Here is a 72,089-nt window from a genome sequence, read left to right on the forward strand (position 1 = left end):
GGAGTTTGGCTTTAGACCATAGCTCATGACATATACACCAAGTGTCATTTGGTGCTGATGGTGCTTAAAGGGTAAACAAGTGCCTTGAGAGGGATAGAATAGTGGTGAAAGGGTCACGGTACATATGCCGCACCAAGTGGTAGTATTTGACGATGGTATCTGAGGCAATGACCTACTCTAAGGACTAACATGTACCAATGATGGTCGACGTATGTGTTGAGACCAATGGCCAACATGTCTCAATGGTGGTTGAGACATGTGCATGCATCGAGGGCTATTGGGTGTTGATGGAGGTTGAGGCATGTGCATGTGTCATAGTCTACAAGTTGGTTCAGGCTCAGGAGTTCTCTTTAAGTTGAGGAGTGATTCCAATTCTAGCAGGATAAGGTCTAATAGCTAAGGGGACTAGACCTTAAGGCACACTAGAGGCCCAGGTTATGGAAAACTAGCCCAAAATAATGGCACGAGTAGTGATCAAGATTCTAGAGGCTCAGGCATGATGTTCAGGTTTAACAAACTTGAGCCAGGCCTAGTTACGGGCATTGGTGAGCACTTATATGAATTTAAAAGCCATAAAAATGGCATTGATATAGCAGAAATATGAAAATGTGCCTGAACCCACCAACTACCCAGTTATGGTGCGCATGGTGTGTAGCCTGAGCCAAGGATTCCTTTGCATGGTGTGTGGTGCCTAGCTCAACATGTGTTGATGGTGTTCAAGGAAATTGCTTGCACAAAGGGCTAGCATGTGCCGATGGTGGTCAAAGCATGTGCCAAAACCAAGGGCCAACAAGTTCCAATAGTGGTTAAGACATGTGTATGTGTCACAGTCCGCAAGCTGGTGTAGGCCAAGAGGTTCTGTTTGAGTCAAAGAGTAGTTTTCGTTCTAGCAAGATAAGGTTTAAAAGCCAAGAGGACCAGCCTTTAAGGTATATTAGAGGCCTAAGTTATAGGGAACTAGCCTAGAATAATGGTTTAGATAGTGATCAAGACTCCATAGGCTCAGGCATAGTGTTTGAGCTTAACATAATTGAGCCAAGCCCTAAGTGCAAGCACTAGTGAGTGATGTGCGGGCACACAATTAGACCCAGGTGAGGGCACTAATGATTAAGGTGTGAGAGCATGGTCAGACCTAGGTGTGGGCACACCTGAACATAGTCCTAAAAGGATCAAATTTGGGGGCTTCTAAAGGTCTCAATATTGTAGCATAATCTTTGACAAACTAGAATTATACTGAGCAGTTGAGTTTCGTAGGCTGACTTATGCACAATGAGTCAATTCACTATCTGATGTTGCATAGAGTTTGGCTTAAGACCAGAGCCCATGATATATGCACCGACCATTGTTTGGTGTTGATGGCACTTAACATAGACAAGTGCCTTGGGAGGGACAGAAGAGTGGTGTAAAGGTCATAATACACATGTCACACCAAGTGCTAGCATTTGACAATGGTGTCCGAAGTAACAACCCACACTAAAGGAAAGCGTATGCTGATAGTGGTTGATGCATGTGTCGAAACTAGGGGCCAACATGTCCTAATGGTGGTCGAGGCAATTATATGCACCGAGGGTTATTGAGTGCAGATGGTGGTTGAGGCATGTACATGTGTCATGGTCTACAAGCTAGTCTAAGTTCAGGAGTTCTCTCTAAGTTGAAGAGCAGCTATGTTTGTAGACATGATGATTGCAGGCAAGAAATTGAATGCACTTGTGGACACAAAAGCATCTCATTTGTTCATATATAGAGATGCAACCTAGGATCTGAACCTAAAGGTGCAAAAAAAGGTCGGTATGATCAGAACAATCAACTCTAAGGAGGTCCTAACAATTGATATAACACATGGAATGGAACTACAACTTGGTGAATGGAAAGAATCAATTGAGGTAATTTCTCTATATGATTATGATCTTTTTATTGGTTTAAACTTCCTTGACCGTATTAGTGTATTATGGTGTTTTTTACCAATTGTATTTGCATATTGGACCATCGATACCCATGCATTGTGTTACTGAAAAGAAATTAAAGATAGAGACCAAGACGCTATCTACCATACAACTAACTAAGGGAGTGAGCAGGAATGAAGACACTTTCCTTGCAACCTTAAAGATGGAAGAGTCTAAGCAAAACAGTGTTGACACCCCCTTGGAAGTGTTAAGGTGCTAGAGTCATTTAGAGACATGATGCCCACTGAATCACCTAAGAGGTTACCACCAAAGAGTGAGGTGGATCATAAAATTAAGCTGGTGATGAATGCTATCCCATCAACTAGAGCCCTATATCAAATGTCACCCTCAGAATTAAAGGAGTTAAAGAAGCAGCTCAAGGAGTTTATCGATGCAGGTTACATCAGACCATCAAAAGCCTCATTTGGTGCCCCAGTGTTGTTCTATTAAAAGCATGATAGATCCTTATGACTATGTATAGATTACAGGGCATTGAATAAGTTGGTAGTAAAGAAAAAGTACACAATCCCACTCATTGCAGATTTATTGGACAAGCTTAAAGATGCTAGGTGGTTCACCAAGCTAGACTTATGGTTGGGGTACTAACAAGTCAGAATTTCTGAGGGGGATAAGCCCAAGATAGCTTGTGTTACTCACTATGGATCTTATGGGTTCTTGATGATGCCTTGCAACTTAACCAATGCATTGGCAACTTTTGCACCTTAATGAACAAGGTACTATAACCATTCTTAGATCATTTTGTTCTTGTTTATCTTGACAATATTGTGATTTATAGTTAGTCATTGGAAGAGCATATGGAGCACCTTAAGCAAGTGTTCTAGGTATTATGGAAAAATGATATGTTCATGAAGAAGGAAAAATGTTTTTTTACTTAGAAGGAGGTGCCATTCTTAAGCCACATTGTTAGAGGTGGCAAGATTCGGATAGATGGAAGCTAAGTCTAGGCCATACTAGATTGGGAGCTAAGGTCACAAATCTGAGATCATTCCTTGGATTGGTGAATCAAAAGCCATTCTACCATTACCACACCATTGACAAACATGCTCAAAAAGGGGAGAGTGTGGGATTAGAGTTAGGAGTGCTAGGAAGCCTGTGATCGACTAAAGTGTGTAGTGACTAAAAGGCCTATTCTTGCTTTACCATGTCACACTAAGCTATATGAGGTGCATATATTGCATCAGACTCTTCCATTTGATGGGTGCTAATGTAAGAGAACCATCTACTTGCCTTTAAGATTCGAAAGCTTAATGACATCAAGCATAAGAACACAATCCAAGAAAAAAAGATGACAACAGTGGTGCACTATTTGTGTGCATGGAGACATTGCTTGTTGGAATCTAAATTTGTGGTTAGAACTGATAATGTTGCGATAAACTACTTCCAAACTCAAAAGAAGCTATCTTCTAAGTAGGTTAGATGGTAGGATTTCTTTGCAAAGTTTGATTTTAGCATAGAGTACAAGCCTAGGAAGGCTAACTTAGTAGCTGATGCACTTAGTAGGAAGGCGATGCTTGCTACCATTAATCGATCTTATTGTTCCCTAGTACCACGCATTAAGTAAGAATTGGGCCATGATCTTATAGCCAAGATGCTCATGGAGTATGCCTAACAAGGCAAAATCAAACATTTTTGGTTGCAAGATGACTTACTTTTCATCAAAAGACGTAGGATATTTGTGTGGTAGCATGGGAAACTTCGTAAAAAAGTTATGTAAAAATGTCATGACTCAAGATGGGCTGGCCATGTTAAAGTACATTGCACTTTAGAACTAGTGTAAGATCGATACTATTGGCCTTATATGAGAATGACATTAAGGCCTATGTCAAAACTTGTCTTATCTACAGTAGGAAAAGTTAGAGCAACCGATCTATTGGAGCCATTGCCTATACCAAAATGCCCATAAAAGAGCATTTCGTTGGATTTTATAGTTGGACTACCCAAGTCAGATGGGTTTAGGAGCATCATGGTAATGGTTGATAGATTTTCCAAGTATAGATAATTCATTCTAGCAACTAGGGAGTGCTCAACCAAGGAGTTAGCCCATTTATTCATGAAGAATGTGGTGAAGTATTAGGGCATACTACAAACCATCATTAGTGATCAGGATGGCATTTTACTGGGTAGTTCTAGACAGAGTTGTTCAAGCTATTGGCGTCAGACTTGAACTTTCCACCAGTATGCATCCATAAATCAATGGGCAAATTGAGCAAGTTAATGGGTTATTGGAGGTCTACCTCAGGCATTATGTTAGTACAACACAAAGAGGTAGGCCCATGCTATTGGATGTTGCCTAGTTTCCTTATAACTTGCAACGAACTGGGGTGACAAACCAAAGTCCATTTGAGTTAGTGATAGGCCAGCAACCGCTCACTCCAGGACCTATTGCAACAGGCTACACTAGACCTAATCTAGTGGCTTATAAGTTTGCCAAGGCTTGGTAAAAGCATGCAGACCTTGTAAGATTCTATCTATGCAAAGCAACCAAGAAAAACAAGAAGTGGGCAGATTATAAGTGACAAGATATGTAGTGCCAGGTTAGAGACTTGGTAATGTTGAAGCTGCACTCAGTTTTGTGTCATAGAGGCATGCATAAAGATCTAGTTCAGATATATAAGGGGCTTTTTAGAGTTCTAAAGAGGGAAGGCATGGTATCCTACAAGCTAAAAATGCCATTGAAGCCTAAGGTACACCCAATTTTCTGTCACATGTTAAAGCCATTTAATGAGGATCGAGAGGAGCCAGCACTGATATAGTCACAATATACACCCAAGGGGATAGAGGCCTCATATGACAAAAAAGGTTTGGTGCATTTTAACTAATAGGGTTCTAAGGCGATAAAATTACAGGCCAAGGCATAAGTATTTAATGTAGTGAAGAAACTTCCCACTAGTAAGACAATTTGGGAACCAGCTAAAGATTTTTGGTAGTTTGAAGACCAAATCAACTAGTTTTATTCAAAGCAAATGATGAGGGCATCATGAAATTAGGTGGAGTAAAGTGTCACAGCCCATGCATGTGTAACCAAGTCTAAGGCACTAGTGACGAGGGCTTAAGCTTGTTGCTCAAAACATGGGTACAAAATGCATGCACAAGCACTAGACCACCCACAAAAGCTCTCTAAACAAAGGTTAACACTTTTAGAAAGGCCCCAAACCAAGCCATAGTGTAAGCAGACTAGGCCCAGGTATAGGCATACCAAGCCATGATAGACCCAACAAAGCTCCCTAGACAAAGGTTAACATTTTTAGAAGGGCCCCGACCAAGCCATAGTACAAGTAGACCAAGCCATAATGTAAGTAGACTAGGCCCAGGTATAGGCATACCAAGCCATGATAGACCCAACAAAGCACTAAACCTAAGCAAACCCAATAAACAGAACTTTTTAAAAGGATCTGAAGACTCTCAAGGATAGTATAGTTCCTTGTACATTTAAACTATTGATACATATCTCATGTAATCTCTTTGTAATCTTAGACTTTGTAACAGCCAATGGATTAAGTTAATCCTCGAGTCAATCCTGGCCATTGATTCATAGGGGCTTCAACTATAAATAAAAGGCCTCTTACCCTTATTAGATTTATAAAAACACTTTAGTCAATACAAGTTACTACATTTTAGCGTTCTTTTGAGTGCTCACTCTTCGAGAGTGTTTTCAAGTCGACTTAGGCTTACAAGAAAAGAGTCTAGCCTAAGGCCACATGAACTGTTGGTATAAGTCCTAGGCTCATGACACTTTCTTTTAGTTATGGTTTCACTAGATAGTAGACAAGGATGGTGGGAATCTTGTTAATCCATTCATGCATGTTATTATTTAGATGATGAGGCATTTGGCTACCTTAAAAGAGTCATATTTACTCCCACTATTTACTCGAGCTTGGATGAATTTCTTCACTTTGACATTGAAATCTCTGCCTAGAACTCACATTATGTGAGCTTCTGTAAGGGCCATTAAAATGCTTTGTTTTAATTAAATAGTCAAATTCTCCTTAACCTACCAATTCTAAGTTAACTATTTGTTGCCCAGGGAAGGCCCTCAAAGGAATGGTTCATCCTTCGATTGGCACATAGCAACTCACTCTCATCATGGGAGTAACTCGAGCAATGCACTGATAGTTGTTGGGTTTGAGACTAGGATCTTTCTGCCTAACCCTCAGGGCCAATCCTTTTCCTAAGGTTACAGATCCTTTTTTTCAACTTCCTTTACCTACATTATTCTATCGATCAAAAATTGCTCATTGTGGAGACTTGATATAGTTATGAGTGCAATCGAGCATGGATGGCACTTGATCCTCTAGATTTTCAAAGGCCACTAGGGGCGCACTAGACACAATGCAATGTGCAATGTTTTTCTGGCTGCTAGACCCTAACTTCAGCTGAGCCGTTTCTAGGGTGGGTAGGCTATTAAGCTAAAAAGATAACTCTTTTTGAAGCCCTTGCTGACATCTTCAGACTCCCTAATTCTACCGTTAGTCATCATTTCCTAGTTCAAGAATTTTAACCTAATTCTCTTTTGAAGCTCATGTTGGATGCACTATCAGATGAACTTTCCTCGTCTTTTAGGATTTGCTAACCCACGTGTAAGTATCGTTCACATGGAACCTCTCCCTTCCTCAGCCTTCAAAGTTTTTGTTTGAATATTTGTTACTACCACCAAGATCTACATTGATGGTTGCTCTACTCAGGCTCGTGCCTTAGGTTTTATGACCCCAATTCCTCTAATCATTGGCTTTAACTGATAGAACTCGCTAAGAGCTCTAGCTATCTTGAAGGAAACTTTAAAGGGAACTAGCTACTAAATAGTTTGATTAGTCTTTCACCCCTATACCTAAGTCAAATGAATGATTTGTTTGTTAGTATCGCTACACCTTTAATAAATTTTCCTTTGGCTTTACCATGCTCATGCATAGTTCACCATCTTTTGAGTTTAGACAAGCATGCTCACATTTGAACCCTTTTCAAAAGATCAAGGTCGACCAATGGTGCACTTATGAAGGATCTTACCTATCAAATTCCTTGCACCTTACAAGTTTTCTAGCCCATTAACTCGCACACATATTAGACTCCTTGGTCCATGTTTTAAGATAGGCTACATGGGGAGCCCATAAGCCAACATTAAGAGCATGCAGGTGCTAAAGCATGTCAAAATAATGCGTTACATTTCATGATTGTAGCAATAGCATCTTCATGAGCATATCGAAGGCTTAGGCTTAGGCCATCATCATGATGCACATTGGTCTATGAACCAAACTTATCAACGGACAGGTGTAAACATTGAATTTCATTCGTAACATTTTTAACATGACTGACTTGAGCTTATTTACGAACATAGGGTAGACTTATTAATATAGGACCATTACATAAACCATTTAGGAAGAGCATTTACAACTCATAAAGAGCCCACAAATTAGCCCATTTGGAGACCTAAAATCAACTTGGGTTAAATCCTGTCAAACATGGTCAATAAAGTTAAAATTAGTCAAACAAAGTCAAAATTACATAAAACTTAGTCAAAATGGATAGAACTTGGGTTAATTCTCAAAATTCACAACCTAATTGGAATCAATGCGGTTTAAAGTTAAAATTGGTAATTTTTAAAACACTAAAAATTTTTAATACACTTAAGGCATTACAAAATTACTAAAATGCCTTTTAGGAGTATTTTTGTAATTTAGACTTCCTAAGTTTAGATTTTCATGAAACTTTCCAGATCTTAATTTCAAAATATTCATGATTTTTTGTGCATTTGAAATCACAACAATACCTAAGATGTGTGAAATTACCAAAATACCCCTTAAGGGTATTTTCATAATTTGGCCTTTCCAAGCTTGGATTTTCTTGAAACTTTTCAAATCTTAATTTCATAATATTTCGTGATTTTTGGTGCATTTAAAATCACAGTAGTACCTCAAAAGGTGTGAAATTACCAAAATACCTCTTAAGGGTATTTTTATAATTTGGCCTTTCTAAGCTCGAATTTTCATGAAACTTTTCAAATCTCAATTTTATAATATTTTATGATTTTTGGTATTTTAAAAACCCAAAAATCAGGATGGTAAGATTGATTTCTAAGAAAATAACTTAAATACAAAAAACTTTGTAGTAAGAGTAAAATGGTCTTTTCAGTTAGTTTAGGGGCTATAAAAATCCAACCTTTTTAATGAAAATGGCTTAAATACTGAAAACTTTGTAGTAAGGGTAAAATAATCTTTTCATTTGGTTTAGGGGTTACAAAAATCCAACCTTTTCAATGAATAATGTGGGCCGTTAGATCTCTTTATTGAATCTTGATCCAACAGCTAAAGATTACTCCTTGAAAAAGAAAAAGGAAGGAACTTTGGCCATGAGATTTGATCCAAAGGCCTATATTCACTAAAAAAAATAGAGATTTAAGGGTTTTCTTCTTTACAAAAGGGGCTAGTGATGAAAGAGAGGGGGGAGAGAAAAAAAAAAAGGGGTAGAAGAAAAAAAACATAAAAAGAAAAAGGCTTGGGTAATGAAAGAATAAAAGAATAAAAAGTTCTTAAGGGAGCCTCTAATAGGAGCAAAAAGGAGGTTTGAATGGGGCTTTGAGCAAAAATAATAGCAATAAAATAATGCAGTTTTCCGAAAACTATTTTTTTTTCACAAAAGCATGGAACTACTTTCATGTTTTATTTTTCATAAAATAATAATAATAATAAAAGATGTTTGGGAAGTTTGAAAGCTCTAAAATGATCTTGGATATAAATCTAATTTTTACTTTCTCTTCTTGCATTTTTTTTGCATGCATTATGTTCAAAGAATTTGTCCACAAAGAAAAAGAAAGTTTGAAGCTTATTTGTACCTATTTGTTTCCCTTGCTTGTTTAAGAAAGCTTAAAGCTTTATCTTTTACCTATATACTATTCTATTGATAAAAACCCAATGTTTCCTAATTTCATGTTCATGGAGTTTAATGCACACAAGGATGTTATACAAAACTTCAAAATTTCATCTTATTATGGAACACATTGTTATTTCTTATTCTCCTCCCTGCATTGTTCTATTATGGAGGCTTTAAGTTCATTCATTTTTGGTCTGATAATCCCTATCTATTTATGTAGGTTTTGTTGATGAATAGAAGGTTTCACATTAAAAAGTTTATCACCCATATTTTCATGCTTTACTAGAATGAATGAGTGGCTTTTTTCTTCTGTGCTAAAATAAGAACTGCATGAATGATGAAGTCCATGATCTTAGGAATGTTAGGAATCCTACAAGGTAACAATAGGAACTAAAGCTTTGTTTTAATGGAATGGAGGCTACAGCTTGCATGGTTTTTAAGATGAAAGAATAGAAAAATTATTAAAATAAAAAGCCATAGATAAGACAAAATTATTAAAATAGATACTCCTGCAAATTTTTAAATGGTAACTCAATGTGTGTTAAATTTTGCCAATATGATTGAACCATCCAAATTCTTTCAACAACATAAACATAAAAAATGCTTGAACCTTCTCTCTTAAGTAACTTCTGTTCCACGTCTTAAGGCATATTGACCAAAAGAAACAAAATTCCTTCTCGCCTAAGACAATTTGTTTCATGCACAAATACCTTTTCCCTCATTTTACCAAAAATGCCATATAATTTGAAACTAAAATGAGCATTTTTATGACATGTGTGATCAAATGTTAAGGATATCCTATATAGCTTAATCTTCACCATCATAAGAACCTTGAGTGGAAAATAAGTTGAGGCATCAATCATGTAAAAAATGATTGATCGTTATAACATAAAAGAAAAAAAAACATTTTATCTCTTTCTTCGAATAATTTGCTCTTCTAACTAAATGATCTTGTTTGAAATGATGAGTGGCCATATTTCTTTATCATTCGTACATAGAAAAATTATCCACTTGCTACCTATTTGAGCATATTAAATTTTTTATTTCAAAATAAACCCTGGCCAAAGATCATCTTTTACCTAGGGAATAAATCAAGGATATCTTCAAAAGCATAACTTCAAATAAAGTGCTTGATATTAGAGCATCTATTGTGCTATTCAGAGATGAAAGCCTGATGCAAAAAGTGAATGAAGTAATAGTTAGAATCTCAAGAAGATAGAATTTAAAAAAGAAAAAAGTTGAAGTTAAATATTTCTACAAAAAATGATGAATGAAAAATAGAAGACTCATGACTGAAAACCCAAAAAAGACAGTTTGAGTCAAAGGAAGGATCTAAGTTGAAAACCTAAAAAAGGGACTTAGATGCAAAAGAATACCAATTTATAAAGGGTAATGCCCAATACAACAAACTTGGAAGGATCAAGGGCATTAGTGGAATAAGTTTTTAAGAGAAAGAATTTTGAAATGTTGTTCATGATTGTCTGAATATTCACTATCCAAGTACGATTTGTTCATTAAAAATATATATTAAGAAAAGCAAAAAAAAATAGAAAGACATGCACCTTGGAGATGAGATTTCAAGGCAAAAAGTGAATAAGGCTTTAGTTAGAATCCCAAGTAAAAAAAAGAGATAGAATTCAAGAATGTTAAAGTTGAAGTCAAATATTTCCATAAAAAAAATAAAGAAAGGAAGACGTGCACCTTAAAGATAAAAGTCCGAGACGAAAAGTTAATAAGGCTTCAGTCAAAATCCCAAGTATAAAAGAGAGTAGAATTCAAGAATGAATGTTTCCAATATAAATAAAAGATATGAATATAAAAAATAATAATAAAAATAAAGAAAACAAAAAAAGAACAAAGAAAGCAAGACATACACCTTGAAGATTAGTGTTCGAGGCAAAAAGTAAATAAAGCTTCAGTCTCGAAGTAAAAAAAAAGAGATAGAATTGAAGAAAGAAGAATGCTAAAGTTGAAGTCAAATGCTTCTAAAAAAAAAATAACAAAAAAAAAAAGACATATGGCTTTTCGTCTAGAGAATGCTCTATAAGATCCTTGGCTTAATTACCCCACATAATATATTTTGAGCCTATTTATCCATTCTGTTAGAACCCTGAACCTTGGCCTACATTACATACCTTGAAAATTCAATTCTGATCAATTGTGGACAATTGAATTGAAGAGCTATGTCCTTGAAAATTTGTATATACTTCTTATTTAGCAAGATTTTACTAAGTTTTTCATTGTTAGAAAATATAACTCTAAGGTGAAAACCCAAAAAATGGTAGTTTAGAGCTAGAGCTACTCTTAAAACCCTAAAAGAATTTTAGAGTTCCAAGGTTTTATCTAGAATAAAAAGTCACAATGCATAACTTTTTGAAGGATTAGTACCTATTAAAAACTTTACATCTCACCAAAATGTGAAAATAAAAAATCAACCTTTTTCTGTCCCAAATCTTTTTTGAAAAATAATAATTAGTTTTGACACATTGAAGTATCATGTTTTCAATAAAAGGAAAATGTTTTAGAAAAATTATCTTTTTTGTGAGCCCAAGAGAAATCTTTGCAACCTTCATGGAGCCTTCCCGAAAATATGCCTACTGGTGAAAATTGAATTGACAATCACTCTATCCATAAGCATTCTAAATAGTAATCATCGAGCCTTCTGTGATATATGCCTACTAGTGAAAATTGAGTTGTCAATCACATCTTCCACAAGCCTTCCAAATAGCGGTCATCAATTTGTAAGAGATTTGAAAGTTATGTGTTTTTAACTTTTCTCATTGATTATGGAAAACACTTTATGTGGGGTAATTTTATGATTACTTTGAAAAAATTTTGGAGATTAGTTGAGAAAAAAAAAGAAAAAATTGCATTTGTATGAATTACATCATAAGAAAGACATTTGATTTACATGTTACAAAATTAAAAAAAAGTCTTTGCATTCGTATCGCTTATGCTTACTTGTGCATCATAAGAAAGGCATTTGATTTGCATGTTGCAAAAATAAAAAGAGTCTTCATATTTGCATCACATGCACTTACATGTGCATCATAAAAAAAATCGATCTACATGTTGCAAAAACAAAAACAAAAAAATAAATCTTTGCATTTGTATTACTTTTGTTCATATATGTATTTGATCTACATGCTGCAAAAAAAAAAAAGATCCTTTTACATTTGTATCATTGCATCCAGATCATAACAAGTGTTTGTAAAGGCATATACATGAAAGGAACATTGGCACTCATATTAAGGCAACCTTTACGACTTGAAAAATTCAAGCTAATATTAGACTTAAAATTGATATGATCAAGAAATGCATGCTACAAACTATTGATTGCATCTCTACCATTCAAGCTCATTTTAGTAATCACATGTATTGAATACATTTCTTCTAATAAATGATGTTACAAGTTTTCATTAGAGGATATTAAGTGATATAAGAGTATTTTTCCTTGGGTTTCCCTTGCACCAAAAAGAAACTTTATTCTTATCTTCCCGAACGTTGGTGTTGTCCCATTCATTTTTATCTTTCTGATCATTGGTAATTTTCCAATCATCTTTATCTTTCTGACCATCGGTGTTGTCTTGGTCATCTTCTCATTCTAACCAATGGTGTTGTCACTGTCATCTTTATTTTTTTGACTGTTAGTGTTGTCTTGGTCATCTTTATCTTCTCAACCATTGGTGTTGTCCTGATCATCTTATCTTCTTAACTGTTGGTGTTGTTTGGGTCACTTTTATCTTCATGATGTTGGTGTTGTCCTGGCCATCTTTATTTTTCTGACTTGTGGTCTTGTCTCGATCATATTTGCTTTCCAAACTATTGGCATGTCTCAATCATCTTTATTTTTTTAACCTACGGTGCTATTTTGGTCATTTTTATTTTTTAACTTGTGATGTTGTCTTAGTCATATTTGTTTTTTTTTACCTACGTTGTTGTTCCAATCATTTTTATTTTTTTGAGCTATTATGTTGTCTCAGTCATATTTGTTTTCCCGATCATTGGTGTTGTCTTGGTCATATTTATTTTTTCTTACTTATGGTGTTGTCCAGGTCATCGTTGTTTTTCTAACCTATGATGTTGTTTCGGCCATATTTGCTTTCTCAACCATTAGTGTGTCCTGGTCATCTTTATTTTTTGACTTGAAGTGTTGTTTTGGTCATCTTTATTTTTTGACTTATGATGTTGTCCCGATTATATTTGTTTTTTCTAACCTATGGTGTTGTCTTGATCATCTTTATTTTTTTGACCTATGATGTTGTCTCGATCATATTTGTTTTGTCGACTGTTTGTGTTTTCCTGATCATATTTGTTTTTTTTAACCTGTAGTGTTGTCCAAGTCATCTTTATTTTTTTGAGCAGTGGTGTTGTCTTGATCATATTTGTTTTCCCTACCATTGGGGTCGTTCTAGTCATCTTTATTTTTCTAACTTACAGTGTTCTCCCGATCATCTTTATTTGTTTTCCCTGCCATTGGTGTCGTTCCAGTCATCTTTATTTTTCTAACTTATAATGTTGTCCCGATCATCTTTATTTTTTGACTTGTGGTCTTATCTCGATCATATTTGTTTTTTCTGACCTACTCTGTTGTCTCAGTCTTCTTTAATTTTTAACTTGTAATGTTGTCCTAGTCATATTTTTTTTCTCAACCATTGGTGTTGTCTCAGTCATCTTTATCTTCATAACAGTTGAGTTGTCTCAGCCACTTCTATTTCTCGATCATTGTTGTCCCATCATCTTTTACTTCCTGATCATTAGTGTTGTCCTAGTCATCTTTATCTTTCCAACTGTTAGTGTTGCTTCGATCATCTTTATTTTCTTCAACCTACGGTGTCATCCTGATCATCTTTACTTTTTCAACCTATAGTGTTATCAAGATCATCTTTAGCTCCTGATTATTGGTGTTGTTTCGATCACTTTTATCTTCTTGACCGTTGGTGTTGTCCCAATCATCTCCACCTTTTGACCATTGGTGTTGTCCCAACCATCTTTATTTTTTAACTTATTGTGTTGTCTCAGTCATATTTATTTTTTGACCTACGGTGTAGACTTGGTTAAATGTGTTTTCTCGACCGTTATGTTGTCCTAATCATCTTTATTTTTTTAACCTGCAGTGTTGTTTTAATCATTTTTATTTTTTAACCTGCGATGTTATCCCAGGCATATTTGTTTTCTTGACTATTGGTGTTGTCCAAGTCATTTTTATTTTTTGACCTATAGTGTAGTCTTAGTCATCTTTATTTTTTGATCACGATGTTGTCCCGATCATATTCGATTTCCTGATTGTTAGTATTGTCCTAGTCATTTTTATTTTTTGACCTGTAGTGTTGTCCCAGTTATATTTGTTTTCTCGATCGTTGGTGTTGTCCTAGCCATCTTTATTTTTTTGACCAGCAATGTTGTCCTAATCATATTTATTTTTTGACTTGCGATATTGTCCTGGTCATATTCATTTTCTCGACCGTTGGTGTTGCCTCTGTTATCTTTATTTTTTCGGTTTGCGATGTTGTCTTGATTATATTTATTTTCTCGACCTATGGTGTTATCTCAATCATCTTTATTTTGTCAACTTGTAGTGTTTTTACAAGTTTGTTGTCTATGTTTTTACATTATTTTTTATTCTCAAAAAAATACAAAGAGGGACATTGTAGCCATCGAATTTTGTCCATAACATTTTTAACATGACTGACTCAAATTATTTGTGAACATGGGCCGAACTCATTAATATAAGATCATTACGTAAACCGTTTAGGAATGCCATTTACAACCCATAAAAAGTCCACAAATTAGCCCACTTGGAGACACAAAGCCAACTTGGGTCAAATTCAGTCAAACTTGGTAAATAAAGGTAAAATTAGTCAAACAAAGATAAAATTGCATAAAATTTAGTCAAAATGGATAGATATCGAGTTAATTCTCAAAATTCACAACTTAATTGGAATCAATGTGGTTAAAAGTCAAAATTGGTGATTTTTAAAACATTTAAAATTTTTATAGCATTTAGGGAATTACAAAATTATTAAAATGCCCTTTAAGGCTATTTCATAATTTGGCTTTTTTGAGCTTGAATTTTTATGAAATTTTTTAAAATTTAATTTTATAATATTTCATGATTTTTGGTGCATTTGAAATCACAGTAATACCCAGGAGGTGTGAAATTACCAAAATATTCCTTTAAGGGTATTTTTGTAATTTGGCTTTTTCGAGCTCGAATTTTCATGAAACTTTCTAGATCTTAATTTCAAAATATTTCATCATTTTTTGTACATTTAAAATCATAGCAATACCCCGACAGGCATGAAATTACAAAAATACCTTTTAGGGGTATTTTCATAATTTGGCCTTTTCGAGCTTAGATTTTCATCAAAATTTTTAGATCTTAATTTTATAATATTTAATTATTTTTTGTGTTTTAAAATCCTAAAAATGAGTATGGGAACATTGATTTCTAAGAAAATGCCTCAAATACTGAAAACTTTGTACTAAAGGTAAAATAGTCTTTTCATTTTGTTTAGAGGCTATAAAAATCCAACCTTTGTAGTGAACAATGTGGACCATTAGATCTCTTATTGATCTAAGGGCCTATATTCACCAAAAAAAAAGACATTTTTTAAGGGTTTTCTTCTTTACAATGAAGGTTGTTGACAAAAGAAAAGGGAGGGAAAGAAAAAAAAAAAAAGAAAAGAAAAAGGCTAGGGTAATGAAAGAATAAAAGCAAAAAAAGAAGAAAGAAAAGTTCTGAAGGGAGCCACTAATAGAAGCAAAAAGGAGGTTTGAAGGGAAGCTTTAAGCAAAAATGACAACAACAAAATAAGGTAGTTTTCCTAAAGCTATTTCCTTTTCACAAAAGCTTGGAACTACTTTCATGTTTTATTTTTTATAAAAAAATAATAGTAATAATAATGTGGAAAAAATAAGAAATAAAACTGTGGAAAACTAAATGTATATTGAAAAACTACTAATTAAGAATTATACAAGCACCTTAGGTTTATATACAACTAACTAGGGATTAAACTAGGAAACTAAATCTTTCTAAAAATTGATCCCTATAATTAAGGGATTGACATCCTAATATTCTATCTTTAATTCTAGAGATACAGATTCTCAATTTTAGGGATACAACTATATACAGATTATAATCAATAGATTATAACCAATTGTAACTAAATGTTTTCCCACACTCCCCCTCAAGCTGGTGAATAGGTGTTTTCCATTGCTAGCTTGGAAATAATTTCTTGAAATGTTGCACTATTAAGACCTTTAGTCAGCACATTTGCAAGTTGACCTTTGGTTGATACATATGGTGTGCCAATCAAGCCACTATCTAGTTTCTCATTTATGAAGTGCCAATCTACTTCAATGTGTTTTGTTTTGTCATGTTAAACAAGATTGTGTGTAATGCTTATTGCAGACTTGTTATCACAATAAAGTCTCATTGGTTCATCCCATTTGATTTTCAAGTCTTCTAGGATAATCTTTAACCATAGTAGTTCATAAATTCCTTGAGCCATTGCTCTAAACTCTACTTCAGCACTTGATCTTGCCACCACATTCTATTTTTTACTCCTCTAAGTTACAAGATTACCACCTAAAAAAGTGTAATAGCCTGAAGTAGATCTTCTATCAATTATCGAACCTACATAATCAGCATCTGTACATGTTTCTAGTAATAACCCCAAATTTCTTTTGAACAAGATACCTCTCCTAAGATTAGCCTTCAAATAGTGTAGTACATGGTAGACATCCTGTAGGTGCACTTCTTTAGGACTATGCATAAATTGGCTTATCACACTCACCGCATATGTTATGTTAGGTCTAGTATGTTAGAGATAAATAAGTCTTCTAACTAATTTCTAGTATATTTCCCTATCAACAGCAACATTTTCATTAGCTTCTCTAAGTTTATGATTAGGATCTATAGGGGTACTTGCAAGTTTACATGTAAGCTTTCCAATTTCCTTTAAAAGATCCATCACTTATTTTTGTTAAGATGAAAATACCATGCCATGAGTGAGCTACTTCAATTTCTAAGAAGTACTTCAATCTCCCTAGCTCTTTTATCTTAAATTCTCTGGCCAAACATTATTTTAGAGATTTTCTCTCTTTTTCATCATCTCCAATTACAATTATATCATCAACATATATTAATAAAACTGTGACTTTTCCTGAATCTGAGTGTTTGATAAATAGTGTGTAATCCCTTCCGCTCTGTTTATATCCCATTGCTAGCATCACCTTAGCAAATCTCCCAAACCAGGCCTTAGGAGATTGTTTAAGGCCATATAAGGCCTTTTTTAGCTTGCATACTTTGTTTGCTTCTAGATGACCTCTAAATCCTAGTGGAACTTTCATATATATTTCTTCTTCCAAATCACCATGTAAAAAGGTATTCTTTACATCAATTTGTTAAGCTACCAATTGTAATTTGCAGCCAAGGATAACAAAATCCTAATTGTATTCATCTTGGCAACTGGAGCAAAGTTTCCTAATAATCCACTCCATAAGTTTAGGTGTAGCCCTTACCTTGTATTTTACAATGAAAACCCATTTACACCCAACTAGATTTTTTCATATAGGCAACTCTACCAGTTCCCATATCTTATTTTTCTCTAAGGCCTCCATTTCTATTTTCATGGCCTACCTCCATTTCTCATTGGATAATGCCTTATATAATGTAGTTGGAATAGAAATAATGTTTAGGCTCATAAGAAAATTTTTTTTGAATGGTGAGAATTTTTCAAATGACACAAAATTAAAGATTGGGTATAATGAATGTTTAGGACATTCTTTGGTTGGAATAGAAATAATGTTTAGGCTCACAAGAAAATTTTGTAGGATGATAAGAATTTTTCAAATGACACAAAATTAGAGATTGGGTATAATGACTGTTTAGTACATTCTTGGGCTGCTTTCCTAATGGTAATAGGTAGATTATAATCACTAATTTTAGGAGATTCATGCTAATTTTGAGAAATAGAGTCAGAGACCGTAATTACCTCATTTTCAGAGTTAGGATCAAGTTATTGGACTAGCACTAGTTCAGGATCTGGAACTTTCCTTCTTTAGTACACCTGTAATTCCTTTATAGAATTAGGAAAATATTATCCTTTGTCACATTTTTTGTGTCTGGAATGAGTGCAGACTCAAATTCAATGTTTGACTTAGGTTCAGTAGAAACAGGTTTTGACTTTGAGGAATTAATGGGTGAAAATATTGAAGAAGAGGACAAATCAAGCAAAAAGAAGTTTTTATCCTTATCTTCCATGAATGAAGCCTTCATTTGAAGATAAGATTGAGTAAAAAATGGTTTACTTTCTGTAAAAGTGACATCTATAGACACAATTTTTTGGTCGAAGGACAATAGCACTTATACCCTTTTTGAGTTGATAAATATCCCATAAAAATACACTTAATTGCTCTAGGATCCAGCTTCCCCTTATTGTGACGTGAACATGAACAAATGATGTACAACCAAATATCCTAGGTGTGAGATTATTTGTCGTATTAAAGTTGAGATAAAATTGTGAAAGTAGTTCCATAGGAGTTTTCAATCCCAAAACCCTTGAAGGTAACCTATTTATAATATGTATGGCAGTGAGAACGACTTCCCCCTAATAGGATTTGGCTACGTTTGCTTGAAAAAGTAAAACTTGGGTTGTGACTAGTAAATGACTACTTTTCCTCTCTGTCACTCCATTTTACTATGGAGTATTAACACAAGATGACTTATGGATAATCCCCTCCTTTTGGAAATAGGTAGATAAACTCTGGTTGAAATAGTCTCTTGCATTATTAGACCTAAATCTCTTGATTTTCACTCCAAATTGATTCTGGATCATGTTTTGGAAGCTTAAAAATGCACTAGTCACATTTAATTTGGATTTGAGTAAAAATATCCAAGAGACCCTGGTATAATCATCTATGAAAGAAATAAACCACCTTGCACTAAAAATATTAAGAATTGTAGAAGGACCCCATATGTCACTATGAATTAAGTAAAAAGGAGTAGAACTTCTTTTATTGCTAACTAGAAAAGACACACGTCTATGCTTTGCAAGTTCACAAACATTATAATGAAAATTTTCAGCATTGAATCCTTTAAACAAAAAAGGAAACATGTTTTTCAAAGTTCCAAAAGAAGGATGTCTAAAACAAAAATGATAAAGCCAGATTTTCTCTTTGTTGAGAGATATTTTAGAAAGAAATGACAAAGGTAAACTATTCTTGACATTACTTGTTTTGTTTGATGTCTCAAGATAGGATAGTCCACCCTTCTTCTCAGCAAATCTAATCCTTTTCCCCGAACTCTAGTCCTGAAATTCACAATAAGAGGGATAAAAAGTCATTTTTCAGTTCATATCTCCGGTAAATTTTTGTATAGATATCAGATTAGTAGACAATCCAGGAACGTGAAAAATATTTTTAAGAACAAATGAGAGATTAATTTGAACATCTTTTAATCCTGCCACTATAGTAAGTGAACTATCTACAACAATAATTTTCTTATTACTAAGGCACAGGGTATATGTACTAAACTTATGTGACGAATGTGTCATATGATCTGTGGCTCCTGAGTCAATGACCCAAGAATCATAATAGGTTTAACCAACATATTTAATCCATGAAAACCAAAAACTTTACCTGAACTAGAGACCTTACCCAAGAAACATACCTCAGTAGGCTTTTCAAGGGTTTTCAATAGGCTTTTCAGCTTTTCAATCTCTTCTCTATCCTACTCTCCTTGTTTTTGAGACATTTATAGTACTCAAGTGATTTTTCTAATTGACAATTCCTTAAATTGGGTGATAGTGATATCTTTCTTTGAACTGAAACAAGTCTTATAATATAACTAGAAATGACTCTTAGCAATGAAGGCTAAAAAAGGGAAAAATAATATGGCTATAAAGGCCTTAATAGGGTTCGACAATGAAGACCTAAACAGGGTTTGGCAATGAAAGCCTAAAATAGAAGTCAGCAATGAAGGTTGAAATTTTGTTTCCCAAGAAGAGCCTAAAGCTTTGATACCATGTAGAAAATTGAATGTATATTGAAAAGCTGCTAGTTAAGAATTATACAAGTACTTTAAGTTTATATACAACTAACTAGGTGTTAAACTAGGAAACTAAATCTTCCTAAAAACTGATCCTTATAATTAAGGGATTGACTATCCTAATATTCTGTCTTTAATTAGGGGTTAAACTAGGAAACTAAATCTTCCTAAAAATTGATCCCTATAATTAAGGGATTGACTATTTTAATATTCTTTCTTTAGTTCTAGAGATAGAAATTCTCAACTTTAGGGATACAAATATATACAAATTACAATCAGCGGCTTACAATCAACTACATAGATTACAACTAGTTGTAACTAAATATTTTCCCACAAATGGTAATAATAATAATAATAATTATAATTATAATAATAATAATAAAAGATGTTTTGGAAGTTTGAAAGCTCCAAAACAATATTGGATACAAATCCAATTTTTACTTTCTCTTGTTGTGTTTTTTTGCATTTATTGCTTTCAAAGAATTTGTCCACAAAGAAGAGGAAAGTTTGAAGCTTGTTTATACCTATTTGTTTCCCTTGCTTGTTTAAGAAAGCTTAAAGCTTTATCTTTTACCCATACATGTTCATGGAGTTTAATGCATGTAAGGATGTTATTCAAAACTTCAAAGTTTCATCTTATTGTGGAACACATTGTTTTTTCTTATTCTCCTTCCTATATTATTATGTTCCAGAGGCTTTAAGTTCACTCATTTTTGGTTTGATAATCCCTATCTATGGATGTGAGTTGTGTTGATGAATAGAGGCTTTCACATCAAAAAGTTTATCACCCATATTTTTGTGCTTTACTAGAAAAAAGAGTGGCTTTCTTCTTCTGTGCTAAAACAAAAAATGCTTGAGTGATGAAGTCAATGACCTTAGGAATGATAGGAATCTTACAAAGTAATAATAGGAACTAAAGCTTTGTTTTGAAGGAATGGGGGCTACAAGTTACATGGTTTTTAGGATGGAAGAATAGAAAAATTATTAAAATAAAGAAGCCATAGATAGGACAAAACTGGAGCTTTGTTTAAAATGGGTGAGGACTACACGATTGGCTTGGCTTTTTAAGATTGAAGAATAAAAGAAGTATTAAAGAAAGAAAGCCATATAAAGCAGAAAACAAAGCTTTCTATAAAAAGGCATAGGGACCATGTGCTTTCCTTTTGCTTGATGGAGTGAGTATAAACTTGTAGTTAGAGCTTAATAATATTTTATTAAGAATGAAACTTTAAGATTTAGGGAAAGAAGACCATATCCTTTTGTTAACTTTGAATAGGTTAGGTTGTTTTAGTTAAAATTCTCTAAATGAATTTTTTTAATATAAGGCATAAAATTGGTCCTTAATAAAGATTTATTTTCATGTATATTTTAGTTTAATCATGCCTATATGTATAATTTCATGATGTTTTAGTTTAATTGTGAGTTTATTTTTTATTGTTTGGATTCTCGTGCTCATTTGAATTTAAGTTTTCGTACTTAAATCTAAGTTTGGTATATTTTATTTTTCATGCACTTTAAATTTATGCATGATAATAATAATAATAATAATAATAATAATAATAATAATAATAATAATGATTTTAAAGAAAGAAAAAATATATATGAAATATATAAGAATATAAAAAATTTATTTTTAGAAGAACTATAAAAATGATCTTGCTCCAAAAGTCTGCCTAGATATTGAAGATTTTTAAAGAAGTTCATAAATTTTTAAACTTACCTAAAACCCTAAACTCATTTTAAATTTCTAAGGATTTGTACAAAAACCTTTAATGAAGTAATCTATTCTCGAATGTCACCTAAATATTGGGTATTTAAGAAATTTTATTTTATTAAGAATTTTCATACATTTCTACAACTCAAAATAAATTTGTTTTGTTAAAACTGACTATAAAAACGCAAAATAATAAAAGTAATAGCAAAGAATTGAAATATAAAAATTCACACCTAAACTCTATCTAGATGTTGAAGAGCCTAGGTGGTCTATTTCTATTTAAAAATTCAATTCTTAAATTTGTAATTTATCATCATCTATATATAACTCTTTTTTTAGAATAATGTGTACATTCATAATTCATATATGTTTGTTGATATTAATTATATTATTCATTTTTTTACTACATTAAAAAGTTTTCTTAAAAATTTTTAGTTTTGAATAAATAAAATTAAAATAGCATTTCGTGAAATATAATTGTCAGTAATCTACCTAGATATTGGAGTCATCAATGATTATCATTTACAAAGAATGTTATTTTATTATTTTAGAAGCAATGTTATGATAAATCTTAAATGAAAAGACTATATTTGAATTCTACCATTATGTAAGAGACTTTGAAGGTATTTTTTTAATTTGAAGATTTTCATAATATTCTTAGATAAAGATTTTTAAAACTAGTTATATTTCTTGAAAACAAAGGGAATTATAATTAAATTTCATATAAAAACCATTTTTTTCCAAAATTACAAATAGCGCATGATTAATTAGTACTAATTCTATGGGTGTTGTAGAAGTGCTAATCCTTCCCCACACGTAATCGACTCTCAAACTCGATTTTGTTTTCGTAGACCAAAATTATCTTTTTAATAAACTCATTATTTTTATTAAAAAGATATAATTTTTGGGGGGCTAATCACACCTTAAAAAATATTGGTGGTGACTCCCTATGTTTTTCAGGATTTTAAATTTTTATGTCTAGCGATCAAGTCTTTGGATTGATACATTATTACAACCAGCTTTTGCCGTTCCACATCTAACTAGGGCACATCGTCAGCTCCCATTTGCTTCTCTCGTCACAATTTCAAGCACTCTTTGACTCTCTTTTCAAAATCCTTTTCATCTTTCCCTTGTGGTATTTCTTCGTTATCAGTCTCTCATTCGTATTCAGTCTTGGATGGAATCTTTCACTTGATTGGGGCTGCATTCCTAAACAACCCAGCTCGTAGACAACGCCTCATGGTACAATAGGATCTAGGCACAATGGGGCTCTCACTTTCTCTGATGCTCCTTTCCAGAGGATTGGGCCTAGTCCACCATTGAGGATACTTCTCCAAACTATAATTTGGATGCCAAGGGTGCCCAATTCTCGAGCTGGGCTCTTCCCAATTCGCTCGCTCGTTACTAGGGGAATCTTGGTAAGGCTCTTTTCCTTTGCTTATTAACAAGCTTAAACTCAATTGCTAATCCCGTCTGACCTAGGGTCACGATGTGAGCATCGACTGAGCGATATGGGGGGTCCGATGGGGTTCGAATAGATGACAAACATGCATCATTGGAGAAAAGGCACGTCAAGAGCCTTACAACCATAGTCACAGTATTATCATTGTCGGGGACTCACTTTTAGGCCAACCATGACCAATAGGATTATAAAAGGCCATCTTCTACCCTCTCACCTAGAGCCCAATGGGTGGGGGGTTAGAGGGGGCAATAATGCATGACACCTAAGAAAATGTGACCTTGATCTAGTGGCTTATGGTGTAACTTAAGGGGGTCCGATAGGGTCCGAATAGAAGACGAACATGCATCATTGGAGATAAGGCACATCAGGAGCCTTACAAATATAGTCATGGTATTATCATTGTTGGGGACTCACTTTTGGGCCAACCACGACCAATAGGATCATGGGAAGCCATCTTTTACCCCCTTACCTAAAGCCCAATGGGTAGAGGGTTGGAGGGGGCGATGATGCATGACACTCAGGCAAATGTGACCTTGACCTAGTGGCTTAGGGTGCAACTTATGTCCAAAGACTCAATGGTTCACGAGATTTTGTAATTCATATAAAGTATCACATTTCACTACATTGCTCATTGATGTAAGAGCTAAGATATCCGTTGTTGATAGTTGTTTTGTTTTTTCATAACAAAAGGAGTCACAATGCACCCACGCATGCATCATGAATGGGATGGAGATGGCGCATGCACTCTTTTCATTTTGATTCCTTGGCGCGATTTGCTTTGGGGGTTCATTATTCAACTATGGGTGATGACATCAATCATTTTGCCCACCCGAGAGGTAGAACAAAATGATTATTATGCCCGTCTAGGGCCAAAAGAGGCTTGGGGCAAGGACTCATCCCATTGGTGTTTCGTTAACATATTCATGGGTTGTTTATTGAGTGAGTGTTGACAATGATCCTTCCATAGGTTCATTTATGAAAACCTTGTTATGACTTTTCCTTCCTCTAAATGATAAGGTTTAGTGGATTTCTTGCAACATCGCATGCAGTGAACCATCCACATCATTGTGATCTGAACACTTCACTAGACCATTCAATCGAAAAAAAAAGACAAGTGGTTTTTACAAAGGGCAGGGACATAGTAAACGCAAGCTGATGACTCGTGTTTACAAGGAATTCTTCATTGAAATCCAATAATTACAATGACCTATCTCCATCATGATGAAATTTTAAAGATTACTCGGGCCTGTCAGACAACTCAAAGAAAGTGCAGGAAGCATCGATAGTGCAATGGAAGGGACCATTACAGTGGAGTGTTAAGAAACTTTGGATCAAGAGCAATGGATGCTAGCAAAGTGCATGTTTGGGTATGGGATCGAAATGTTGGAAAATTGGATCATGGCACAGGAGTTAGAACTAGCATGCAAGGCGGGCATATCATTCCCCTCGTAACGAAGGCATTGACAAAATGAGTGTAAAAGATTGTCATAGTCCGCAAGGTGGTCCAAGCCTACGGGTTCTCTTCAAGTTGGGTGACAATTCAAGTTCTAGTGAGATAAAATCTAATAACCAAGGGGACCAGGCCCTAAGGTCCACTAGAGGTCAAGTTTACAAGAAACCAACCCAAAATAGTGGTGCAAGCAATGATCAGGACTCCAGTGGCTCAGGCAAGGTGTTTAAGTTTGGCACAATTAAGCTAGGCCTAGGTGCGGGCAATGTGGGCACATAGACAAACACAAGCATAGGTGTTGAAGGTCATGTTATGGGAAACCAGCCTAGAACATTGGTGCGGGTAGTAATCAAGACTCTTAAGGCTCAAGGAAGGTGTTTAAGTTTGGTAGAATTGAGCTAGGCCTAAGGGCAGGTGCTAGTGCACAATGCACAGGCACCCAATCAGGCCCAATAAAAGCACTGATGATTGAGGTGCGAGCGCACAATTAGGCCTAGGTGCAGGCATGCCTGAATATAGACTTGAGATAATTAAAGGTTGCAATACTAAGTCAGGCCCAAGTGTGGGCACAAGTATAAGCCCAAGCGTAGGCAGTGCTGAGCACGAGCCTGGAACTATCCAAGATAAATTCCCACTTGGATTAGATCAAGATGTTGGGAATATGCTATAGCATTATATCCCCTAAAATTAGGGAATACATCATATCTCTTAGAATCATGGAATTTAAACTAATGCAATCCCTAGAGTTTAGGTATGTAACCCAGCACTGATTGTAAAGGGGACTCAACTATAAATAGAGAGTCCCTCACCTTTTATGTACAAACACTAGAACCAAAGTAATAAAATCCTTACTCTTGCCTTAATCCTTTTTGTTGTTCTCTTGTTAGCTTTTCCCTCATGTTTTCTTAGCTCTATATTTTGCCTCTCTTATTGGTGTAGTGCTCACATGCTTGCATAGTAGGTTGAACTTTGGCATTCAAAGTTGGGGGCCTAAGTGGACAATACCTCACAAGGGTGTGGACCATGATAGTTAGACTGATCTGAGAGCCGAGCATAGACTTATCCAACATCCTAGATTAGCCTAACTATCATGGTTTACACCCCGTGAGGTATTGTCTGCTTCACCTCCCCCTTGGCCTAATAGTTTTGTCTCATAAAATGTGCCTTACAAGGTGAAGATAGTGTGAACCCTTATATCCTAAGACCAACTCTAATACATAGCTGATGTGGGATTTATGGCTCCTCTTTAAGACTGTGACATCCTCCTCCACTCTAATGAAGGCCCATCATCCTCAGTGACACATCTCTAGTACCCCCAGAGCTAGCTCTAATATCAACTGTCACGTGGCCATTACCCTCTCCTCTTAAAACTAGCTTATTAAGGTATGCAGCACATGTGAGCCTCTGCCAGAGTTTCATCTGGCTTCACCCCAGTTAGGCATAGTTCACCATCTTTTGGGTCCTAACAAGCATGCTCACACTTGAACCTTTCTCAAAAGATCAAGGTCGATCGGTGGTACACTCATGAAGGATCCCACCAATTAGCTTCTTTGCACCTTATGGGTTTTCTAGCCCATTGACTTACACACATGTCAAACTTTCTAGTCCATATTTTAAGAGAGGCTAGATAGGGAGCCCATAGGCTGATACTAGGAGCACATGAGTGTTGAGGTACATTGAGATGGCACATGCTACATTCCATGGTCGCGGTGATGATGTCTCTATGGGCATATTGAAAACTCAAGCTTGGGCTACTACCAAGGCCCATGTTGGTCTATGCCTCAAGCCGATTGATGGACTAGTTCTCACCATTCCACATGAAACCAGGGTGTATCATCGACCCCCATCCATTTCCCTCCTATTAATTTCAAGCACTCATTGACTTTCTTTTCAAAGTCATTTTCATCTTTCTCTCACAGTATTTGTTTGCTATCAATCTCTTGCCTATTTTAGCTTTGGATAAAATTTCTGGGTCTACATTCCCATATCACCTAACTACAGATAGCACCTCATGATGTGATAGGGTCCAAGCACAATGGGGCTCTTACCTTTTTCGGTTCCTCTTTCGAGGGGACTTGGGCCCGTCTGCCACTAAAGATGCTTCTTCATAATACAATTCAGATGCCGAAGGCATCTAGTTCTTAAGTTAGGCCCTTCTCAGTTCACTTACTGTTACTAGGAGAATTCTGGTAAGTTTTTTTACCTCCACTTATTAATATACTTAAACTCAGTGGGTGATCCTGCCTGACCTAGGGTCATGAAGCAAGCATTGATCGAGCAATGCAAGGGGTCAAATGAGGTTCATATGGCAAAGAGTGTGCATCTTCAGATACTGGCAATTTTACCATCAACGGTCACAGTGCTATCATTGTCAAAGACTCACTTTTAGGCCAACCATGACTAATGAAATCACAAGAGGCCATCTTTCACCCCCTCACTCAGTGCCTGATGGATGAGGGGTTGGAGAGGGTGATGACGCATGACACCCAAGTAAGTGTGCCATTAGCCTAATGGCTTAGGGTATGAGTTGCATTCAAAGAGTTGATGGTTCATGGGATTCTACAATTTACACCAAGTATCACATTTCTCTACATTTTTAATTGATGCGAAAGCTGAGATATCTATTGGCAATAGTCATTTTGATTTTTCAAGATAAAAAAAGTTACAGTGCCACCTGTATACATACCGAAAATGAGATGGCAATGGCACACATGCTCTTTTTCATTTCGGCTCCTTAGCATGATTTGCATGCTCAGATTTTTTTTTCACTTGCACACCAACCAGTTAAGGCCATGAGTGCCTATGGGTCACCAGAGTAACCAATCACCTAACAACATGGCTAGAAGTCATGCATGACTGGATTTTGCTCCAGGGACGTTACTATGAATGTACACAATGGTAGACCCATCACATATGCCTACTCCCCCTCAAAGGAAGGCTCGAACAACACCCTCTAAAAAGTATATGAGATTTTATAGATATGCTAGTAATAGACATTAAGGTGTCTAAAACGGAGACACTTTTTCAAATAGGCATATCCTACACCAAGGGTCCACAAGTGCCAGTGGTGGTCGAGGCATATGCTCACACCAAGACCCAGCATGCATTGATGGTATTTGAGGTAATTGCTCACACCAAGGGCCAAGATGTGCCAATGGTATTTGAGGCAAGTGCTTGCACCAAAGGCTATTTTTTGCTGATGCTAATCGAGGCATATGCCAACACCAACTCCAAATTATACCGATGCTGATTAAGGTATGTGCCCACACCAAGAGGGGAATTTGCCAACGGTGGTGAGACAAGTGCCTTGTACCAAAGTCCAGCTTATGTCAATGGTGTTCGAGGCAGGTGCCCATACCAAAGGTCAGCTTGTTCTGATTGTGGTCGAGGCAGATACTCGTACCAAAGGCCAGCTTGTGCAAATAATTATCAAGGATATGCCATACAATACACAAAAATTTGTCAATGATGATTGAGGCCTTGGTCAAAGTTTGATTCTATGCCATGATTGTCATGCTAGGCTCGAGCATGTGTTGGTGCTGTATTTTTTTGCCTAGGGCACCATCGCTAAAGAACATGACTAGTGGCATTGAAGATTTTGATGATTAAGGGAGGGTCGGGGGGTGTGCACACATAATGTGTGATGGGTGCTAGTCCTTGGCCCTTATGTTGGCCCCCTATCTCCTAAGGAATATCGACAACTCATACTCTTTTAAAGAGCATAAGAGCTTTAATAGGTTCATAGCGAGTAGCCATTTAAGTGTCTAAATAAGGATTTTTTTTCAAATGGCCACAAAATCTTGTATACTTTGATTTTTTAGCTTTTTTTGTGTGGATGCCAACAAAAATAAGAACCATGTATACGAAATTTAAGGCCAAAACTCCTTCCAAACAAATTTTCAAAAAATCCTAAACCACAAAAAATTTTAAAAATCATGAAAAATAAAAAATGAGTCATCTTAGTGTGAAACTTCACATGAAGGCTAAGGGAGCTATTATATGAATTTATAAGCCATAAAAATGGCACTGGCATGGTAGAAATATGAAGATGTGTCAAACCCACCTACTGTTCGATTATGGTGTGCATGGTGCGCAACTCGGGCTTAAGATACTTGTGCGTGGCACGTGGCCTAGAATATGCTAATAGTGTTTGAGAGAATTGCTTGCACCAAAGGCTAGCATGTGCCAATGGTGGTTAAAGCATGTGCCGAAAACAAGGGCCAACATGTCTTGATGGCAATTAAGGCACGTGCATGTGTTATAGTCCATAAGTTAGTCCAAGCCTAAGGGTTTTTCCTAAGTCAAGGAGTAGTTCCAATTCTAGCATAATAAAGTTTAACAGCTAGGGATAGAGATTAACAGTTAGGGGGATCAGGCCTTAAGGCATACTAGAGGTTCAGGTCATAGGGAACTAGCCCAAAATAATGGTACACATAAGGATCAAGACTTTAGAGGCTTATGTCTGTGTTCAGGTTTGACAAAATTGAGCCAAGCCTAGCTGCAGGCACTAGTGAGCATTATATGAATTTACAAGCCATCAAAATGGCATTGGTGTGGTAGAAAAATGAAGATATGCCTAAACCCAACTACTATCTGGTTGAGGTGTACATGGTATATGGCCCAAGCTCAAGATACCTATGCTTGGTGTACATCCCAACATGTGCCGATGGTGCTCAAGGGAACTGCCTATTTAAAGGGCTAGCATATGCTGATACTAGTCAAAGCATATGCCGAGACCAAGAGCCAACATGTCCTAATGGCAATCAAGGCATGTGTATGTGTCATGACCTATAAGCTAGTCTAGGCCTAAAGGTTCTCTCGAAGTCGAGTAGCAATTCTAGCTCTAGAGGGATAGAGTCTAACAGCTAGAGGGACCAGGCCTTGAGGCATATAACAGGTCATGAGGAATAGCCTAAAACAATGGTACGAGTAATGATCAAGACTCTAGAGGGTCAGGCATGGTGTTCAAGCTTGGCAAAATTAGTCTAAGCTTAGGTGCAGGCACTAGTGAGCGTTATATGAATTTATAAGCCATTAAAATGGCTTTGGCACGATAGAAATATAAAGTTGTGCCTGAACCCACCTTTTGCTCAATTGTAGGGTGCATGGTAGGCAACTTAGGACTAGGATACCTACACGTGGTGTGCAACCCAGCATGTGTGAATGTTGTTCAAGGGAGCTACTTGCACAAAGGGCCAGCATGCACAGATGGTGGTCAAAGCATGTGCCAAGACCAAGAGCCAACATATCCCAATGGTGGTCTAGGCATGTGCATGTGTTGCGGTCTACAAGTTGGTCTTCACCCAAAGGTTCCTTCCAAGTCAATGAGCAGTTTTAGTTCTAGTAAGATAAGGTCTAATAGCTAGGGGGACTAGGCCTTAAGGCCTATTGAAGGCTTATTGAAGGCCTAAGTCATAGGGAACTAGCCCAAAAAGTGGTATGGGCAATGATCGAGACTTTAAAGCTTAGGGATAGTGTTCAGCTTGGTAGAATTGAGTCAGGCCTAAGTTTGGGCACTAGTTAATGTTACATGAATTTATAAGCCATAAAAATGGCATTAGCATGGCAGAAATATGAAGATATGCCTAAACCCACCTACTGTCCAATTGTAGTGCACATGGTGCATGGCTCGAACCCAAGATACTGCATTTGGTGCACAGCCAAGCATGTGCCAATGGTGTTAGAAGAAACTGCTGACATAAAAGGCTAACATGTGCTGATGGTGATTGAAGTATATCCTAAGACTAAGGGCCAACATGTCTCGATGACAGTCAAGGCATATGCAGTGTCACGGTTCATAAGCTAGTCTAGGTCTAAGTGTTTTTTAGTCAAGAAACAATTTTAGTTCTAGAGAGATAGAGTCTTACAGCAAGGAAGACTAGGCCTTGAGGCCTAATGGAGGTCTAAGTATGGAGAACTAGCCCAGAACAGTGGTACAGGTAGTGATTGAGACTCTAGAGGTTCAAGCGTAATGTTTGGGTTTGGTAAAATTGAGCCAGGCCCAAGTGCCAATGCTTGTGAGCGTTATGTGAATTTACAAGCTATAAAAATGGTATTTGCATGGCAGAAATATGAAAATATGCTTGAACCCACCTATTGTTTGGTCATGGTGTGCATAATGTGCAGCCTTGGCCTAGATTACCCACACGTGGTGTGCAACCCAGCATGTGTCGAGGGTGTTCAAGGGAACTACCCACACAAAGGGCCAATATGTGTCGATGGTGGTCAAAGCATGTGCCAAGACTAAAGGCCAACATGTCCCGATAATGGTTGAGGCATGTGCATGTGTCATGGTCAGTAAACTGGTCCAAGCCTAGGGGTTCCCTTCAAGTTATAGAGTAGTTCCAATTCTAGCAAAACAGGGTCTGACAGCAAAAGGACTAGGCCTTAAGGCCTACTAAAGGCCCAAGTCATAAGGAACTAGCCCAAAATAGTGGTATGGGTAATGATTAAGACTCCAAATGCTCAAGCATGATGTTAAAGCTTTGGCACAATGTTTAGGTTTAGTGTATGGAAACCTTGCTACGACTTCTTCTTCCTTTAAATGATAAGATTTAGTAGACTTCTCGTGATGTCATAGGCAGCAAAATGTCCATGTCACCATGATTCAAACATTTTACCATACCTTTCAATCGATAGAAGAGACAGCAATGTGTACAAAAGGCAAAGACATAGTCAACACATGAACTAATGACTTGTGCTTACTAAGAATTCCTTATTGAAAACCAATAATTGCAATGATCTATCCCTATCATGATGAAATTTCAAAGATTATCTAGGCCTATCAACCAAGGTTATTGACTCATTGAATACATTATTGTAGCATTTGTGTGGCCTGAAACATTTAAGGGCATCATAGACTTGTTATTGCCTTAAACTTCCTTAGCCTAAGCGACCATAGTCCTTTTAAGAAGCTAGCCATGAAGGATCACCTCCACATAGGTAGTTAATAGGCTAAGTTCTTATTTGTTAATGAAATTAACCAAGCAAATCACTCCACCAACTAAGAACTGCCATTCACCACCACCCATAGAATCACGAAAAAGCTCTTAGTCTATCGATCCTTACTATGTCTAGACCTAGTAAGTTTCCCCATGTTGAGTCAAATTAAGCCACAGTTTCCACTCTTAGTGGTGCCTTTCTATCAATTCTTTTAAGTTTCAACCTTACGAACATAGTCCCCTCGGAACGTAAAGACTTTGATTTCTCATAAGGTATCGATAGAGTCCTAAAAGTAATATCTATCGATCCTTAATCGACATCATTCATGGTTGAGACTAGGAAGGTATCAATTATCTTCAAGCCCTCAACTTTCATTCTTGATTAATGAAAACATCTTTGGCAAATGTTTTCATAATTGTTCATCTTTCATAAATCAAAGACTTTTACCTCTGACTATGAAATACAAATGCCCCTAACTACCTATGTTAATCATTACTCTAATATGAAAGGCCAGCATAATAGGACTAAAATCTTATGATATTATCCCATGCTAATGTATACAATAGTAGGTCTACTTCAAGCACTCTAATTTTCTCAAAGTAATGTGTCGGAGGAACAACCTAGCCAGTTAAGGCTAAAAGTGCATTGCCTACAGTAGGGATGAGTAAACTACTACTCACCATAAGATAGACTGGACAACCCAACCCTAGTTCTAACTATGAGATTTTTAACTGTAACAACTTAAATATATGCTATTTGAGCTGGAATTACCATAGATACTGGCACTACACTTGCCCTTCAATGGATCTTCATTAAGGGATTCAGATTATACTCATTTTAATTACTAGACTCATAGAGCCCGATATTGTTATTTATTATCACAACCTTCTCGTGTCAAGATTGGGTAATTTGCGTGCCTACTACCTTTGATGTGGGAGCAATTTCTCAGGCTCCCTCTTTGAAATCAAACCCTAATTCTGCATCACCCATCTTCACCATAGTAGGCCACTAGCTTACCATCGAAAGTTATAAGGTAGAAATTTAAATGATGCATTACTAGCACAAAGGCCTTGTGATTTATCGAGTTATCATGAATTATTAGAGCAATGGGCAAAGCCCGCATCGAATTTTTATCTAATAAATACATCATTTCCAGAAGTTGAGGTTTGTTACACTTATTAGCTTTAGAATTACTATGCTTATTCGAGTAGTAGATACCATCAAACAAATTATAACTGATTTAATGAACCATTAATAGTTTCACAATCTAAATTAATTCATACATATGCATGGCTTAATCTTTGAGACAAGCATATGACTATTGGTAAGATCAACCAGGTAGCATTCTTTCAAGATGTTGGCATCGCATAGGCTTCAACATACCATTCAAACAACGAAGAGAGCCAATATAGAGCACAAGCATCATGCATGTTGAATAGGTAAAATGCATAACATCTGGCAAAAAAAGGCTAAGTGCCCACACCCATAAAACATTATGCATCCGAGAGCATGATCAAACACTAGTGCACCAATAAGGCCATAAGGGTTTAGGTGGCACACTTAGGACATAATGCATGATTGAGGTCTAACTTGTAGTCCTTAATGACATAAGACGGATAAGGGATGGCAAGACATCTGGTTTCCATTTATTTAGGTATGTAGCACAAGATCTCAATTATGCCCCCAGGGTACGATGACCATATGGGGGAGACTGAAGAGGATGATGGGTCGACAGCTCTATGCATCAATCATAGAGCCTACCAAGACATACAAACATAGCACCATTCATATGCCTATTGCATACAAATGGTAGCATCCACACAAACCAGTCCATAACCCACCCAATCAATTACTCGATGAGTGAATGGAAGAAATGACATACGAGGCCACACCACAATTGCTTAACATAGGAAAATCACAAGCAAGGGCCACAGACTACCTTTGCCATCTAACAGGTAACAACAGCATGACACCACCAATGCTTAGTCTGGTTAAGACTGCACATACAAACTTTTTTGTCACCACCCTAGGGGAACATTGCCCAATTCAGGCACTTGTTCTTAGGGTGTTGGGCAGCATCTGTGGCATACACGATCTTGGCTAAGCTAAGGTATTTTTGTGGTCGACAATAAGGGACCATGAGACTACCAAATACCTGAAAGAATTGGCTAGACCAATCCCATGATCGTAGCTTCTGCTTGTACCACCCTAGAGAATCATTGCCTGATTCAAGGACTTGGTCTGAGGTAGCATTAGCCATAAGCACAGGCTTGAACTTGGCATCGTCAAGCCCCTTTTCAACATGCATGCCAATTGATTGAGGCCATGGGCACCTATAGGTCATAAAAGCAACCAGTCATTGGACAACATGGCTAGAAGGCATATCCTAGATTTTGCTCCAAGGACATTGTTGTGGATGTATGCAATGATAGGCCTATTAAGCACACCTACTCCCTTGTATGAAAGAGAGAGTGGGCCCAGATAATCACCCTTTAAGGAGTATAAAAGATTTTACAAATATGCTAGTAGTAGACATTAAGGTGTCTATAATGGGAACACCTTTTTTAAATAGGCAAGTCCTACACCATGGGTCCGAAGGTGCCTATGGTGATTGAGGCTTGTGCCTGCACCAAGGCCTAACATGTATAGATGGTGTTTGAGGCAAGAGCCCATAGCAAAGGTCAACATGTATTGATGGTGTTTGAGGTAACTACCAATACCAAAGGCTATATTCTTCTAATGGTGATCAAGGCAGGTGCCTGCACTAAGGCCTAGTATGTGCCAATGGTGGTCAAAGAAAATGCCTATACCAAAGGCCAGCTTGTGCCAATGATAGTCAAGGGTTGTGCTCGCACCATGTGCCAGTATATGCCAATGATGGTTCAGGCCTAGGATGAATGCTTTGATACCATGAAGAAATTCATGATAATTTTATTTATGAATTCTTAAGAAACTTTCTGCAGTACAAGAGGATATATATAGCAAAAACATCAAATCTAGCAAATCTTATGATATCCTAGAGATAATAACAAATCACCTAAAAATTCTCTAACAATAAATAGAAACTACCAAGTAGAAATTTGGTCAATGAGCTAAATCTTTTTTATTTAGGAAACAACCAAAAAAATAAATGAATGATAGCTAATCAAATCTGGCTAAGAATTGGTTTTCCATACTTATCATTTAAAGGAAGGAGACATCGTAACAAGGTATCCATAGGTGAGCCTCTAGAAGGATCATTGTCGAAACCCACTCAACAAATGACCCACGAATGCGTTAATGAAACACAAAAGGGGCAAGGGTGCTTCCATGCCTTGAGCCTCTTCTAGACCCGAGTAGGAGTGATGGTTGCTTTGTTCCACCTCTTAGGTAGGTGAAATGATCAATATCATCACTCGTGACTAAATGATGAACCCCTAAGGTGAATCGTTCTAAGGAACTAGAATGAAAAGAGCATGTGTACCATTGCCATCTTATTCACTATGCGTGCAAAGGCAGCATCATGACTTCTTTTATCATGAAAAACCAAAATGACTCTTGGTAATGGATATCCCTATTCTTGCAATGATGAAGAGTGTACCAAAATGAAATACTTAATGTTAATTACAGAATCCTATGAACCATTGAGTCTTTGAATGCAAGTTGTGCCCCAAGCCATTAGGCTGAGAACACGTCTACCTAGGTGTCATGCATCATTGCCCCCTCTAACCCCCTATCAATCTCTAAGTAAGAGGGGCAGAAGATGGCCTCAAGTGATCTCATCGATCATGGTTAGCCCAAAACCAAGTCTCCGATAATGATAGCACCATGATTGTTGATGGTAAAGCTCCTATTATGCCTTGTCTCCAGTAACACACCCTTATTGTCAATCTAGACCTCATTGGACCCCTCGCATTGCTCAATCAATGCTCGTATGGTGGCTTTATGTCAAGCGAGATCACCCACTAAGTTTAAGCATATCAATAAGTGGAGGAAAATAAAAACTTACGAGGATACCCTTAGTAACAGCAAGTGAACCAGTAAGAGCTAGTTTAAGAATCGGGTGCCTTTAGCATTTGAATTGTAGTTTGGAGAAGTGTCCTTAGCAGCAGGCTAGTCTTAAGTCCCTTGAAAAGGGGCACCGGAGAGAGTGAAAGCCCTTTTATGCCTAAAACCCATTACACCATCAGGCACTGTCTGTGAGTCAAGTTATTGGAAATGCAACCCCAATCGGGTGATAAATTCTATCCAAAGCTAAATATGGGTGAGACACCAGTAATGAACAAGTACTATGACGGAATGATGAGAAGGACTTTGAGAAGAGAGTCAAAGAATGCTTGAAATTGTCGAGAGGGAAGTGGATGGGGTAGCTAGATGTGGAATGACAATAGCTAGTCTGTCGATTGGCTCGATGGGTCGTAGTAGCAGCCCAAGCCTGGGCTTTCAATATGCCTATAAAGACATCGTCACTATGGTCATAGAATGCAACACCTACCATCTCGAAATGCCTTGGCACCCATGTGTTTCTACTATCAACCTTCAGGTTCCCCATCTATTCCATTTTGAAACACAGACCAAAGATCTAACATGTGTCTATGTTAATGGGCTGAAAAACCCATAAGGCACAAGGAAGCTGATTGGCAAGATCCCTTATGGGTGCACCACTAATCGACCTTGATCTTTTTAAAATGGTTCGAGTGTGAGCATGCTTTTTGGGACTTGAAAGATAGTGAACTATGCTTCAGTGAGGCAAAGCCAAAGAAAACTCTAATGGAGGCCTACATTGATACTGATGTGTAAATTGTTCATCTGACTTGGGTATAGGGGTGAAAAACTTACCAAACTATCTAGTAGCTAGTTCCCTCTGAAGTTCCCCTTAGAATAGTTAAAGCTTTTAGTGAGTTCCATTAGGTAAAACCAATGATTAGAGGCATTAAGGGCCTAATGCCCTCAACCTATTCCAAAAATTTAAATAGGTAGAATGGTGCAACTGCTTCATTGAGCCATGCCATAGAATCGAGAGCTCCAAGTTAGCCATTTTAGGTAAACAAAACTAGCAATGTGGGATAAACCAAAAGCTAGGTTGTTGTGCACAACTGTGCACTAACCTAGAACCCACAAAGGGAGTTGGTCGATTAAGATAGCAGGATGATGGCAAAGAAGTTGAAATATGCTAAAGAGTGTGTAACAACTCACTCGTAGAATCAACTAGCCTCGAAAATGGATGGTGCTTAAATGTGTAACCTATAACTAGTTGTCAGGGCTAGGGCTAGGCCCGGATGAGTAGGAGATTGCAATAGTTGTCATGAAAACTAAGGTGCTAGCCTAGGTAGAGTGACCGTTGATGTGGATCTTGGTAGTAGTAGCAAATATTTAAATGAAAATTTTAAAAGTTGAAGAAGGGAAAGGTTTCATAATGGCAATTGCACATGGGTTAGTTGATCCTAAGAGATAGGGAAAGCCTATCTGATAGCACATCCAACATGAGTTTTGAAAGGAAATCGGGTTAAAATTCTTGAACTAGGATGTGATGGCTGATGGCAATGTTAGAGAGTTTGAAGATGTTGGTCGAGGCCTCAAGAAAAGTTATCTTTTTTGTTTAACAGCTTACTCAACCTAAAAATGACCAAGTCGGAGGTAGGGTCCAATGACCAGAAGAGCATTGCACATTGCATGGTGTCCGATGCACCCCTAACAGCCCTTGAAAATTTGAAAAATCAAGTGCCATCCGTATCTGATCATTCTCATAACCATATTAAGTCTCTAAGATGGACAACATCTGGTCGATGGAATAATGTAGGCAAGGGAAGTAGGCAAACTAAATTCGTAATAAATTGCTCTGAAGGTTGGGCACAAGGGTCCTAGTCTTGAACCCATTGGCTATTGGTGCATTGTTCGAGCTACTCTTGTAGCAAGAGTAGCTCACGACATGTTGACTGAAGGACAGATTGGGAATGGCTCTCTTGAAGGCCTTCCTCGAATGATAAATAGTTGACTTAGAACTGGTATGAACAAGGGGAATCTAACTATTTAATTAAAACAAAGCATTGTGATGGTCTTTGCAGATGCTCACACAATATGATTTCTACCTATTGCTTTGAATGTCAAAGTGAAGAAATTGAACCAAGTGCTAGTAAATGACAGGAGTGACTATGACTTTTTTAAGGTAGCAAAATGCCTCGTCATCTAATTAGTGATGCATAAAAATAGATTAACGAGATTCCCATTGTCCCTAATACTATTCAGTGAAACCTTAGCCAAGGAAATAGGCTTAGTAGAATCAACAAGGAAAGAAGACCATGTTGAGCTTGACTCTAGTCTGATTTTGTGAAATGACTTCAGAGGTGTAGGATATGTGGGAAGTCTTGGTTGAAATTGAAATATCACTATTTTTAATGTTATTTTACTTATTCCATGAATTAGAGGCAGGGCATGACCCCATCTTTTAGACCTAAGGCTAGCCTCAGTCAATCAATTTAAGAGGAAGACATTGTCAGGTGGGGATTTTAGTTGGGGTGGCACAACTATTAAAAGATAATACAAGTATCTTAAGTTAAGCTCGACGAGAATAGAAATCTTGTGTGGAACAAAAGGGTAAAAGGTTGTTCGATTATGATTTCTGTTACAAATATGAATCATGAAAGCATGGCCTATCAATCCTTTAAACCTTATAAATTTGAAGCTAGAGGTGTCAAAAAATTTACCATAGGGATAATTAGCTTGTGGCAGCCAAACATTCATAGTAATGTTGCTTTTTGATCCTTTGATGTCAGCTTTTAATATCAATGTGAAGTAGAATTCACCAAGTGTTAAATTGTTCATCCACCAATAGGGAACATGAGCTAGGTTTAGACTATTGTGAGATAGATTAGTTTTACCCTACTGATGGTAGCATCATAATAGTAATTCAACCTACTACGAGAGGAACTATTGATTTGCACAATTGGTCATTGTGCTTGGTAGAAAATCTAGTGGCATAAAGCTACTGTGTGCTGGATTATGGCTGAATGCCTCTAGTCAAAATCTAGGCTAGAAGCAACACACATGCCCATTGCCCAAATGCCAACCTATAGTAAAGGCCCATGGCCCCTAAGGGCACCTATCGTAGTTATAGTCCCCATAGTGAATAAGCTGTGTGAGCTTCTTTAAGTTCAATTCCCACCGAGTGATGGGTAGAATCTTTTGCAATCGAGCTAAATACACGATGGGGTATTGTAAGTGGTAGAGTGGCCTTGTTGCCATGATTCACTAATATTCAGCCCTTTATCACTCTAATTCATCCTTCCCTCTACATCCACCAAAGTCCTTTCACTTCATTTTTTTAACTCGCACCCCTCAGGGTTGGGGACAAATGGTGTTCTCCATTGCAATTGATTTAATCGAGTGATCACATCCCTCTATCAAGCATCTAAGTACATGATAACCAAATGCCCTTGGTATTTGTTACAAGGATAGGCTCGCACTTGTTGCGGGCACTTGCTTCAAACTTTATGGGCTCACACCAGCCTCTGGTATAGGTTGTTGTCTCAAATGCCATTGATAGCATCTAGCCTTTGGTTGGTGTAGGCAATCGCATCCAACACCATTGGCAAATGCTTGAATGTTGTTACCTTACACACCATCGCTAGATGTTGGCACTTGGTGCAGGTGTCACGCCATGGGCGGGCGCAGTAGGCACATTAGGTGCACCAGTACGCGCACCTGAGGTTGAGGCCCACGTACCAGGCACACTAGCTGGAGTTAGCACGCAAGGCCTTGGAGACAAGGCCAGAACGCCCGCACAGCTTATAGGCCAACCTATAAGGCCAAGGTCTGGCCTGTATGATGTCCGCACCACATCCAATAGGGCCTAAGATGGGAGATATGCAAAAAGATCTTTTGAAAGATCCCAAGATCAGCAGGAGCCTTCTGGCAGATCTGGTTGACCCTTAAAATTAAGAGATAGAATCCTGATTGATTGTAATCTTTGTAATTCCTTGATTTTAGCCTTGATCCTAGGGATTTAGCCATAAGTGTAGCTGGTAGCCTCAACTATAAATAGAAGGCTGCTCCACCTTCATTTGTACACCATCATACACTTCTGTTTTAGTGAATACAAAGCATATTCTAGTAAGTTATCTTATTTTCCTATTTCTCTCAAACTTGCACATTCAGCCCTTCCCATTGTTCTAGTGCCCGTACGCTAGTGTTTTAGGCTGACTTAGGCTACAAAGAGGTGATTCCAAGCCTAAGGTCACACGGATTTTGAGTCTGAGGTCGGAGCTCATGACAGTTGGTATCAGAGCAACTTGGTTCTACGTGTTTGTGTTGTTCAGGCTAGATTACAGTTGAGGAGATGGCATCCCAGAGTGACATTGCTAGCCAACAACCAGAGGCCCAGGAGTAGAGGTGTGGAAGAGGCAAAAAGGCCAACTCGAGAGACATTTGGTCTACCATGGACAGTAGGCTGGCTAGGGTGGAAGTGAGCATGGGCAACATGCAAGAGAAGCTTGAGGATGTGAAGACTCACATTGAAGTGCTAGACTCTATAAAAGAAGAGGTCAGTGGCAAGTTGCAAGCTGCTCTCAATAAAAGCATGAACGTGATCACCCAAAAAAATGAAACCTTAGAGGCTATGGTGGAGGCCTTAAGCAAGAGGATAGAGGGGCTCACCAGTGAGCTCGTAGCTTGCAAGACTGCCATTGGGAATGGCATGTTTGCTGGAGTGTCTAAGTCCAAGATGGATGTCCCCAAGCCTAAAGAGTTCAAGGGAACTAAGGCAGCCAATGAAGTAGACAACTACCTATAGGGTATGAAGTAGTATTTCCAAGCCATGGGCATGCAGGACCACCACTGCTATGTATCTCATTAATGTAGCCTTATTATGGTGGAGGCACATGTGTGATGATGTTAGGCATGAGAGCGCCAAGATTGGAACCTAGGCAGAGTTTCAAAAAGAGTTCAGAAAGTAATTTTACTCGGAGTATGCCGATGATGAGGTGGGGCAAAGTTACGTAGGCTAAGCCAGTAAAGGGACATAAGGGAGTATGTACAGAGATTCTTTGAACTGGTGTTACAGATCTTGGATCTAGGCGAAAAGGATACCTTATTTGCTTTCATGGATGGGCTGAAACCGTGGGTGAAGCATGAGCTATAATGGAGGGGAGTTCATGACTTGGCTAAAGCTATGACTACTACTGAGTCCTTGATAGAGTTTAAGCCTTTGAACAAGTTCGAGTCTTCCAAGCCCAAGGGTAAAGGTAAGGATGAGAAGGATAGAAAGAAACAGTCCAAGGGGAAAGACTGTGATCGAAAGTCCAAAGATAGGGACTGAGACCGTTCAACTAAGGATGACAAGAGGAAACTACCATCAGCAAGTGGAAAGTAAAAGGGGACCGAGAGCCACTAGCATGCTACTTATGTGGAGAGAGCCACATAGTGCACAATTACCCACAAAAGGGCAAGCTAGCTGCTGTAGATAAGGAGTCTGACGAGAAGCTAGAGACAGAGGCAGTAAAGCTTGGGTTGTTGGTGCTCAATGCTATCCAGAGTAAGGGGAGCTGCAAGCCAAAAGGCTTGATGTTTCTAGATCTGATGGTTACGGGTCAGAAGGTGAGTGTATTGGTGGACAAAGGTGCCTTACATCTTTTTATTTCAGGTGATGGAGCTTAGAAGCTCATATTAAAGGTGCAAAAAGGGACTGGTACCATTAAAATGTGAACTCAAAGGAGGTTCCAACCATTGGAGTAGCATGAAGAGTGGAGTTATAGCTTGGAGACTGAAAAGGCAAAGAAACCATAGAGGTAATACCCCTTGACGACTATGAGTTTATGATTGGGTTAGATTTCTTTGTTCGGATGAATGCCCTTCTTGTGCCTTTTGCCAATTGCATTTGCATCTTGGATGCATAGTTCCAACGCCTGGTACCATTGAAAAAAATGTCTGGAGTTAGGTCACGGGTGGTGTCAGCCATCCAATTTGCCAAGGTGGTAAGCAGAGAAGAAGACACCTTTTTGGCAGCCTTGAAATATGATGAGCCAAGGGAGAAAGAGATCAAGTCACCCTTGAAGGTGCTGAAGGTGCTAGAGACCTTTAGTCATGTGATGCCTGCAAAGCTACCTAGCAAGCTACCACCTAAGAGGGAGGTAAACCATAAGATCGAGCTGGTGCCCGAGGCCAATCCAACAACCAAAGCTTCTTACCGAATGTCTCCACTAGAATTGAAGGGACATCCAGTCACGTTCGAGAGTAGAAAGCTGAACGAGACCGAGCGCAAGTACACGGTCTAGGAGAAAAAGATGACTGCAGTGGTGCACTGCTTACTCACTTGGTGCCATTACCTATTAGGGTTGAGGTTCAAGGTTAGGATGGAAAATGTGGTGACCAACTACTTCTAGACGTAGAAGAAACTATCCCCCAAGCAGGCGAGATGGCAAGATTTTCTTACAAAATTTGATTTCCAGATGGAGTACAAGCCAGGGCGGTCGAACTTGGTGGTAGACGCCCTTAAAATTCCTTTAAAAGGAAAAATAACATTCTTTCCAAATGATAATTGTTGATGACTCTCCAACATTTAGGCAGAGTACCAAAAATTATCTTCTTTGGAATGTTCTTTTAATTTTATTTTTTATTAAAATCAATTTTTCGAAGAACATTTATGTAGTAAAAATGAAAAATGCTATAATTAATCATAAATAGCAATAATTAAAATACATGCATATGCATAATGAGTGCAAAAAAAATAAATATAAGCAAATATGTCTTAAATGATGATAAGATATGACTTTAGAATCAGGTCCTTAAATATAAAATGACCACATGAACTCTCTAACCTTTAGGCAAAGTTTGAATGCAATTATTTATATTTAAGATTCCATTTTTTTATTTTTTTATTTTATCTTATTATTGTTTTGATTAAAGAATTATATGAAAATTTTAATGAAATAAGATTTTCTAAATACCTTATCTTCTAGGTAACATTTTGAAATAGATTATTTCACACAAAAGTTTTCATATAAATCCCTACATTTTGGGATGATTTTGGAGTTTTGGGGATATAAGATTTCATTTAAGATTCGAGTTTCATATAGGGTTTAGATTTCACCAAGGGGGTTTAATTTTAGGGTTTTATTCAAAGTTTTATTTTATAGTTCATTAATTTATGAACATCTCTAAAATTCTCCAACATTTAGATAGACTTTCAGAGCAAACTTGTTCTTAATAATTTCTCCAATAAAAATGAATTTTTATGTTTTTATTTAAGGTTTCACCTAAGATTTTATTTAAGGTTTAAGTTTCATATAAGGTTTAGGTTTTTACTACGTTTTAGGCTTCATCTAGGGTTTAGGGTTTCATTTTAGGGTTTTATTTAAGGTTTCATTTTATGGTTTCATTAATTTGTGAACCCCTCTAAAAATCTCCAACATTTAAGTAGACTTTCGAAGCAAGCTTGTTCTTAATAATCTCTCTAATAAAAATGATTTTTTTTATTTTTATATATTTTCTTTTTCATTAAAATTTTATTATTACTATTTATTTAACTTTCATTATTTTATTTTTATTATTTAATAATTCTCCAACATCTAGGCAAATTATTTATTTTTTAAAACATGATTTTCAATTCCTTCTAATATCTACTCAAGAATTAAAAGATTTTTTAATTAAAAATTTATTATTATTATTATTATCTTTTTATTTTCTTTTAAAATTTAAAGTGCATAAAAATGAATTATATCCAAAACAAATTAAAGCATGAAAAATTAAATCACCTGAAAATTAAAACAAAACATATAAATTTAAACCACAAACAAATTACACAAAATTTAAACTAAAATTAAATTTACAAAAGAAATATGCATGGACAAAACAAAGAAAATTTTGGTGGTCTATTCATAAGTCATGTTTATTGACCCAAAACAGGAGACCTAAGCTAAAACAGAAGGCAAAGCCCTACATACAATTCATGCAAAGAAAAGCCATGCACATCTTCATGATAAAACTCAAAAGTCCTAAAATGATGGATTTTCCTCAAGCAAGTAACCAATGGGTAAAAGAAATACAACAAACATCTTCCATGCAATAAAATATGATCGATTTAATAAGGGAATTTTAATTCTCCTATGGCTATTATGGACCATTTCCCTATGGCAAACTATGGCTATGTAATATGTTAGAAAATTTAAGAAAACAAAAATAATAAAAAAGAAGAAATACAGCTTTGAGGTATGAAAAACACTATCTTAAAGGCAATTATGCCTATAGGATACAACAAAGCCCTAAAAAACTCTCTAAATTAGAAATAGTAAAATTCGTTAGGCAAAAAAATCTATTTATAATAAATGAATAGTCACCAATCAAACCAATTCAAAAAATCATGACATTCTGTATAGTTATGTTTTCTTATTTAAATAAGCTTGATTTAAAAAGTCATTTTTTTCTGTTTAGATATGTTTATTCTGACCATCATGTTTTTTTTCTGTTCAAACATGTTTATTCAAAATTAGTAATATTTCAAAATAAAAAAATAAAAGATTTAAAAATTAAATCTATTTACTAAATAAGCCCAAGTGCTTAAAATGCCCTATCTTTGACTTTTAAAATTGTCTGACCTACTACAAAAACTCCTAACAAGCCTAAATGACTTTGTCCACTCCAACACTTAACTCAATTACTTAAATAACATAAGTAATCTCTTTTAAACTACATAAAAATGATCTTTCTACTCAATGTAGGATACACCACATTCTAGACTACCAATAATCCCCCACTAGTTTGGAATGTTGGTGCTTAATCTTTAACTTTTCACATAAATAAATATTATGAATACAAGAAGCTATCTTTGATTTAAACCTTCAATTAGCATTTATACCTTAGAATTCTAACAAAGTTGATGGTGTCCACAAATTAAACCTCAACTCTTAGTGTTAAAATTGAAGATATGACACACATAATACTTATTTAATATTCTGTCAAAGGTTTATAACCGCTTTAGCACTATTATGGCGATGTGCTTATCCTTATTCATAAACATTCACAAGAAAGTTTCCCATTTTCTTGTTGAAGCGGCATTACTTCTATATTTATATAGGTGGATTTTCTTGTTTATGTCTCCATTGCTATAGACATTTAATTGTAAACTCCATTAAGAGTTCAATCTCATCCTCCATTTACACAATGGCTTACACTAGTATTCCAAATATTTAGAATGGGTTAACTAGTGTTTACAAACACATAACAATAACTTGTTGTCAACTATTAAACTTTGTAATTAAAGGTTACTAATTCAAAGTTAGGTTCCCATTATTGGTGTCTAAAAGGATTTTTAAACCCATTTCACTTGTGGTGCTTATTACCAAATTTCTAGGTAGTGCCTTAGTAAGAGGACATGCTAAATTATTAGTAGATTTAACATATATTATGGTAATCACCCCAATTTTTTATCAATTCTCTTATATAATCATCTCTTAGACTAATATGTCTAGATTTTCCATTATAAATCTTACAATAAGCTCTAGACATAGTAGCTTCACTATCATAGCATAAAGAAATGGCTATCATTGGCTGTGGCAATAACTCTATATCCATTAATAAATTTCTTAGCCATCCGCTTCCTTGCTTGCTGCAACTAAAGCTGTAAATTCATATTTCATAGTTGAACGTGAAATGCAAGTTTGTTTTTTGGATGCCAAACTAATTGCACCACTTCCAAGAGTGAACATTCATCCTGAAGTGGATTTATTGTCACTTATATTAGTGATCCAACTTACATCTAAATATCCTTCCAAAACAACTTGATATCTAAAATAAAATAAGCCAAAATCTTTAGTTCTTTTAAGATAACCTAGAACTCTTCCTATGGCTTTTCAATGACATATACTAGGCTTTCTTGTATATCTTGATAACTTGTAAATAGCAAAAGCTATATCTGACCTAGTACAATGCATAGCATACATAACACTTCCAATAGCACTAGCATATTCAAGTTATGCAATTACATAACCTTGATTTTTTGTTAATTTTATACTTGTATCTTATGGAGTATTGGCTTTTTTTATATTAAGATACTTAAACTTATTAAGTAGTTTCTCAATATAATGACTTTGATTAAGTATGAAACCCTTGTTATATCTCTTAACTTTAATTCCCAAAATGGTATCAACTTTAATTAAATCTTTCATTTTGAAATTAGAAATCAAATACCTTTTGGTTTTATTTATGCCAATCATATTAGTACTAAAAACTAGTATATCATCCACGTAAAGACATAATAAAACTCTATATTCTTTAGTAAATTTTAAGTAAATGCACTTATCCACTCCATTATGTTTAAAACCATTGAATACTATGGTTGAATCAAACTTTTCATGCCATTGTTTAAGAGCTTGCTTTAGCCTATAAAGTGACTTAATTAATTTACAAACTTTGTTCTCATTACCTGGAAGAATAAAACCTTTTGGTTGTTCTATGTATACTTCTTCCTTTAAGTCACCATTTAAAAAGGTCATCTTAACATCCATTTGATTGACATGTAATTTATAAATGGAAGCCAAAGCAATAAGAACTCTAATGGATGTTATTCTAGCTACTAGAGCATATGTATCAAAATAATCTATGCTTTCCTTTTGTTTAAAACCTTTTGCAACTAATCTAGCTTTAAAAGTTTGTACATAACCATTTTTATTATATTTCTTTCTAAACACCCATTTACATCCTATAGGTTTAGAACCTAGAGGTAAATCTACCAAGACCTATGTATTATTGGACATGATTGAGTCCATTTCATCATTAATAGCCTCTTTCTAAAAAGCAACATCTCTTAAAGTCATGGCTTTATTAAATGTTTTAGGGTCTTCATCTACATTTACTAGAATTGGTGTTTTATTAAGCACTTTGGTTCTATTTTCTTCTACTAAGAATCTTATAGAATCTAAAGAAACAAAATCAGAAGGTAAAAGATTTTCTTTTCTAGTTCTTTTACTCCTTCTAAGTTCAACAAAATCATTAATTTCTTTTCTTTGATTTCCAATCATAGGAATCATTTCAATTTATTTCTCTATATCAATTTTAGTATCACATATAAACTTATTTTCAAAAATTTCTACATGAATAGATTCAATAATAACATTAGTATTTAAATCAAGAGTCTATATGCTTTTGAATTCAATGCATAACCAACAAAAATACTATTAATACTTTAGGTCTTAATTTTGATTTATAAAGATGAGGTATTTTGTAAAAGATAATGCACCCCCACACTTTAAAATAATCAAATTCGATTTTCTGCCATGATTCAAAGTTCATATGGTGTCTTCAAGAATTTCTTTGAAAGAATTCTATTATGTATATGGCATGTTGGTAAAAGTGCTTCTCTCCAAATATTTAGAGGTAATTTAGCATTTAACAACATACTATTTACCATATCAATGAAGGTTCCATTTTTCCTTTTGGCTAAACCATTTTGTTGAGGTGCATAAGAGGCTATCTTTTTATGAATTATTCCATTATCTTCATAGAAAAGAGAAAATGAATCTAGAAATTTTTGCCACCCCTATTAGTTCGAAGAATTTTGATTTTCTTCTCCTTTTAATTCTCAACAACTTATTTATATTCTTTGAATTTATTAAAAGCTTTATCTTTTGTTCTCATTAGATACATAAAAGTATAACGAGAACTATCATCTATAAATGTTTTAAAATGCCTTTTTCCTCCCCTTGTTAATAAATCGTTTAACTCACAAATATCAAAATGTATGAGTTTTAACAATTCTGTATTTCTTTCAGCTTTAGGAAAAGGTTTCTTAGTCATTTTTGCTTTGACACAGATTTCACATTTAATGTCATGATTTTTTTAGGATGTTATATAGCCATGCTTAGTCATATGATTCATATTTTGATAATTTAAATGTCTTAATCTAACATGCCATAAAGAAGAAGAATGCTCAACAATATAAGCAAAAACATTATTTATTTCATCAATACTTGGTTTAAACATACCATTATTGGAATATCCTTTTCTAATGAATACAACATTTTTGGACACTATAACTTTATCAAACTCTAGTACAAACTTCAAGCCTTTTATACATAATAGATTTCCAAATACAAGGTTCTTTCTAATATCAAGAATGTGAAAAATATTAAGTAAAGTTAGTTTCTATCCTGAGGTGAATTTCAATTCAACCATTCATTTTCCAATCATTTTGGCAAGAACATAATTTGCCACAAGGATGTTTTCTAGTCTCATGTATTCTTCATAAGTCTTGAACTGCTCTTTGTTGTTGCAAAAGTGAATTGTTGCACCAGAATCTAACCACCGATCAGATGACGTATTTCTAGTAGCCATATGAACTTCGATGATCATTACAATTTGCATGTTAGTTACCATTGCAACAAGTTCATTAATTTCTTGCTCAACCAAATTTACCTTGTTTTCAGAACTAGAACCAATCTTAATTCCAGCATTTTAAATCTGCAATCTTTAAGCAAATGTCCTTTTTTTCATAATGGAAACACATTTTGTTCTTGTTAAATTTGGATTTCTTAAATCCATTCTTCTTGACTTTAAAATTGTTTTAAAATTTACCAAAAGACTTGTGAGTTTTTCTAGAATTTTGTCCACTCACATAATTCACATTAAAACTTCCAAGAAAGAGTGCATCTCTTACATGATTTTTTACTTCAATTTGTGTAAGTCTAAAATTCTTCAATAGTGAAAATATCTATTAAATGAAAAACTTTTCTCCTATATCCATTTCAAGAAGGTGGAATTTTTCACAAAATATCTCCAACTTGAAGTGAATCAGGAACTTTAATTTCCAGCCCACTTAAATTAGAAAGCAGAATTTGCAACTCATGCACTTGATCCATGATTGGTTTGTCATCAGTTATTGAAAATTCAAAGTATTTTAAAGCCAGAAACTTATCAATACCTTTCTTTTCTTTCATCTATTTGTGTTCAAGAGCAGTCCATATCTCTTTTGGTGTTTTCATATTTCTGTATAGGTTATATAGACGATCAGATAATGAATTCAAAATATAACCTTGACAAATTAGGTCATCTTTTTCACATTTGCTTCTTGTTGCCTTAACAACATCAAAACCTTCAGGAGTTGGTTTTGAAATTAGTTTCAAATTTGGATCAAGTACATAAAATATCTTCAATGTAGTCAACAGAAAAACCATTTTGTCCTTTCACCTAGTGTAGTTTAATCCATTAAAATGATCAAGTTTGATTGCATCTTGATTTTGAAAATGAACCTTCATGCTTAATTCCAAATCCATAGCAGTAGTAAGGACAACAGTAGATGTAGTATCCATAATTTCCTTTAAATTATTAGAAAATTTAAGAAAACAAAAATAATAAGAAAGAAGAAATATGGCTTTGAGGCAGGAAGAACACTATCTTAAATACAATTATACCTATAGGATTAAAAAGCCTTAAAAAACTCTCTAAATCAGAATAGCAAAATTGATCAGGTAGAAAAATCTATTTATAATAAATGAATAGTCACCAATCAAACCAATTCAAAAAGTCACGATATTTTGTATAGTCATGTTTTCTTGTTTAAATAAATTTTATTTAAACAGTCATGTTTTCCTATTCAGATATGTTTATTCAGACCACCATGCTTTTCTCTATTCAAATATATTTATTCAAAATTAGAATATTCCAAAATAAAATAATAAAATATTTAAAATTTAAATCTATTTACTAAACAAGCCCAAGTGCCTTAAATACCCAAATGCCTATCTTTCACTTTTAAAATTGTCTAACCCACTAGGAAAACTCCTAGCAAGCCCAAATGATTTGGGTCACTCCAACACTTAGCTCGATTACTTAAATAATATAAGTAATCTCTTTTAAGCTGCATATAAATGATCTTTCTACTCAATGTGGGATAATCCACATTCTAAATTACCAACATAATATAAATATTTTGGATGCATGTATGTAAAGCTCTTAAGCTACCATAATCATCCATTAGCAGAAGCAGTGAAATAATAAGTTTGGGACAGGATCCAATGCATGGGATGGATGAAGAATTGAAGCAAGCAAAACTCATTAGTCAGACTAAGAGAAAGTGCAAGTTTTAGGAAGTAAGCAAAACTCATGACTAAAGAAACCCAAAATGAAAAAATAAACAAACATATTAGGTAGCTAGCCTTCAAAAAGAATCAAAGGAAAGCTAGAAGAACCCTCTGCCTCTGCTATAAACCTTCCCGTAAAGTGTTACTTTCATTGGCTCTCTCTCTTTTCTTGGCTAATTTTTTATTTTCTTCCAATTCTTCTTTAGCAGTTAGCCATTTTCTTGCTTCAGTTTCCTTTGGTTTCCTACCACTTTCTGGTTTTTTAAAAGATTCTTTTTTTTTTCAGTTGCTTGAACATCTTTCTTTTTCGTTCACCATTACCTACTCGTTCTTTTTTGTTACCAATTTTTCTTATGTTTTCTACCACCAATTCTTTTACTGGTTCTCACCTCTGCCACTGACCACTCTTCCCTTCATGTATTTTACCTACTTACTTCTCTTTCTATTTTTTGGTTTAACACTACTCCCATTTGCCCAAATGTTTCCTCCCATTTTTTTTGTTTTTCTTTCCAATTTTATTCATTTGCCATCATCTAGCTCTTTTTTTCTGTTGGTATTCACAATTCACCACTTTGGACTACTTAGCCTTTTTTTCTCTACCTATTTTTCTTTTTCCATTTTTACTTATTGTCACTACTAGGTTATTCCCAAAAGCCTTCATTCTTTTTTTTTTTTTGCTCAATTTTTTTTTTTGTGTTCCATTTTTTCCATTCACCATTTATGCTTGCTATCTTCAACATGTCCTCATGTAGTTTTTAATGCCGCCATCAGTTTTTTAACAGTAGTTGTTTTGTTTTGCATGTCTCCCTTTCATGTCTCCATCCATTTTGGATCAACTTTTTTTTATTTGCATGTGTTCATGCATGCCATTCCTTTCATTTTTCATGCCACACTTTCCTCCCTTGTGTAACATCTTACAAGATTAGGCCAAAATGGCCTCACCTGTTGGCTAAGTTTAGGCTTCACAAAGAACTTCTAAGCCATATTTTTATTTCGGCCTAAATTTTGGGCTTATTTTGCTTGTTTTATTTTATTTCATCTAGGCTTTCATTTATTTTGGGCCTAGCTTTTTTTATTTTTTATTTAGTTTTATACTTTTAAATTTTATTATTTTATATTTTGTTTAATGGCCAACAACAGGCCATTTTGGGCATTCCTTCGTGCCTATGCAACGGGCCTTAATATGGGGTCCACATTGGCCTCATTCTTGAACATTTAAAAATGGAATGTTAAATGAGCTCACAAAATGATGATTAAGGCCCAATTGCAAAAATAAGTCCAGATTAAAAGATAAAATATCCTAGACAAAATTAGATGTATATAGCTACCCCTCTTTGCATATTTTTTAGAACAAGAATAATGAAAAGATATACACAACAATTTTTTCTAGATGTTAAATCCTAAGGAGAGTTTTTTTTTTATTTTGATTATTTTATTTTTATGTTTTTTTATGCTTTTTATGTTTTATTTTTTTATTTCCCTTTTTTTTCTTTCTTTTTTGTTTTTTTTTTGTTTTTTTTTTTTGTTTAAAAACTTTTTTAAACAAAAGTTCAACAATTTTAGAAAATAAAATAGGAGCTCATGCCTAAAGGTTTTACAAATCTTGACACTAAAACAAATTCAGCTTAAAAGATTTACGAATCTTACCTGAAGACTTAGAGATTATGCCTAGAGCTTTTACAAATCTTGACACTAAAATAGAATTAACTCAGAGGACTTATGAATCTTGCCCAGAGGACTTACAGAGGCTTACAAATCTTGACATCTATGAATGATCCATTAAAAAGAGGCTTTGAAACTTTAAAAATTTAAAGCATTCTACATGGAAAACTCACAAATCGTTTGAAAATTTGCTCGAAGGTCTTTGAAAAAATCATTTAAAAATTTGAAATTTTTCCTCGAGGTGTTAACAATCCTCCAGAAATTTAAGATATTGCTTGGAGGACTTTGGAAATCATTCAAAAATTGAAATTTTGCCCAAAGGTCCTTGAAAATCTTTCAAAAATTTAAAATTTTGCCAAGAGGTATTAGAGATCATTCAAAGATTTAAGATTTTACCCAGAGGTCTTTTGAAATCATTTAAAAATCTAAAGTTTCACCCAAAGGTCTTTGGCAATTATTTTTAAAAAAATTTATGATTTTGTTTAGAGGTCTTGGAAATCATTCAAAGATTTAAAATTTTTTAGGGAGGTCTTGGAAACCATTTAACAATCTAAGGTTTCGCTCGGAGGTCTTTGGAAATCATAAAAAAAAATTGTAAGGTTTTTCCCATAGCTCTTAGAAAAAGTTCAAAAATCTAAAATTTTGCTCGGAGGTTTTTGGAAATCATGTATTCATTCTTTTAATCTTAATCAGTTTTAGAGTTTAAAATCTTTTTATTTCAAAAATTTCACTTTTCATTTCAAAAGTTTTTCACTCTTTGTTTCAAAACATCTTATCTTTTAGATTTGAAAATGTGCAATATTTTAATTTTGTCTTTTAAAAGTATTCTACACCATTTTTTTAAATTTCAAAAAAAATTCTGTCTTATTTTATTACACAAAATTTGGCAAACATAACCATGATGCAAAAGGCTATTGAAATGATCATGCGAATACACACTTTACTTTATGCAAAGATGCAAATGAATGCTCTATGCAAATATGCAAATATCTCTTCTTAGGTGTAAATGCAAATGTCTTTTTCCTAGTGCAAATGATCTATACAAATGCAAATTTCTATCCTAATTATGTAGATGTATTGCAATGATGTAAGTGTAAATACATTTTTTCATAATGCAAATGCAAACACGATGATGCACATGAAAAGACCCTTTTTCTCTTTTTTTTTTTTAGAATCTTATTTCTATTGATTTCTTTTTGCTTATCTTCCTTATGGTCTATTTACCAATTTTTGCTTCTTTATTTTTTTTCAACATGTTTTTCTTAATTTTCCTTTCATTTTCAACAAGCATTCATACAATCATGCAACATGTACTACTCAATATGCAACATGTGTTTGGACTTAACAAGAAGACACATCACCATTCTTAAAAATGTTTTTTTTTTCTTTTTTTGTTCTTTTCAACATCATTAATTATTCTATGAAAAAAAAAACCCTTTTTATTTCTTGAATACAAACTACTCTAAAGATTCTTATATTTTAATAAATTTTTCACACATGATTTCCGTGTTTTTCACAAAAAGTGTCTAGTTATTCAAAATTTTCTCAAAAATAGTTAATAAAATTTATCCCACATAATTAAATTCTTAGTCAAAGAGAATAAAATATCTGAATAAATGTGGTTTTGGGAGTCTCTTGAAAGTTGACATTCCTTATTAGAAATGAAAAAGGTGATGATTATTTCTTCTAATAGGTTGGATGGTTTAGCATGTGAAGGCTTCATTTTAAAAAAAAAAAAAAAGTTTCATGACTAGAAAGACATAAAATAGGTGTATATTGTTCCATTCAGGCTCACAAATGAAACATAATAATTTTTTTCTAAGAACATAAGTCCTTTGAAAATCAAATAAGTTCAACATTTTCTTTATTATCTGAATTTGACATTTTGTTAGATGTCAGGGTCAGTTGTATTAGGTTCAAAACTTTGGAACGTTTAGGAAAAAAAGCTTAAATTTTCAAAATCAATCCTTTTTATGCATATCAAACTTTTGGGACCCTCATATATTTAAATCTTTCAAAGGGTATGGGTTGCCTTTAGTTAGTATCAACAGTGGCCTTGAAGGTTTAAGATTTGCTTTAGATTGCCCTTTTGCAAGGTTTTCACTTTAAAGTCACATTCATCTCTTTTTGTTCCTCTTCCTTTCATTTTTTTTTCTTTTATTTTTTTCCTTGTTGATTATCACACCATAAACTTAAGAACTCAAACTTATCTAAAATGAACTAATGATCCAAATGGGTAATTAGGTGATAAAGAAAGATAAAAAAAGGTTCACTGGTTTAATAGTCATTCCTCAAAGTGAAGCTCTTCAATTTTAAGTATCTGTGCTTGATCTAATATGGACTTTTATTAGGATGTAATGCAAACCAAGGTTTAGGGTTCTTAAAGAAAAGGATAAGGCCAAAATAAGAATTTGAGGGTGATTAAATCAAAGATCAATTTTCATTTGAAAGATTCACTTTGGGGCAAATGACCTTTTATTTTCCCATGCTTTCCACTTAATCATTCTTTTTTCCTTTTCTTTTCTTCTACTTTTTTCTTTTGTTTTTCTTTCTTTCACTTTTTTTTTCTTCACCTTTTTCTTAACCTTTTTTTTCCTTAACTGAGTGGATTCAAAACTTTGGAAACTTTTATATTGGACCTTTGCCCACAACTTAAGGGATTTTTTTTTGGACATTACCATTCTTAACCCCTAAATGTATCATTTTGGGTCCCCTATGCTAGGATGATCCTTAGTTAGGATTTATTTTTGAAAGAAAATTTATTAGGCTCGAAGGGGTAGCAAGAGATAAATTTCTACATATGTGAAGGGATGATAAAAGATGCCAATTTTTCATTTCAAGTATTATTACTTAACTTGAAGAGTAATTCCTTTTAGGAAAATGAATTTGAAAAAAGGTTTTTGATTTCAAAAGTTTTTTTTTTTTTTTTGCATTTTGTCTTTCATGACTTTTCGTTTGGCTTTTTCATTTTAGGCTTTCATTTTTTTCCTTGTTTCTTTTCCAATATTTTGGATTTATTACTACTTTATTCAAATTTTTTAAGTGTATGATGTCATAATTATTCTTTTTGTCATTTTTCTTTCCCTTTTTTTTTCTTTTATTTTTTTGACATGCCCCCAATAACTCATGCCTTAATCCAATTTACTAGCAGTGCGATTCATAAAAGATGCCCCATTTTAACAAACCAGCTTTAATGAAAGTTATTGTGCAAAAAAGGGATCATGTGAAATGAAAAGAAAAAAGGTCATATAGAATTAACCCATTTAAGGTGTCAAATGGTTTATGTCACTTCATAAAAGAAAACATATGGGTTCATCATAACTCAAACTGTCTTAAAGGTAATGAGATTTTTCTTTTTCTAATCAACTTGTGCCCAAAAGTGGACCAAAATTATTTTTTGGTAAAAAAAAAACTAAAAGGTTAATATGTTTGAGGTCATTTTACAAGACTTGGGGTGGCTTTCACTTTGAAAATTTTTGAAGCTACAACATAACATGGACACATCAAATTATCATATCTGAATTCTTAAAAAATATATCATGTATGCCTAATCTTCTAGGAATCCCAATTTTTTTTTTCAATTAACTGATTCACTATTCTTTACTTGAGAAAAAATTATCACTCTTTAGTATCATAACATTATCAAATGAGAGCAAGGTTCACGAATTTAAATTCATGGCTTTTGCAAAGTTATGGCTGATGGATGGAGTCAACTGAATGATTTAAGAAATAGTGTTGGTATTTGAGAATTTTATAATAATGATTGTCAACTCATTCGAGACTCTTTTCTTTTATCACAAAACTTTCCTTTTCCATTTTTTTCTTTTATTTTTCTTTTAAAGGCATTTCTATTTCTATAACCTTGGGATTAAATACATGGAACTTTATTCAAATATAACATTTTCCCCTTTTTTACTAATTTTCTTTCAAAGAAAACCTACAAGTCTAAAACCTAAAATAAATAAAAAAAAAAAAACCTCAAATAACTATGATGCACAACATTCATTCATTCAATGCAAATACTCAAACACAAGCCCAAAAAATTCACATCCTAACAGTGCTCTTATGTTGACATTCAAACTTACAAAAAAGTTCTTCAGCTAGTACTTTAACTTTTGCATCATTGACCATTAATTTCACTACTATCAATCTAGGGTTAGCTAGCAGATGGACTAGCACAACTATAAGGTTGTGCAATTGGTGGTTGAGAATAAATTCCACAAGAAGCTTAAGCTCAAGGTAAGGTGAACCCCAGAGGATACAATGGTTCCTCCATATTAAATCTATCTCTTGGACTTGGCATGCCAGCGACTCCTTTTCCTTTTAGCAAGCTAGCTAACAATTATCTTAAATCAGACATTTGTGCCTCAGTGTTCAACTATATTTCCATCAGCCTCTCCTTTATCTCCTCTTATGCCTTCTCGACCCTCTCAAACCTAGATATATTTTCTCCTTCCATGATTCGAGAATTGGGATGGATATTATTTTTATGTGGAATTACTTGACTTGATGTTTTTGTCTTTACTATCTTTAAACCTCTTTTATTGATCATGAATTAGAATGTTTGGTATATCATCGTCATCATCATCATCACTATTATTTTTTTTTTCTTTTTATTAACTTGTATGTATGAAATGAATGTAATGTGATGCAAATGTGATGCCTATATGATGTATGCAACAAAATTAAAGATTATACAAAAAAAAATGAATCAATAGTCCAAAACAAATAAAAAACAGAAATAACATAACAACCACATAATGCAATAGAATATATACAATTTCTTAACTTTTCATGATTTTCTAAAAAAAAGTGGTATAGCTTGATCCTAGGCAAACTTTCTATAGTTCACTATATGTTAGGTTGGGATTTATTTATCTAAAGGTTCCCAAATCAAACCTTACATCATCATCCATTAGACTATAAATAAAAAGTGTTCAATTTGAATGAAAGTGTTTCACTTGCAAATACAGAGGTTATCACCTCATAAGTGCAAAGCTACTTCACTTCCTCTTAATAAGGATGAAGCATAGGTCTATAGCTCATTCATGTAAGTAAATATACAAAAGTGTGCAAAATAGTTTATTAATCAAAACAAAATAAATAAATTACAAACAACAAAATCAAAATAAGATAATAACATGCAATTTATTTAATTTTACTTTTTTTAAAAATTAAAATTAAGGGAACAAAATTAAATATCTACTGAAACCAATTAATTCCAAAACATTTGATAGCGCATGATTAAAATTTTTGGCCTGACTCTCGAAGTCCCTAGTGGAGTTGCTAAGCTATCATAAAGTATCGATCCAGAGATTCAATCGCTAGACGTAAAAATTTTAAAATAAAAAAAAATGGGAGTCACCACTAATCTTTTTTTATAGTGTGATTGGTCATACAAAAATTTTATCTCTTTAATAAAAAATAAAATAGGTTTAAAATTTATTAAAAAGATATTTTTGGTCAATGAAAACAGGATTGGATTTGAGAGTCAATTCCATGTGGGGAATGATTAGCATCCTCACAACTCCCACAAAAATTAACACCAATTAATCATGCACTATTTATAGTTTTGGATAAAAAATGGTTTTTATTTAAGATTTAATAATAATTCTTTTTTTAAGAAAGAAAATCAATTAAAAATCTTTATTTAGGAATATAGTGAAAATCTTTAGATTAAATAAATCTTATCATTCTCCAACATATAGGTAGAATCCAAAAATAATCCTTTCACTCTAAGGTTCACCACAAAATTCCTTTAAAAGTAACAATAACATTTTTTTGCAAATGATAATTGTTGGTGAATCTCCAACACCTAAACAAAGTACCAAAAATTATCTTCATTGGAATTTTTTTAATTTTATTTTTATTAAAATCAATTTTTCAATGAACTTTTATGTAGTAAAAATGAAAAAATGCTATTATTAATCACAAATAGCAATAATTAAAATATATGCATATGCATAATGAGTGCAAGAAAATGGATATATGCAAATATGTTTGAAATGATGATAAGATGTGACTATAGAATCATATTCTTAAATAAAAAAAGACCACCTAGACTTTTCAACCTCTAGTAAAGTTTAAGTACGACTATTTATATTTAAGATTTCTTTTTATTTATATATTTTAATCTTATTATTGTTTTAATTAGAATTTATATGAAAAATATTAATGACACAAAATTTTTTCTAAATACCTCATATTCTAGATGGCATTCAAAAACAGATTATTTCATAAAAGATTTTCACACAAATCCTTAGATTTTAGGATGATTTTAGGGTTTTGGGGTTTTAGGATTTCATTTAAGGTTTGAGTTTCACATAAGGTTTAGGGTTTCACCTAAGCGTCATAACGTCTAGATCCATAAACCTATCGCTAAACATTGACTTAAGAAGTCACCACCAATCATTTTCATTTAGATGCAACTGATCACCTAACTGAATCTGTCCCTTTTTAAAAAGAAATCCTAAGTTTGAAGTAGATATCTTTAAAAAGTAGATTCAATATCTATGAAATCAGAACTAAGTCCAAGAGTATGGTTAAGTGTAAGAAAGGTTATAGCACCCCCTTAATGCTTACCAAATGATGGTACTAGCTTAATTTCGTGTTATCCATTGAGCCTTAAAAATCCTACCAAATAATTAATTATTGAAAATTATTCTTAATTGACTCCAATACTTTTGGCAAAAAATTAAGAAAATTCCCCTACCTCAAGAGTGTACAAGAAAACTACTAATTCTCTTATAGGGGCTCCATCGTCAAATTATTTAACATTAAAAAAATTCCAAGAAAAAAAATTAATACTTTAACTTTTTTATGAGATTTTATTTCTTATTTTATTTTTTTGAAGGATTAATGCCTTTATTCAAAGAAAATTGATACTTTAACTTTTCCTCAAAAAATTCTTTTGAAAATTTTTATTTTTAAGAAAAATTGATTCTTTAACTTTTTTTTTTTTTGAAAATTTGAAATTATTTTTATTTTTATTATTAATTTTTAGAACAAAGATTTACCAAAAAAATAATTAAGTAAATAAACAAAATAACATAAAAAATACCAAACAAGTCTCAGCTCAGCTTGGCTCAAAAAGGCTTGGCTACAAGAGTGATTAGGCTCGATGGCTCTTTTTCTGGTAATCTAAAATGCTTAAGAAGGCTAATGGGTTTTTTTAAGATTTCGGTGCATCATCGACAACGTTAACACCATAAGTCACCACCACCACTCTTTTTTTTGTTTTTTTCTTTTTTCTGTCTTCAACCTTAAAATTTTAGTCAATATTCATGCACTTGAAACCTTTTTTTTTTATTGTCGTCATTCTACCAATGTGAGTCGTAATAGAATCTTGCATCTCAGACCTTACTCTTTGATCATCGTTGTTCTACCAATGTGATACAATAGAATCCTACACCTGAAACCCTACTATTTGATCACCCTTATTTTGTAGAACACTACACTTGAAACCCTATTGTTTGATCACCATTGCTCTGTTGACGTAAGCCACAACCACCATTGCCTTCTTTACTACTTATTACAATTGATTTTAGGTTGATGGTGGGTTGTCTATTGAGTTTTAAGTATTCCAGGTTTTGGGTATTTCATGGGTGATTATTTTAAATAGTAGGTGTTTGGGCTACCATTCACGCTAATTTCAATGGTGGTAAGATTACTCAGTTTGGTGGAGAAAAGAACAAAAATGAGGTAGAGCTATAGTAGTTGTTGGGTTTTGCTCTGTATTTTTCACTTTGTGTGTTTTTTGCTCTCAAATCAAGGTTTAAATAACATGATGAAGATAGGATTTTAATTCAAAAAAACTGAGCATTCTATCCCCTATAATTTGAATTTTGAGTTTTAAAAAAAAGCACCAAAGTTTTAAACATTTAATCTGATACTCAAAATTTCAAACGCAAACCCTTATCACCTTATTTATCCTTTTTTATTCTTTTTATTTATTTTCCTACAAAATTCTAATAGAAGCAAAACAATTACAAATGGCTTGGTATGATCCAAAATATATCTAGCCCCAAAACTCAAATGCTAAATCCAAATCCAAATAGGTTACGTCCAAAGCCCAAGACAAACCAACTCGAGATTCGTGGATAACACAAGATAAAATAGGGTGTCTACAGTTGACCATCTTTGCATAGTTTCTGTGAAACAAGAACAACATAAAGATGTAGACACCCAAAATGCTCGAGTCAGACTTCACAACAATTATGAAATTTCAAAACTTCAAAGATTCATGATTTGAAGCATTCAAAAATTTCATAATCGAATATTCACAATACAAGTTGAAACTCAAAGATTCACAATTTGAGTTTAAAAAAATCACAATTTTGAAATTCAAAGGTTTGCACTTCAAAGATTCGCTACAATTTCAGATTCACAAGAATTGAATATTCACAAGAATTGAAGATTCGCAAATTTGCAAGAATTGGAGATTTGCAAGATATTTAAATTCGCAAGAATTAGAGATTCGCAAGATTTTTAGATTCACAAGAATTGGAGATTCGCACGAATTTCAGATTCGCAAAAGTTTCAAATTCACAAAAATTGGAGATTTGCAAGATTTTTCGGTTCACAAGAATTGAAAATTTCATAAAATTCAAAGATTTGCGTTCAAAGAGATTCACAACCAAAATTTTAAAGATTTTAATTAAAAAAATTTAAGCATTTCACATTCAATATTTCAAAGGTTCTCATTCAAAAATTTTAGGATTTCATCCAAAATTTCAAAGATTTTAATTCAAAAACTTTGGGGATTCACATCAAAGAATTTTCAAATTTTTCATTTAGAACTCAAAGATTCTCATTTGAAAATTCTTAGATATTATGCTCAAAAGTCTTATAAATCATCATCAACATTAAAAATGCTTCTTCAAAAGGTTTCACAACTTTAAAATTTGGAATGTTTTCCTCGTCAAAAATCTCATCATGAAAAATTTTCCTTATTTAAGGTTTCAAATTTAGAACTTCTCCTACCAAAGTCAAAATTTTTTGTGATAATGGTGTAAATGCTTTCTCAATGACACAAATGCAACAACCCAAATTCTCACAATAATGCAAATGCCATACTCTAAACCATGATTCAAATGTTTACTACATGATGCAAGCGCCTGACCAAACTATGAAGCAAATGCAATTATCAAAATAAAGATTCAAATATTCACTGAATTATGTACATGTAATGTAGATGTCACTAAAATTGATACCATGAAATTCTAATTGATTGTGGTAATAAGGTTTTTAATACTCCACCATCTCACATTTCCTTTTTGACTTTCTAACACTAATAATTTCAAAATCAATTCACCAATTTCATCAATTGATTCACATTATTTCTAGCATTTGATCACAACTTATTGATTATATTGGCTGATCCTTCATCATATTCAGCATTGGCGCACCATATTTGCCTTTTCAAATCATTTTCTTAGGCTCATTTCATCTTTTTTCATTCTCTTTTTGCCCCTATCATTGTGGATTTCTTTCCAAAGGAATGCATAAATACGTTATAGACATTGTCATTCATTCATTATCATTTCAATTATGACAAATATAGTGCAATCATATATTTCCTTGACTTATTTTGGGATGCAAAAATGAGAAAGGTTAAGGTGAATTGAAAGAAAAAGTAATCAATACAAGAACGAGTATGGTACAAAAACAAATAAATCAAGGAACAAATTCAAAGTATGTCACTAGGATAAGTGTTTGAATGGTTTAACAATATCCAAATAATGAATATTCAAATAATTTTTAACATTAATCCAAATTCTTTTTTAAAAACTCATTTCATTGACTTTTAAAATCATTTTAAGCTTTCACACTTTGCCCAACTTTAAAGGATCTTCAGATGACATTGATCTTTCATATATTTAACTATCTATCTTGTTTTCAGCTTAGATTTTTTTTTACCCAAATTGTCCTTTCGAGTTTTCAATTTGAGTCTTTTTGTTCTTGCCTTTTTTTTTCATTTTTTCATTTTTCATTTTTTTGCTTTTTTCATTTTTTTCACGTCATCCATTATTAATATCCCTTACACATTAATTTATAAAACATGAGAACAGATCATGATTCCATTGCTCCATCATAAGCATGCCTTAGTCTAATATATGATCATTCAATTCAAGCATTCACATTCAATCAAAATGGACTTTTAAAGGTTGTAATATAGGCTATGATGAAAGGTCCTAAAAGAAATGGATAAACTAGGCTCAAAACATATGTTTAAAGGGTTCAAACTAAAGGATCATTGCCCATCATGTGATGTAACCTAGCATTTTGCCTCATTCCACATCATTTAACTACTTTTTTCTTTTTTCATTCATCTTATTCCTCTCAAAAATATTGTCATTACTTTACCCCAAATCATTTGTGGTATTCATTTTTCTTTTTTTTGTAAGGTTATTTTTTCCCTTTTTTTGACTCTTTATCTTTGAGACATTTTGTGATCTTTTACCTCTTTTCCTTTTTCGAATATGTTCTTCTCAAAATTTATCACCTAGCATAGAGAGTGATCCTTAGTTGGAGTTTTTTAGAAAAAGATATCATGATAGGCCCAAAAGAAGTAGCAGTGGATAATTTTATTTTTTATGAATGCTAAAAGAAAGACAATCATTTTTCATCTCAAATGTGAATACTTTCTTTGAAGACCATATTTTAAACAAAGATAGACTGATAGATGCCTCCAAGACATGTCTATTTTTCATGAATAATATCTACTCACATATTGCTTTTTTTTTGCTCAAATAATATTCATAGATCAATATGAAAGAGTTTTCAAAATTAAATCCCGTAGTTATTATTTATCATTGTCCAAACATTCACCATTTGGAATTTGAGAATGGTACTAAAATGGATATGAAAAATAATAAAAAAATAATGATTTGGATGCAAGAGAAAATTTAATGAAATGCATCAACTTAAAATGTAATGAAATGCATCAACTTACCTTTTATTAAAATGATAAAAAATGAAATCTTATTACATAAAAGAAATCTTAGCATTACTCTAAAAGAAATTCAAGAAACTTTTAACCAGTATTAACATGCTTGTCCTTCCTAAAATTATGCCCCTATGTGATCAGGTGAAGGTCTTTATTGATATTCGATTCCTCTAATTCATCAAAGCTCACTAAGTCTTTTCAGATCAATTTGCACCTTATGTTTGAAAGCAAGGCAAATTTCTATAAAATGACCTACATTCCCATTATGGTAATCATATGTGGCATTAGCATCATACCATTGAGGATAAGGTGGCTTTAATGGTTCTATAATAATCGGAGATACTAAATTATTTTTAACCAGTTTTAGGAATACAGTGTAAGTCATGAGGATAGAATAAATGTGGGCCCTTTCTTGGTTATTTCAAGATCTCTTCAAACCATCCACTTGGTTATTAAGCTTTGAAGCTAGTGTAATAATAGGTTTAGGCCCATATGTAGGTGTTTAAAATGCTACTCAAAAGACTAGTTATGGAACAAGATGGTAAAAGACTAGTGCAACATGATTAATGGCTGGATGATAGGCAGGATATACTAGTTATGGGTATGAGGCATAACTTCTAAACTGTTGTCCTTCAAAACTCACAGCTTGAGTTTCACTTCCTTTTCTTTTGGACATCCTACCCTTCTTTGTACTGGGGGTCTCTTCTTTTTCAAGCTTGCCATCTTAATGGCATTCTCTATCATTTTCTTAGAGATCACTATATCGACAAAATTCTTGGTGGCATTCCCATTCATTTTTTCATAATATGAAAATTTCAAAGTACTCACAAATAAAATGGTTGTTTTCTTTTCAATAAGAGATGGGGAGATGGTTGAACTTGAGTAGCCTCATCTCTCCACCTTTGTGCATACTTGTTAAAGCTTTCAGAAAGTTCTTTTTCATACTTTGTAGAGACAGACGATCTGGAGCTAAGTCTATAATGTGTCAATATTAGGCGATGAATGCCTTTGCCAAATCATTCCAGGAATAGGTATGGGTTCAATCTAACTGGACATACCACCCCATAGTTGAGCTAGTAAGACTATCTTGAGACACATCCATCAGCAGTTTCTCATCATAAGCATGGACAACCATTTTGCAATAGTATATGGTAATATGAGTTATCGAGCATTTTGTCCTATCATATTTTTCAAACTCAGAGACATTAAATTTCAGTGGAATGACCATACCCAAGATTAAATAGAGTTTAGTTGCATCTATAAAGCCAAAATAATCCATTCTTTCAATAGTTCTCACTTTCTCTTCTAAAAATTTCATTTGTTGTGTGCTTGAATCTTTTATCACCATAGAAGTCTTCATCTTCAATCTCTCTTCCTCTTTAAGATCATCAAAACTAGGAACTTCAATTGGATCATATGTCTTTGCCCCCCAAAAGTAGGGTTGGTGTAGCTATGAAGGGACACTTCAGGATATGAATAAACATATGCCCAAAAAAATGGCATCCATGGGACTTATATGTTTTGAGGAGATTGGTCTTGATTTGTGCCAAACCCAAAAGGGTGTAGCATATCCATAATATCCTATTTCTCATTTGAATTGGGGGACTCTTTTACTATCTTACCTTTATCTAATCTCTTTAGCATCTTCATCATCTTTGCTAACTCCCATTTTACCTCTTCCTAAGCTTTTTTGATCCTATCCATATAGCTATTTTGCTCTTATTTCATTTGCTTTGTTCATGATTGAGTAGTGTATGGATGACAAGTAGGTTGGATAGGAGTTTTTTATGGTCGAGCTATCCTTAAACCTTTGATTACCACAAATTAAGATGCTTGCATTACTACATGCTCATATAATGAAGGAAAGATTACAAAAATAATCTTAATATGCAACCACCAAGACTTCAAGTTAACATATGTGAAATGAATACAAAAAATATATGTACCCTAATGTTATCTTACTTTAAATGAAAAAAAAAATAGATGAAAGGAAAAAAAATTCAACTAACATGCCCTTTTACATGATTTCAACCACCAAGATATTAAGTCAAGACATGCGAAATGAATGCAAAAATATATACAACCTAATGTTATCTTATTTTAAATGAAAGAAAAATAGATGAAGGGAAAAATAATTCAACTAACATGCACTTTTACATGACAATTCATGGAACATGACATATACAAAAGTTAATTTCCACAAAAGAAAAATCAATTATTGCAAGAATGTAACTTACCTGTTGGTTTTTTTCTCTACAAAAGGGGAAGGTAAGGCTCTAACTACAGGTTAGGTTTTTTATGGTCACTATATGTGGTTTAAGATTAATAGTCTAAAGATTCTCAAATTGTTCCTCACATTCCGGTCCATCACAGACTAGTGAGGCACTTCGATCCTTACCCATTACAAGCTACAAGCAAAAAAAGTGCAATTTGAGTGAGAGTATTTCTCTAGCCATTACGGAGGCATTAAAACCTCATGAAAGCATAAGTATTTTACTCCCTCCTAGAGGGACAAAACTGAGGTATAGAGCTCATGTTATGCACATGTATACGAATGATATAATAAATAAATAAATAAATGAAAATCTTTTTTAAAAAATCAATTTATTAGGCTTTTAGATAACACAAATTTATTTGCTAGCCTGACTCTCGGAATATCCCTAGTGGAGTTGCTAAACTGTCATAACATCTAGATCTGTAGACCTATCGTTAGACATTGACTTAAGGAGTTGCTACCAATTTTTTTTATTTAGGTGCAATTGGCTACCTAAATAACTCGGTGCCTTTTTAAAAAGAAATCTTAAATTTGACTTAGGTATCTTTAAAAAGTAGATTCAATGTCTACAAAATCAAAACTAGGTTCGAGAGTATGGTTACATGTGAGGAAGATTATAAGATCCCTACAACGCCCATCAAAGGATGGTACCAGCTTGATATCGTGTTATTGATTGAGCCTTAAAAATCTTACCAGATAATTAATTATTGAAATTTATTATTAATTGACTCCAATACTTTTAGCAAAAAATTAAGAAAATTCTCTCACCTCAAAAGTATACAAGAAAACTATTGTTTCTCTTACAGGGACTCTATTGTCGGATTATTTAACATTAAAAAATTTCTAAGAAAAAATTAATATTTCAACTTTTTCCCGAGATTTTTTTATTTTACTTTTTAAAAAAATAAATTAATGCATTTATTCAAGGAAAATTGATACTTTCAATTTTTCCTCAAAAACATTTTTTGAAATTTTTATTTTCAAGAAAAATTGATACTTTCAACTTTTCCTTAAAACTTCTTTTTTATTATTAAAGTTTTTTAAGGAAAATTGATACTTCAACTTTTTCTCAAAAATTTTTTTTGAAAATTTTTATTTTTAAGAAAACTTGATTCTTTAACTTTTTTTAAAATTATGAAATTATTTTTATTTTTATTATTATTTTTTAAAACAAAGATTTACCAAAAAATAATTAAGTAAACAAACAAAATAACAAAAAAATTACCAAACAAGTCTCGACTCAGCTTGGCTCAAAAAGGCTTGGCTACAATAGTGAATTAGGCTTGATGGCTCTTTTTCTAGTAATCCAAAATGCTTAAGAAGGCTAATGGGTTTTTTTCAAATTTTCGTGCATCATTGACACCATCGACACCATAAGTCACCACCACCACCCTCTTTTTTGTTTTTAGCTTTTTCCTTTCTTCAACCTCAAAATTCTAGTTAGGAATCTTGTACCTAAAGCCCCACTCTTTGATCATCATCTTTTTACTGATGTGAGTCACAACAGAATCCTACACCTAAAACCCTACTTTTTAATCGTCATCGTTCTATCGATGTGAGCCACAATAGAATCTTACATCTGAAACCTTACTCTTTGATCCCCTCATTCTGCAAACATAAGTCACAACAAAATACTACACTTGAAACCCTAAAACCCTATTGTTTGATCACCGTCGCTCCGTCGACGTAAGTCACAACAGCCACCGCCTTCTTTGCTATTTATTATGACAATTTTAGGTTGATGGTGGGTTGTCTATTGAGTTTGGGGTATTTTGAGTTTTCGGTATTTCGTGGGTGATTGATTTTTGATAATGGGTGTTTAGGCTACCATTCACGCCAATTTCAATGGTGGTAAGATTAGGCAGTTTGGTGGAGAAAAAAACAAAAATGAAGTGGAGCTGCCAATAGTTGTTGGGTTTTTTAATACAAAAAAATTGAGTATTCTATCCCTATAATCTAAATTTTGAGTTTTAAAAAAAAAAGCACTAAAGTTTTAAACATTTAATTTGATACTCAAAATTTCAAACACAGACCCTTATCACCTTATTTATCCTTTTTTTATTCTTTTTATATATTTTCCTACAAAATTCTAATAGAAGCAAAACAATTACAAATGGCCTAGTCTGATCCAAAATATAATCTAACCCTAAAACTCAAATGCTAAATCCAAATCCAAATAGGTTAGGTCCAAATCCCAAGTCAAACCAACTTGAGATTCGAGGATAACACAAGACAAAATAGGGTGTCTACACTAAGATTTCGAGTTTCACCTAAGGTTTAAGATTTCATTTTAAGGTTTTTATTTAAGGTTTCATTTTATGGTTTCGTTAATTTACAAACCTCTCTAAACATCTCCAACATCTAGGTAAACTTTTAGAGCAAAGTCATTCTTCATAATTTCTCCAACAAAAATTAATTTTTATATTTTTATATATTTTCTTTTTCATTAAAATTTTATTAATATTACTATTTATTTATCTTTTAGTATTTTATTTTCATTATTTAGTAAGTTTCCAACATTTAAGCAAAATTATTTATTTTTTAAAACTTGATTTTTAATTCCCTCCAACATCTAGGTAGGAATAAGAAGATTTTTGAATTAAAAATTTATTATTATTATTATTATTATTATTATTATTATTATTATTATTATTATTATTATTATTATTTTCTTTTAAAATTTAAAGTGCATGGAAATGAATAATATTCAAAATAAATTAAAGCATGAAAAATTGAATCACATGAAAATTAAAACAAAACATATAAAATTAAACCACAAAAAATTTAAAATTACACAAAATTTAAACTAAAATTAAATTTACAAAAGAAATATACCTGGACATAACAAGCACAAATTTGGTGATCCATTCATAAGTCTTGTTTATCAATCCAAAATAGGACACCTAAGCTAAAACAGAAGGCAAAGCCCATATACAGTCCATTGAGAGAAAAGCTATGCACACCTTAATGATAAAACTCAAAAGTCCTAAATGATGGAGCTTCCTCAAACAAGCAACCAGTGGGCAAAAGAAATACAATAAACATTTTCCATGCAGTAAAACATGACTGGTTTATGTAGGAAATTTTAAATCTCTTATGGCTATTATGGACCCTTTCCCTATGGCAAACTATGGCTACGTAATATACATATTTTGGATGCATGTAAGTGAAGTGCTTAAGCTTCCATAATCGTCCATTAACAGAAGCAGTGAAATAGCAAGTTTGGGACGGGATCCAACCCAAGGGAAGGATGAAGAAACGAAGCAAGCAAAACTCATAACTCAGACAAAGAGAAAGTGTAAGTTTTAGGAAACAAGCAAAACTCATGACTAAAGAAACTCAAAACGAAAAACTAAATGAACATACTGGGCAATTAGCTTTCAAACAGAAACAAAGGAGAGCTAGAAGAACCCTCACCTTTGCTGAAGACCTTCCCACAAAGTGCTGCTTTCACGGCTCTCTCTTTTTTTTGCCAGTTTTTTGTTTTCTTCTCGTTCTTATTTAGCAGTTAGCCATTTTTTGTTTCAGTTTCCTTTCGTTTCCTGCCACTTTCTAGTTTTTTGAAAGACTCTCCTCTTTTTTTTTCTTTGGTTGCCTGAACCTCTTCCTTCCTTTTTCATTCACCACTGCCTGCTCATTCTTTTTTTTCTACCAACTTTCCTTTCTTTATCTGCTGCCAGTTATTTTGTTAGTTTTCCTCGCTGCCGCTGACTACTCTTTCCCTCATGTATTTTACCTGCTTACTTCTCTTTCTATTTTCTGGTTTCACGCTTCTGTCCTCCACCAGAATGCTTCCTCTCTTTTCCCTTTTTGTTTTTTTTTCCAGTTTTTTTCTTTTGTCACACGTCCAACCCTCTTTTTTCTTTTTTGTTGGTATTCATGATTCCCCTTTTTTGACTGCTCAACCCTTTTTTCTCTGCCTGTTTCTCACTTTCCATTTTTGCTTGTTGCTGATACTGGTTCCTTCCTGAAAGCCTTCTTCCCCCTTTATTTTTTTGCTCAGTTTTTTTTACCATTCCATTATTTGCTAATTGGCGTCCCTCCCCTTTTTGTTCTTGGTTTTTTTCTTTTTTTTTTTCTCTTTACCGTTTTTGCTTGCCAGCTTCAGCATGTCCTCATGCAGTTTTTCACGCCGCCATCAGTTTTTTAGTAGCAGTTGTTTTGTTTCGCACGTCTTCATTTCACGTCTCCAGCTATATTGCATCAGTTTTTCATATTTTTTATTTGCACGTGTTCATGCATGCCATTCCTTTCTTTTTTCACACCACGCTTTCCTCACGTGTGTAGCTTCATGCAAGATTAGGCCAAAATGGACTCACCTGTTGGCTACAGTTTAGGCTTCACAAAGAAACTTACAGGCCATAGTTTTTTTTGGGCCCAACTTTGTGGCCTAGCATGGTCTTTGTTTGTTTTCTGCTTATTTGGGCTTAGTTTGCTTGTTTCATTTTATCTCATCTAGCCTTTTATTTATTTTGGGTCTAGGTTTTATTTTTTATTTTTTAATTAGTCTTATATTTTAATTTTTTATTATTTTATATTTTTATTTTATATTTTATTTAAAAGCCAACAAAAGGTCATTTTGAAGATTTTTTCGAGCTTATGCAACGGGCTTACTATGAAACTCACATTAAATCTCATTTAAAAATAAATTATTAAATAAGTTTAAAAAATAACAATCGAAAGTCCAATTACAAGAAAAACTTGAATTAAAAAATAAAATATCTTATATAAAATTAAGTGTTTACAATTTAAATACCATTTACAGGAAAAAAGTAGAAGAATTCTGACTCAATTAGGATTAGATCCTTCTTAAGTTTAAGGATCCTCACCTATCTCAAATCCAACGAGATTATCACCGAGATATCCCAACCTAAACTTTTAAAATAAATTTATTTTATATTTATCCTTCAGTTTTTTTTTTAAGATAAACAATAATAATAAAATAAACGAGATAAAATAAAGATACACTAAAAATAAAAGTAAAATAAAATAAAGATAAAATAACATTAAAATACAAGGATAAATATAAAATAATGACAAACACACTTATAAATATAAATATAACAATTAATTAATTAAATAAAATATAAAATTGAATCTTTTGAGCCTAAAACTAAATTAGACCCAATTGACCTGGAGTTCAGATTAAATATGGTGTAGGATATATTATGCAAATCTGCAAACAACTTGGTCAGGTATGGTTCCCTTGATGCCATGTTTGAAGTGTGGCATGGCTTCATTGTCCCTCTCAAAAGCTCCAAAGCAGCCACAACAGTCCATGATATTTTTTGGGGGGATATCTCGATTGCTAGGTCCCCAGGCCCCAAGGAATTTCAGCTTTACGGTGAGCACCATTTGTTTTGTAGCAACTTGCATGCTTAGAGGGAGAGCCTATGGCCTTTGGGGAACTTCTTTTTCTTTCTGTTGGATTAATGATGGACTTGATTGGTTTTGTAGCTACTACTTTGTCAGGACTGGTTGCCTAATTGGGATTATGCCTGTTTACTACTAAATTGCAAGTTGAATGTGAGAATATTGGTCCAAAACAATGTGTTTCAATCCAAGGCTTGGTTGATAGAACTTGATCACTTTTTGAAATTATTAATCTTAATTCATTTTGCTAAAGTTTTGAACCCATTAGCTATTTATAACTTTAAAGTGGTAGAAATGAGTCAAATTTTACTTTTAGAAGTTTTTAATTCAGTAGCTACAACAGATTACAAGTTTATTGTCCATTTTGTTTAATATCATTTCGTCATCAAAAATACCTCAAATCTGGGAGGAATAGATCTCTAAATAGCGTGGGAAGTAGAAGTTGACTCTTGTGACAATTAATTATTGTAAAGGTTTTAAGTTTCTAATTGCATATATATTACTATGCAACACGTGAACGAAAGAAAGATGAACCTTGGACGAAGAAACAAATTGCAAATTGCATAGGATCTTTTTCACTGGAAAACTCATCAAATCAACTTACAACAGCGTCAATGGTCGCGTTAAGGTGGACGGTGATTGGTAGGACAATGGCGTTGGCAACTCCAAATAACGCCCCCACTCTCACAGTTCTTGCAGTCAAGGACTTTGTCGTCCTAAAGCTGTAATATTGGTTGCTTAAAGACACGCCCGCCCCTTCTTGTAATTTGTTGTTGTCAAATGTCAAGCTGCACGTTAGTAAAAGTCAACTCAAGTTATTTCCTCTTAAATGGAAAATCAATCTCCAATTTGAAAAGGAAAAACTAATACTTATATATTTTCGAACAAATTTAGATTCAAATTTTGTTCACATATTTTTAATTAATTTTTATTTTTATTCAATTTATATTCATTAAAATTTCAATTATAAATTAATTTTAATGTACATCAATCAGTTGCGAATTTTTCATCGCTTTTTAATAGTGAAGAGAAGTCTCACTCATAAATTAATTTCTAGAACAAACTCAATCTAATTGATAACATTAATTTAATTTATTTCATAGTGGTATAAAATTTGGTAAAAACTAATCTAATAAAATGCATAAATTATCAGTAATTTTTATAAAAAAAAATTTTAATTTAAGGATATGAAAAAAATTAAATTGTTAAAATTTAAATTTCAAATTTACTGAATATTATATTATAAAAATAATTATATAAATTAATTGAGATAAATTTATTTAAGTAAAAATCTTTTAATTGCATATTGCAGTTACTAAAATAGTTCATTCCATACATCATTATTAATATTTTTAATACAGTTCACTCCATATACCATGTAACCATTGTCAACATATAACAGGTCAATTTTATAGTAAGTTTTTATTACCAAAGCTGCCAACAATTGCCTCAAGGGTCCCCAAACAGCTTGCACAGAATCCGTTAAGCTAAACAAAGTTGACCAAACGGTAATCAATGGATGATTAAAGAAGAGTAATACTAAATCAAAACGACGACAAAATCAGTCAAACCCTTCTTTGAAGTGGTTCTACTATTCAGGATTTGAGGTTACAAGTTGACACGAAGGATCCAAAAACCATTCTGAAATCCGGTGGTGGGGGGGGTGGCAGTGTCACGTACCCTGCTGATATACCCTCCAAAATAATATTCCCAAAACCCTGGACAGACTCCCCCATGCAAGAGAGCGATCCTACTCAATCCACGTGGCTAAAAGGCAAAGCCAAAAATATCATGGCCTCCAGATTTGAGACCACGATGCCTAATACCAGTGAAAACAGGACAGAAACGGTATTTTGTTGGGACACGTATGGTTGGTTTTATTACTACAGGTATTTTTGTTTGTTGCCATCTCCGTTCTCATCGTTAAAAGAGTTTTGGGCTGGTAGCTTTCGCCAGTACTTTTTGGCCCAGAAGGCAGTTAAGATTTTGCCACATTTTCATGGGCCTTCTTTCCTTGCGGCGTTCTACTCTCAGTTTGTTTGTACCTGGGATATGGCTTGAGTCAACAATATATTTTCGTAAACGGTTCAGTTGTTGGGATGTTAAATAGTTAACGGATCGGATCAATTTTTTTTTTTTTATTAAGTTTTGTTCAAGACTCGACACGATCTGTTCATTCAGGTCCAAAAGAGTTTAATACTATTTAAAATTATATTAAAATTTCTTTAAATATTTTTATATTTTAAATACTTTTATAAATCATTTTTATTGATAAAATCGTAATGAACTTGATCTCAAAATTGTGGTGGCGAACCGGCTTCGCCAAAAATGAATAGGATTC

At 34.0% G+C, this 72,089-nt stretch overlaps 6 pseudogenes; 2 read left to right on the forward strand and 4 right to left on the reverse strand.

Annotated features, from left to right (window-relative positions):
• Positions 1-5,677: 5,677 nt before the first annotated feature.
• On the reverse strand, positions 5,678-7,698 carry LOC149519290 (25S ribosomal RNA; annotated as a pseudogene).
• Positions 7,699-23,565: 15,867 nt separating this feature from the next.
• On the reverse strand, positions 23,566-23,721 carry LOC149519291 (5.8S ribosomal RNA; annotated as a pseudogene).
• Positions 23,722-26,984: 3,263 nt separating this feature from the next.
• LOC149519292 (5.8S ribosomal RNA) lies at positions 26,985-27,140 on the reverse strand (annotated as a pseudogene).
• A 3,839-nt stretch (positions 27,141-30,979) lies between these two features.
• Positions 30,980-32,787, reverse strand: LOC149519293 (18S ribosomal RNA; annotated as a pseudogene).
• A 2,191-nt stretch (positions 32,788-34,978) lies between these two features.
• On the forward strand, positions 34,979-35,134 carry LOC149519294 (5.8S ribosomal RNA; annotated as a pseudogene).
• A 229-nt stretch (positions 35,135-35,363) lies between these two features.
• LOC149519295 (25S ribosomal RNA) lies at positions 35,364-38,705 on the forward strand (annotated as a pseudogene).
• The last annotated feature ends 33,384 nt before the right edge of the window (positions 38,706-72,089 follow it).

The sequence above is a fragment of the Durio zibethinus genome, chromosome 4, assembly GCF_047325235.1.
Source record: "Durio zibethinus cultivar Kanyao isolate XHJ-2024 chromosome 4, ASM4732523v1, whole genome shotgun sequence".
NCBI lineage: Eukaryota > Viridiplantae > Streptophyta > Magnoliopsida > Malvales > Malvaceae > Durio > Durio zibethinus.